We start from the raw sequence: 72,089 nt of genomic DNA, 5'->3' as shown, positions 1-72,089 counted from the left end.
ACATATGATGTCAACTCACAAGCAGAGCCCGCATTCTTCTTGGCACATAATGGCTGATTTAATCAGTCATCATGTACCTCTAAAGGCCCCGTCACACATAGCGACTCACCAGCGATCCCGACAACTATATCAACGTGTCAGGATCGCTGGTGAGTCGCTACATGATCACTGGTGAGCTGTCAAAGAGACAGCTTCACCAGCGATCAGCACCATCAACGCCGAGCGCACGGCGCCGCTGTGTACCTTAGTTACGCTGATGCAGGAAGCTGGTAACTAAGGTACACATCGGGTATCTAAGGGACGTGCGTCACTTAGAAACCCAATGTGTACTTTAGTTACCAGCTCCCTGCATCAGCGCGCTGGTAACTAAGGTACACATCGGGTATCTAAGGGACACACGTCCCTTAGATACCCGATGTGTACGTTAGTTACCAGCTGATCGCTGGTCTACCGCCTGTCACATGCAACGATGCGTGATGGCCAGCGGGAGACCAGTGATCAAAGAAATGTCCAGGGCTTTCCAAGAGTGATCAACGATACTGGCGGGGGGGGCGGTCGCTGATCACTGTCACACACAGCGATCTCGCTGGTGAGATCGCTGTTGTGTCACAAAACTTGTGACTCAGCAGCGATCTCGCTAGCGAGATCGCTATGTGTGATGGGGCCCTAAGAGTGGAGCAGAACACCACTCGCGGCTGTTAACCTGTTAAATCCTATAGTCAATCTCTGACAGCGCTCCAGCAGTGAGCGCGTCGCTCCACGCTTTCATTGGCACACCTTTGATGTAACTGTGGGTTGGCGATTGGTTCTCATGACAACTCAGGGTTTTCTGAAGATCCCCTGTGACTGTGATTGTGATACTCCTGACGTTTATAGGAGATCATGACTTTTGCTATACATAGCATTGCTGATGCTGATTTTTTAAAATATTAAAAAAATAAAAAGCACAAAAACTGAAATTGCATCCATTGTTCCCCATTAAAAATAAAACAATAAAAAATACACACATTTGGTATTGCTGCACTCATAAAAATCCGATCTCTCAAAATCTAAAACAAATTTTTCTGATCAGTAAAATGCGCAATGTAGAAAACAAAATCAAAACACCAGAATTATGTTTTTTTGTCCGTCGCAAAATAGCAGTAAATTGCAATAACGGGAGATCCAAAAATCATATCTACCCCAAAATCAGTAAAAACATCAGCTCAGGGCACAAAAAGTAAGCCCTTACACAGCCACATATCCCAAAAATTGAAAACATTGCAGGTCTTGGAATATTGCAGCACAAGCAAAATTTTATTTCTTACATACAGTATTTCGACATTTATTTTCACCATTTAAAAAAAAAAATACTATCCAAGTTTTGTATCTGCATATTCGTAGTCACTTTTTTTGCAATTTCGATACCCAAGGAGTTTTTTTCCCCACTTTCCAGTGCAGTACATGATAAAATAAAAGGTATCATTCAAAAGTACAACTAATCAAGCAAAAAAACTGTCCTCGTATGGCTACGTTCACAAAAGCTTAAAAACAGTTTGGCTCTTGAAAGAAGGGGAGGAAAAAATGGTAAATGGCCATGACATGAAGGGGTTAAATGAATATGTTACGTCTGTCCTGGATAAAAAAAAAATTCTCTTTGTCTTCTTAAGTGCATAACCAAAATGTAAATTACAGTCTTTGTAGCATACATCTGCAAGAAAATAGGGGGGGAAGCCAGCACTGCTTAAGGTTAGAACGCATAAATTGAAGTGCATATGCACATAATATCCAGCTGTATTCAAAAATGAGATATTTGGCAAAAAAATTGATCAATTCAATTGAGCCACCCCACCGCGCCAAGGCAATCTCATGTGGGGGGTCCTACTCTACATTTATAATAAATACTGTGCCATTACGGCCTCCTAAGAGCATGACCACATCTAGTGCAATCTGTACCTGAACATTGCTGCATCGCTCCCATGAAGCCAGATGAAGCAAGTGCAGATGAAGGCCAACCAGGTCCGAACACAGACATATCAGGATTGACCTCCACACATTGCCCAACCAGCAAACATAGATGAAGGGCGATATTGGCCAGGACAAAGGTGCACAATTAAATAAAGCTTGGGGCAGGGCGGGGCTGCCGTGTGTGTGCACAGCATACATCTGCATCTCTTTTTTTCAGGGTTCTTTGGTAGAAATTGCTACAAAATTTACTTATTCCTTTAATATATTAGTGCATAATGTACATATACAAGTAATGTGAAAGTGCAATGTGCAGATTTGATATCTGTATGACTAATGTGAATATACAGCCATGGGGCATGATGGAAAGGAAGCCGAAACACAAGTTCTGCACAGAGGCCCTTGGCTGTCAGTCTCTGTTTAGGATAATTGAATTCTATCTATTCCGACCATCCTATAAAGCTCACTAAGCCTCAACGCTTATAAATATAAATCTTATTAGCTCCTCTATTACATAAAGAAACTTAAGCTTTCCATTTAATGATCTTTTAACATAGAGCACAGATAATAAAAGGGTATGAGGAATGTTTATGTGTACGTCTTAATAGTAATGGCAGGTTTTATAGTGCACATATTACTTAGTGATTTTTATTTCTATTCTTCTCTGTCTGTAAGTATTGTTTTGCCCTTGAACAAATTTCTCCTTTGTTTTATTGTTTGGTTATGGATGAAGAAATCATTTGACTGCAAGTGTTAGAAAATGGAAAGAACCACTATGTCTGGAAAAACTGGATAGTTGTTTTCCAATGTTACTCTGTCCAGAGATATAAATTGGCATTAATTATATGGGCAAAATCAGAGGTAGCTTACAGTTACAATGAGCAGCCGCTGATATACAGTAAAGAGCAAAGGGGTAACAAAGTTTTGAACTTTTGACTTTCAGGTTTCATAACTAATTATCCACTTCTGCTTTGAACTTAAGACTGCCATTATTTTATAGATGATTATCTTGGATATCTCGTACTTATATTTGACTTGCAACTATTTAACATATGAATAGTTATGCAGACTCTTGTCATGTCACTGCATTGTTACTGTCTTGCTCCTAAAGGTATAAATTTTATTTTTTATTATTTTGTTAGTAATTCATAAATCAACCTTTGGCTTTCAACACTGCCTGAATCCATCTAAGCATCCTCTGGGCCAGAGTCAAACATGTGTTGACTGAAATTTTATCTCATGTCTTTTCTACACGTTCCCAAAGTTGGTGTATGGTCGACTCACTTGGGTATGCATACAGCTTTTTTTTCAATTCTACCCACTAGTGTTTGATTGGGTTGAGGTCTGGGGACTCTGGGAGCCATTCCAGCACCTCTACTTCATTGTCATTGAACCATTTCTTCACCAACCTCGACATGTGCTTCATGTTGTTGTCCTGTTGAAATGCTATGTCCTTTTCATACCCATAGTACTTGAATGTACAAAGTAACTCCTCTTGTAGGGTACTCATATATTGCTCAACATTGAGACCAACATCAATCCAGGTCAGGTATCCAATGCCTTTGGCTGTGAAAAAACACATCATCAGGTTTCTCCACCAAACTTGACATTTCCTTCAATTTCTCAATCCATTAGCCCCTTTTTACCTTATTTATTTCAGACCCATTTGTACCTCTCAGAGCCTAGTCTATTGACTTTCATGTCATAGCTTAAAATCACTTGTTTCAAATCTTTAAATGTCCGCTATTCATACTTTATTGCAAACTCGAACCAATGCTTCTTATGACAATATTGAAGTTGAGGCTTCACGTTTTTTCGGGCCACCATTCCAAACTTGTGTAATGTGTGTAGCACGGTGCTGGCATCGGTGTCTGTGATCTCACTACTGTGAAGCATACAAGCCACCTCCACTGCCGTGTTTGTGGCGCAAGAACGGATAGACCTTGGGATGAGCCGACTTGCTGACGCTGATATTTTGCCTGGAAGACCACCTCTTAGCTTCTGAATGGATGGATAGACTTCATTTCATGTTCTTCAACTGTCATGGCACTCACATGATACAGTTTGGCAATTTTCTTTTCCAAGAGACTGCTATCGATGAGCTGGATGATGCTGTTTCTCTTTTCTTGGGAAATTGTCTTCATGGCTGCTCCTCAATTTGAACCAATGACCTTTCACTTGAGAATCAACCTAATAATAAACTGGGTGAGCTATTAGGGAATGTGAGAACAGGTTGTATTTTGTAGCATTCAAAAATAAAATTATTTTTCCACCACCATGAACAAAACAGAAATAATGCAGTGACATGACAAGAATCTGCATAACTACTCATATGCTGAATAGTTGCAAGTTGAACTTAAGTATGAAATAGCCAAGATGACTGTTTATAAAATGATGGTAGTCTTATGATCAAAGCAGTAGTGGATGGTGAAATATGTAGCCAGAAAGCTAAAAGTTCAAAACATTGTTACCCTTTAGCTCTTCATTGTACAAATTACACCAAAGCAGTCATAGCAGTGTCTTCTTCAGAGATAAGTAAAGTACATTCAGAGGCACATTGATAATGGTGGCAGACCACATGACTGCTATGTGGTCCATGAACTGAGAATGGCCTAGTACCAAACTCTCTCTCGTCTGGTGTATCTCCTCTTAGTCCAATACTGGTCGTATATGTATGGCAGAATTCAGGATTGTATGGAGCGGATTTATGAGCTGAGCTGGCGCTATACCTTTTAGGTGATGATGGCACTTTACACAAGAGTGTCACGGCACTGATGCAGGATATTTCAGGGCTAGGGGCTCTTTCCTTATCCCTAAAGCCAGGGGCATCCAAGCTATTTCTGCTCCCCGGATTACATCTGATATTGAAGAAACCAGGGTCAGGTACGTAACTGAGCTCCTGAATCAGCCGATATCTGTCCCTTCCTCACTTGGAGGTGGTAAGATGTGGTGTATAAGCATGCACAAACCAGAGAAAGAAAGGAAGATGTGAATTAAAATACCAATCGTACAAATATGCACTCACAAACAGAGTGGAACATCGGGAAGTAAATTAAGGAAAAACCATATAGGAGACGATGAGGATGTGCACACAGACAAATCACCAAGGAAGCCTTCTGAACAACACTGAAAATGCCTTGTTAAGCAATCAACACCTCCAACTCCAAAACCAGTCAGTATGAAACTAACACTGGCAATCATAAACTGCTAGCATAAACCTGCACTGTTTAATATGATGGTGAAGTGCTTCTAATCAGCGCAGCAATATGTGAAATGGCGGTATAAACCCATGACAAATTGGATCTGGCTTCGATTTCTACAGTTTAACTTCTTAGATGCCATGGTGAAGAGAGAACATCTATAATATAATGCTGTAAGCGTCACTCTGTCTGAAGCCTTCATAGACTGCGCAAGCGCGATGCGCCTGCGCAGTCTGGCTCCAGACAGAATGAGGCATCCAGTGGTGAGGAGTGTGTATGGCTCCGGAGATGACGGTACCGTAAAAACACTGCATACCGCCATCTCTGACGCCATAATTACATACTTACCTGACCGGGAGGAGCGTTGCCGTGGCGCTTCTCTTCGGCCGGAGACCGGGGCAGGAGTGCGGCCGGAATCGCACATGCGCATAGCGCGATCTGGCACCATTTTACTGAAGACACATTTGCAGTGTGTCTTCAGCAATATGGCGCCGGACAGCGCTATGGGCGTGCGCGATTCCGGCCGCACTCCTGCCCCGGCCTCCAGCAGAATGTGACAGCGCTGGAGCACAGGAAAGAAGGGTGAGTATAAATGTTTTTTTTGTGTGTAGTTTAATAGGGGTGAGGGGACCATGCATACCAGGAAAGGGGGGTGAAAGGACCATGCATACCACAAAAAGGGGGTGAGGGGACCATGCATACCAGGATTGGGGGATGAGGGGACAATGCATACCACGAAAGAGGGGTGAGGGGACCATGCATACCCGAAAGGGGGGTGAGGGGACCATGCATACCATGAAAGGGGGGTGAGGGGACCATTCATACCACGAAAAGGGGGGTAAGGGGACCATGCATACCAGGATTGGGGGGTGAGGGGGCCATGCATAACATGAAAGAGAGGTGAGGGGACCGTGCATAACACGAAAGAGGGGTGAGGGGACGATGCATACCATGAAAGAGGGGTGAGGGGACGATGCATACCATGAAAGAGGGGTGAGGGGACCATGCATACCACGAAAAGGGGGTGAGGGGACCATGCATACTATGAAAGGGGGGGTGAGGGGACCATGCGCTCCAGGATTGGGGGGTGAAGGGACCATGCATACCAGGATAGGAGGGTGAGGGGACCATGCATACCACTAAAGGGGAGTGAGGGGACCATGCATACCAGGATGGGGGGGTGAGAGGACCATGCATTCCAGGATAGGGTGGTGTGGGGACCATACATACCAGGATTGGGGAGTGAGAGGACTATGCATACCATCAAAGAAGGGTGAGGGGACCATGCATACCAGGATTGGAGGGTGAAGGGACCATGCATACCAGGATTGGGGGGTGAGGGGACCATGCATACCACAAAAAGGGGGTGAGGGGACCATGCATACCAGGATTGGGGGGTGAAGGGACCATGCATACCAGGATTGGGGGGTGAGGGGACCATGTATTCCAGGATTGGGGGTGATGGGACCATGCATACCAGGAAAAGGGGTGAGGGGATCATGCAAACCAGGAAAATGGGGGTGAGAGGACCATGCATTCCAGGAATGGGGGTGAGGGGACCATATTTACCAGGATAGGAGGGTGAGAGGACCATGCATACCAGGATAGGGTGGGGTGAGAGGACCATGCATACCAGGATACGGGAGTGAGAGGACCATGCATATCAGGATACGGGAGTGAGAGGACCATGCATACCAGGATAGGGGGGTGAGGGGACCATGCATATCATGATTGGGGTTGAGAAGACCATGCATACCAGGATTGGGGGGTGAGGGGGCCATTCATACCAGGATTGGGGGATAAGGGGTACCATGCACACCAGGATAGGGGGTGAGGGGACCATACATACCAGGATAGGGATGAGGGAGAACCATGCATACCAGGATTGGGAGGTGAGAGGACCATGCATACCAGGATGAAGATTGGGGTGCCATGCATACCTGGATGGGGGGGTGAGGGTACCATGCATACCAGGATAGGAATGAGGGGTGCCATGCATACCAGGATAGGAGGGTGGCAGCACATACCAGGATGGGAGACCATATACCAATAAAAATGTTCGCCACCTGGGCGTAGAACGGGTTCAAGGCTAGTGGTATATAAGCGGATTGGGTCACCAAAAAGAGATCCTGGTGGATTTTAGTAGTAGCTTGGACACTTGGGTAAGGAATATTATTTCTTTGCTATGAGATCTCATATTTCTGTTTATATCGCTGTGTGAACCTACAAAGAATCATTTCGCCTTTATCAGCTAATAGTCACAACTTATGAAGTAGCCCCCATAATCAGTTATGTCCACCCCCCAAAATAGTTAAAACAGTTACATTCGGGTAGGTTTTAAATAATGCCAACATCTCCAGTTATCACAGCAGTTTTCTTTCAATATTCAAGAAGATGCTTGAATATCTTCCTATTAATTTGTATTGCAAAATGACTTTATTGCGCATACATTCAGACAACTTAGCAGTTTTTAAACCTTTCAGGTTTCCAAAATGCCAAGCGGTTAATAGAAGTGACCTGATCGTTTGTTGGGTTTTTTATGCTCTGAATCCACTCCACACTTTACAAAAGAAGTCAACAGAAAGGCTAAAAGCCATTTTATGCCTTTTCATGTGCGCGAGAACAGTTACTCTATGAAGGCTACATTTATGGTTTATGTACTCCCTATCAAAGGCTTCACTTGTAGGCTTTTTTCTCATCACTATAACAGATCTATGATTATTTATGATCAGCAGTGTATAATTCATTTTTAACATTTAAGTAATTTTTGATTTTATATTCACTGTATTTTCACATCGCAAAAAAAAACTACAAAACTTTATTTCAGTAATTCTTTATTTTTAAGATGACTATTTATTATGTTAATAAACAAGAACAAAAACTAGATTGAGAGTGACCAACTAAATACCAGCGTGAAGATTTCTTAAACACTTTTTTTTAATAAAGCCCAATGAAAATTTGCTTTTGTAATCTTCTCACAAGACTTTCCATTTCCTACTGTGCTTTGAAAGTGTAAAAATATAAGATTCATTAACACAATGTGACACTACGTTTAATGGTACAATCATATTTTAAAATCCTGTCCTTAATATATATGTAGCCCTGTGAAGGTTACAAGCTGGTGCACTGCCTGATTCAGATGTTTCCATTTCTCCTTTGTTAAGTACATTGAAGAAATATATTTGACTTGATTAAACCTTTAGTTTCTCCACAATTCTTTCCACTTGCAAAAAAGCGATATTATTGAAATGAAAAAAAAAAGTTCAGATCCAATGGTGATGCTAATTGGTGAGACAATTTTTCTCACTACATTTAGTCATAGCAGTTGAACCTGAGGTTAATCTTAGAAAAAGCACAGTGAAGCTGACCCATAGATGAGGCCAGAACATGGAGGTTATAAATATTTCTAAAATGACCTTTTGAGATTTTAGCTTGGATGAAATATCTTGAAATTTTTTTTTGAACTGTAAGTTTTTTTGATAGAGGGAAAATGGCAGTTGCTCACTCAACTCAACCACCTAGGGATTCCCCTCATGATACATCATGCTTTAATGATGTAACCAAAGTGTGAACATGCAGGGGTAATAAATTATCTGTATTGGTGAATCAAGAGATACTTGGATGGTTTTAGTAATTTTTCCTACAAATTTATTTTACCACGGCCTTTAAGATCTTGATTTTGCCCTTCTTAATTGCACATGGAAAAGCCTAGACCTATCAAAAAAATGAATGCAGAATAAAACTTCAACATCAAAACAATTGTATAAGTATTGATTATTTTGACATTAATTTCTGACTGCAAAAAGGCGTAATTAATTTCCATATTGAAAGTAGCTTACTAAAGTTGAACTTACCGTTATGTGCAGGCACAGGAGTTGTCATGTTTCAGCTGTCATGTACAGCTGAGCTCCTGCTATGTGTGCTCATATTGGAGCTTGTTCTGATCTCAGCACTATAAAGCTTCAGATGTCTGTCAGTAGTGAAATTGACATATGAGGAGTGTGACAGAGGGAGATCTCTTCTTCTGTCACGCCATTGGCAGCCCTGTAGCTTAACCATGGGGTGCAGATGTTTGCTATGGCAATCAAAGTTCTAACAAAGTCATCTTTATCCACATGATACCTCAAACTTTCACATCCCATTGAAGGCTGTGACTAAAAGATATGCAGTATAATGCACTTTACTACACTGGTAGTGCAGTGTATTTTTTTTTACTTTGAAAATATTGTATTTTCAAGTCCACTTTCATGAGTGGAAAGTAATAAAAAGATGATTTATTGTAAAGGTAAAATTATTTTATTATTATTATACCTTTACTGTATATAGCGCCATTTATTCCATTGTGCTTTACATGTGAAAAGGGGAAATATAGACAAGTACAATAAACATGTGTAAGACAAGGGACACACAAGTACAGAAGGAGAGAGGACCCTGCCCGCGAGGCCTCAGTCTACAGGGATGGGTGAGGATACACTAGGAGAGAGTAAAGCTGGTTGTGCAGTGGTTCAGTAGACTGAGGATCATTGCAGACTGTGGGCTTGTCGGAACAGGTGGGTCTTCAGGTTCTTCTTAAAGGTTTCCGTTGTTGGTGAGAGTCTGATGTGTTGCGGCAGAGAGTTCCATAGTATGGGGGAAGCACGGGAGAAGTCTTGTATGCGGTTGTGGGAAGAAGAGATAAGGGGGAGTAGAGAAGGAGATCTTGAGAGGATCGAAGGTTGCGTGCAGGTAGGTACTGGAAGACCATGTCACAAATGTATGGAGGAGACAGGTTGTGGATTGCTTTGTATGTCATGGTTAAGGTTTTGAACTGGAGCCTCTGGGCAATAGGAAGCCAGTGAAGGGGCTGACATAGGGGGAGGCTGGGGAATAGCGGGGAGACAGGTGGTTGATAGTCAGGCAGCAGAGTGTAGGATGAACTGGAGTGGTGCCAGAGTGCTAGAGGGGAGGCCAGAGAGTAGGAGGTTGCAGGAGTCGAGATGGGAGATGATAAGGGCGTGCACTAGTGTTTTTGTGGTTTCATTGTGGAGCAATGTGCGGATCTGTGAAATATTTTTGAGTTTGAGGCAGCAGGAGGAGGCAAGGGCTTGGATATGTGGTTTGAAAGAGAGGGCAGAGTTGAGAATCACCCCAGGGCACCGAGCGTGTGGGACTGGGGAAAGTGAGCAGCCATTGACATTGATGGATAGGCCTGGTGGAGGGGTAGAGTGAGATGGGGGAAAGATGATGAATTCTGTTCTGTCCATGTTCAGTTTGAGAAAGAGAGCAGAGAAGAAGGCTGAGATAGCAGACAGACATTGTGGGATTTTGGTCAGTAAGGAGATGAGGTCAGGTCTGCGTGTCATCGGCACAGAGGTGATACTGCAAACTGTGGAATTCTATGAGTTGTCCCAGGCCGAAGGTGTAAATGGAGAAGAGTAGGCGTCCTAGGACTGAGCCTTGAGGAACACCGACAGACAGGGGGCAAGGTTAGGAGGTGGGAGAGGGAGACACTAAATGTTTGGTCTGTTAGGTATGATGAGATCCAGGATAGGGCCAAGTCTGTGATGCCAAGAGATGAGAGAATCTGTAGCAGAAGGGAATGGTCCATGGTGTCGAAGGCAGAAGACAGGTCCAGGAGAAGGAGGACAGAGTAGTGTTGCTTGTTCTTGGCAGTTAGTAGGTCATTGGTGACTTTGCTTAGGGCAGATTCAGTTGAGTAATGTGGTCGGAAGCCCAATTGTAACAGGTCAAAGAGGGAACAGGAGGAGAGGTGGGAGGACAGTTCAAGATGGACATGCTGTTCCAGTAGTTTTAAGGCATATGGTAGAAGAGATATCAGGCGATAGTTATTCACAGAATATGGGGCCAGTGTTTTCAAGTGTAAAAAATGAAAATAAAATATCCAGCAGCATTGCACATGATCAACAATGGCTGCAATCACAAGGGGCTCTTTGGAGCCGCAGTTCATGGGATCCGTGGGGGACTCAGTGGTTGGAACCCAAGCATTCGGGAAGTTATACCAGATCCAATGAATAGGACATAACTTAAACTTGAGAATACCCCTTAAAGCTCTCCAATGGTTTGGTCAAAGTAAGATGAAAGTAATCAACTTTGATTATAAGTGATTGACTTATCAGCTATCCTTTGGATAGGCGACAAAGCTATGATCAATGGGGGTCTATCTATTGGAACCCCATAATCATAAATAAGCTCCCCAAAGTCTGTTTTGGGGAGCAGTACTGAGAATGTGCGACCACCAATTTTATAGACAGCGAATTGAGTTATGATTGCGCATGCTCAGCACTGCATCATTCACACGGGGTCTCTGCTTCCTGTGATCAGTACAGGTCCCAGTTGTCAGATCACAATTAATCATACAATTATTTATTACCTATTTTGTGCACAGGACATACATTTTGTTTATCGTGCAACAACTTTAAGTCATATCTGGAATGACTAGGAAAAAAAGAGAACATTAATACATAGATAATGTGAATCAATGGCACAAAAGAAATACAGTTGTGCTGTCCTACAGTTGAAACCAGAAGTTTACATGCACTATATAAAAAGACACATGTGCATGTTCTTCTCAGTATCTGACATGAAATCAGATTAAGCCTTTCCCATTTTAGGTCAATTAGGATTACTATAATTATTAATATTTACCAAATGCCAGAATAATGAGAGACTGTTTTAAGGCATTTTTACTACTTATTGCAAAGTCAAAAGTTTGCAGACACTAAGATTACTATGCCTTTAAACAATTCTGGACTGCCCATATGATGATGTCATGTGTTTGGATGTTTCTGATAGGTGTTTTGTCAACAGTTGAGTAAGAGACAAACCTGTGGATGTATTTTAATGCACACCTGAAACACACTGCTTCTTTGTGTAGCATCATGGGAAAGTCTCAAGAAATTAGCCAAGATATCAGCAAGAGAATTGTGGACTTGCACAAGTCTGGCTCATCATTGGGGACAATTTCAAGATGCTTGAAGGTGCCTCGTTCATCTGTACAAACAATTATATGCAAGTATTAACAAGATGGAAATGTCCAACGATCCTACCACTCAGGAAGGAGACGGGTTCTGTGTCCCAGAGATGAATGTGCTTTGGTCCAACATGTTCATATCAACCCAAGTTCAACAGCAAAAGACCTTGTGAAGATGATGGCGAAAGCTGGTAATACAGTGAAACGAGTACTGTATCAGAATGGGCTGAAAGGCCACTCTGCCAGCAAAAAGCCATTACTCCACATGAAACATAAAAAAGCCAAATTAGTGTTTGCACACAGGAATAAATATATTAATTTTTGGGGACATGTCCTGTGGTCTGATGAAACTAAAATTTAACTTTTTGGGCATAATGACCATCATTACGCTTAGAGGAAAAAGCGAGAAGCTTGGAAGCCTAAGAACACCATCCCAACTATGAAACACGGGGGGGAGGCAGCATCTTGTTGTGGGATTGTTTTGCTGCAGGAGGGACTGGTGCACTTGATTATGTGGCAAGACTGAAGCACCATCTCAAGACATCAGCCAGGAAGTTAAAGCTTGGGCGGAAATGGGTCTTCCAAATGGACAATGACCCAAAGCTTATTGCCAAAATGGTAACAAAGTGGCTTAAGGATAGTAAAGTCAATGTTTTGGAGCGGCCATCACAAAGCCCTGATCTCAATCCTATTGAAAATGTATGGGCAAAGCTGAAAAGGCAGGTGCGAGCAAGGCAACCTACAAACCCTGGATCAGTTACACCAGTTTTGTGAGGAAGAATTTGCCCAAATTCTGCCCAACTATTGTAAGAAGTTTGTGGTTGATATCCCAAACGTTTGACCCAAGTCATTCAGTTTAAGGGCAGTGGTATCATACTGTATAATAATATAATGTATGTAAACTTTTGGGCAGTCCAGCATTGGAATTTGGCATATGGACAGTCCAGAATTGATTAAAGGCATAGTAATTTAAGAGTTTGTAAACTTTTGACTTTGCAGTAATAAAAATGCCTTAAAACATTCTCTCTGTCTCATTATGCTGGCATTTGGCAAATCTTAATAATATTTCTAATAATTAATAAAAATGGTAATCCTAATTGGCCTAAAATGGAAATGGTTTATACTGATTTCATGTCAGATACTCTCAATACCTGAGAAAAAACATGCATATATGTCTTTTTATATAGTGTACGTAAACTTCTGGTTTCAACTGTATATCGAAACCAGTTCAATGTTACAGTCAATGTATATATAATTAATTCAGGGATGTGATTTAATAATATTTTCTGCATATTCTCATAACTATATTACAAAATAAATCTTACAAAGTTTATTTTTCTGTCCATTTGATAGAAGCTATATCTGGTTGACACAAGGCTTATCCTGCTGCTGAGGCTAATTGATAGCTTGCAGGGCGCTTGTATTTTCCACTCTGCCTTCTTTGCTTTGGGCACAAATTTACTCCAACGATGAGAACATTTTGACAACTTCATCCATGAACGATGAAAATTTGCAATTTGTTGTTATTGTTTCTGGGTGCAGTGACCCAGTTTTTTCTTTTTACTCTGAAATAGCCACATTTATATTTATGTACATTAAAAATTCATTACCATTGTATAAAGAAAAACTAAATTGATTAATGCAATTGAATAAAGGATATTTTAGGGAAACCAATGAGATGAGCTGCAATAATTTCTTTCTATTGTTAAACCAAAGAAGTTGATTTATCATAAGCAAAAGTAAATCTCATATGCCATATTTTAAGTACAATTTTTTTTGCTTCTATGTTTAATTTATGCAACAAGGCAGAATGTGCATAATATTTCTTGTATACTAATGAATTCTCAGTAGAATAGATTTACAGTGGCCTGCACCCAAACCTACTGCACGGCTGCCAGAATGTCAGTTTTATTTCTATTTAAAAAAATGTTCTTTTCTAATTATTCATTTATTTGTGTTTAATCATTTTCTGGCTCCATTTTGCATAATAAAATAAAATGAAAAAAAAAATGAGAAGGAATTAAGAAAGTGTATCTAAATCAGACAAACAATTTCCACATATAAGTTGGTGGGAATCCCAAAATAACTTCTAGAAGTGTAATTTTTCATTTAGCTTTATTTAAATAATGTAATTTTCATAAATAATTTAAATTTGTTTTAATATATTATTGATGCAAGTGTTTAAGCTATTTCTTTTTAATCCCTTAACGTCAGCTAGTTTTGACTTTCCTGACAAAGTCCCATTTTTTAAATCTGACTTGAAATTTTATGTGATAGTAACTTCAGAATAGCTCTTCCGAATGTCACGATGTGAGGTCTGAAGCAAGTGTGAGGGGTCTTAGGCTATGTACCCAAGTGTGGATTTTTCGTGGAATTTTCCACCGCAATTTCACAACTCCCTGCCGCGGGAAATAGGCGAAAAATCTGCATGCTGATTGACAGGTTGGTCACACTCGTCAAACATAGTGTTTGACTAGTGTGACCAACTTTTTTACTATTGACACTGCCTATGCGGCATCAATAGTAAAAGATATAATGTTAAAAATGATAAAAATCATGATATTCTCACCTTCTGGCATCGGCCGCAGCCTTCCCGGTCCTCGTGATGCTCCCGGCAACTCCCGGTCCCAGTGATGCCTTGCAACAATGACCTCAGATGACGTAGCGGTCTTGCAAGACTGCTACATCATCACAGGTCATTGTCGCGCAAGGCATCACTGGGAACTGGACTTGCCGGGAGCATCGCTGAGGCCTGGGGACGCTGGAAGGTGAGAATATCAACGATTTTTAATTTTAATTCTTTCTTTTTACCAGGGATATGGTACCCAGGGCCTGGAGGAGAGTCTCCTCTCCTCCAGACCCTAGATACCATCCGCACATTTTCCGCAAAAAGAATGAGCCTGCTGAGTATTTTTCCGCAATGCGATTTAGCCACGGAAAAATATGCAGCATTAGCACAGCATGAGCGGAATGCCATTGAATTCAATGGCTTGCATATTTTATGTGTTTTCGCAGCGAAAAAATGCGGCAAAAGCGCATAAAATCCGCAAAAAATCCGCACGTAAGGTACATAGCCTAAATCTTCCCTGGAACTGGGACTCTAAATATCCCTGTCCTTGGGGTACTATTGAAGATAGAGAGACCTGGGTGCTCCTGTTAGACCCTAATCTGTGCCCCCCCACTCAATGGAGGTATGGGACAGAAATGTAAGGGAAACAAGACACAAAGACAGACAGGGGAAACTGAAAACCACTATCATACAAAACATTCACCCAAAATAGGAAGGGATAAGCAAACCAAATAGTAATAAGGACAAGGGGTTGAACTCTCACAAACCTCCTGCACACAGAACACTCCAATAACTACTACCAAATCCAACTGCACAGCTCAAAACTTCCCAGGAAGAAGATTCTTTCATCGTCAAGGAAGGAATGCCCACTGCTAACATATATAGGTAGAAGAGATGATGTCAGCAGCTGCAGCTAGGAGCAACCACCCTTTCAGGACTGATGGAAAGGAAATCCATTTAAAATAGGACATCACATTATCTCTAAAGAGGACCTGTGATTCAATACCCTTGTGACTTTCTAACTCCAGGTCTCCCAGGTGGATGACTCCCTCGTGACACCAAACCCAGTAATTCTGAAATTCCTTATACAAATATCAGAAATTTTGAAAAAATTTAAAAAAATGTCCAATTTTCCAATTTTTTATTTTTAAGCCCTTAAAACATTTACTCATACAACAGAAAATAAATGATAATCTATTCATATGATTTCATGGAATGTTTTCATTTCCTGTTCTGCCCAGATGTCACCGTATCCCAGAATTCCAAGCGGAGGAAGCTTACCTACCGCCGTATTGGGACACCCAAGTGATGGGTGTCTCAATACGAAAACTGTTGCTGGTACCAACCTATTGTGCGGTACCACGAGCGGAACACCGTCGCACCACACACACACACACTCTATACCCCATACGCACCACACTCTCACACTCACACACACTCACACATACTCACACACTCACGCAGCCTCTTGCATGGTACAACTAGTGGAACACCGTCGCACTGCACCTGCATGAATGCCACGCAGGTGCAGTGAATAATTCGGCTGATTCCGGTGGCAAATGCGCGACGTGTCTGCAGGCATAGTGTCTCCAAAAAATTATCCCTAGAGGCTATATATTGGATGACGCAGGAAGGAGACCTCAAGGGCCAGACAATTATGAAGCTAGGACTACTAGCACGGTAGTTCCAGTGCCCAATGTGCAGGCATAGTCAGTGTTTCCAAAAATTAGCCCAAGGGGCTGTATCATGGTTGATGCAGGAAGGAGGTCTCATCAAAAGTGCCTCCGATGAGAAATATTAATGAATGGAACATTGTTTCTAGCTTGTTGACCATGAGGTACACGTGGCAGAAACAGGAGTAGAAAACACATGTAAGAAGAAGGAAAGGGGTTTGTATGGGAAGGGATGGACGTGATTGGGTGACTTTAGGTTGGGATGCAGTCATCTGGAGGGCTTAAAAACTGTGGCGAAATCCAGTCCTTGTTAAATTTTATCAGAGTCAGCTTGTCAGCATTTTCTGTTGACAGGTGGATGTGCTTATCAGTTATAATTCCATCAGTGGCACTAAAAACCCGCTCTGACAAAATGCTAGTGGCACAGCAGGCCAGGACCTCCAAGGTGTAGAAAGCCAGTTTGGATACCCAATAATTAAAAGGCACAGAGGAATCATGGACTACATTGGTATGGTCAGCAAGGTACTCCCTCAGCATCTTCCCTAACTTTGCACTCTTTGTGAGAGTACCCCACGACTCTGGGCCAGGGCGATGGGAGGGTCTGAGAAAACTCTTCCAGAACTTTGCAAGTGTTCCCCTGCCTCTGTTGGATTGGAGTTGTGCTTCTCTCACCTTTACTCCTTGGTTGTCCAACGAACTGTCACCTTTACCGCCAGCATTTTCAGATGGAAATTTTTTATTATAATTCTGCAACAATGGCCCTCTGGTACTGCAACATTTTAGTACACCTATCTGCCTCTGGAAGAAGAGATTTAAAGTTCTCCTTGTATCGTGGGTCTAAAAGTGTTACCAATCAGCAAAGAGTGTCACCAAAAACTTTGATAATGCGAGGGTCACAAGAAAGGCAGTGCAACATAAAGTCTGCCATGGATGCCAGACTGCTAAGAAGCAACACTTCCGTGTCCTCACCAACAGGACAACTGACCATTCTGTCCTCCTCCTCCCTGTCCTCAGGCCATCCATGCTGAACTGAAGGTATGACAGTTGTGCTTGTAGAACCGTCTGTAGCGCATGAAATTAGCTCTTGTCTTCCTCCTCCTCTTCCTCATTGTCAAGCAATCCACGTTGGAATGACATGAGGCTGGGCTGTGTGTAGTCACCCTGTATGGTTCCTTGCTCCATCTGCAATGCATCCTATTTTGTAGGTTGGTACATGTCTGACATCCATGTCCACTCCTGAGGCCTTATGTGCGGAGTCTGAACTGAATACCGATGGCCTTGTTGATGCTGGTAGTTAACAACTGCCCTCTTCTGCTGACAAATCTGTTGTGAATTCTCTCTCTGGCTTTCCTCTGGTGATTACTGAGGGTAGTGGAGCTGGTCAGACTGATAGAGGGGTTGCGAGTTCTCTTTCTGGGCTCCCTCTGGTGGTCCTGGAAGTAGTGGAGCTGATCTGATTGACAGAGGCTTGCCACCTGATAATGAGGAAGACGATTGGAGATCTGGGGTTTCTGATTGGAATTTAAGACAGCTGACTCCCTCTCAGGGCCGGCGTAAGGGGCAGGCAGACCAGGCAGCTGCCTAGGGCCCCCGCTCCCCCAGGGGCCCCCAGCTAGCCTGTGTACCATGGTGGGCTGTATACCAAGGTGGGCTGTATTATACCATGCTGAACTGTATTATACCATGGTGGGCTGTATACCATGCTGGGCAGTATTATACCATGCTGGGCTGTATTATACCATGGTGGGATGTATACCATACTGGGTTGTATTATACATGATGTATACCATGGTGGGCTGTATACCATGGTGGGCTGTATTATACCATGCTGGGCTGTATACCATGGTGGGCTGCATTATTCCATGCTGGGCTGTATTATTCCATGTTGGGCTGTATTATACCATGCTGTGCTGTATACCATGCTGGGCTGTATTATACCATGGTGGGCTGTATTATGCCATGCTGGGCTGTATTATACTATGGTGGGCTGTATTATACCATGGTGGGCTGTATTATATCATGGTGAGCTGTATTATACCATGCTGGGCTGTATTATACTATGGTGGGCTGTATTATACCATGGTGGGCTGTATACCATGGTATACCATGGTGGGCTGTATACCATGCTTGGCTATATACCATGGTGGGCTGTATGCCATGCTGGGCTGTATACCATGGTATACCATGGTGGGCTGTATACCATGCTTGGCTATATACCATGGTGGGATGTTTTATGCCATGCTGGGCTGTATACCATGGTGGGCTGCATTATTCCATGCTGGACTGTATTATTCCATGCTGGGCTGTATTATACCATGCTGTGCTGTATACCACCATGGTGGGCTGTATTATACCATGCTGGGCTGTATTATACCATAGTGGGCTGTATTATACCATGGTGGGCTGTATTATATCATGGTGGGCTGTATTATACCATGCTGGGCTGTATTATACCATGGTGGGCTGTATTATACAGCCCACCATTTTATACAACCCACCATGGTATACAGCCTGTACACCATGCTGGGCTGCATACCATTATGGGCTGTATTATACCATGCTGGGCTGTATTATACCATGGTGGGCTGTATTATACCATAGTGGGCTGTATACCATGGTGGACTGTATCATACAGCCCAGCATGGTATACAGCCTGTATACCATGGTGCGCTGTATTATACCATTGTGGGCTGTATTATACCATGGAGGGCTCTATTATACCATGCTGGGCTTTCTTATACCATGCTGGGCTGTATTATACCATGGTGGGCTGTATTATACCATGCTGGGCTGTATTAAACCATGCTGGGCTGTATTATACAGCCCACCATGGAATATAGCCCAGCATGGTATACAGCCTGTACACCATGGTGACATGTATACCATGGTGGGCTGTATTATACCATGGTGGGCTTTATTAAACCATGGTGGGCTGTATACCATGCTGTGCTGTATACCATGCTGTGCTGTATACCATGCTGGGCTATATTACACCATGCTGGGTTGTATACCATGCATGTTCTGTATTATACCATGGTGGGCTGCATTATACCATGCTGGGCTGTATACCATGCTGGGCTATATTATACCATGCTGGGCTGTATACCATGCTGTGCTGTATACCATGCTGGGCTTTATTATACCATGCTGGGCTGTCTTATACCATGCTGGGCTGTATTATACCATGGTGGGCTGTATTATACCATGCTGGGCTGTATTATACAGCCCACCATGGAATATAGCCCAGCATGGTATTCAGCCTGTACACCATGGTGGGCTGTATACCATGGTGGGCTGTATACCATGGTGGGCTGTATTATACCATGGTGGGCTTTATTAAACCATGGTGGGCTGTATACCATGCTGTGCTGTATACCATGCTGGGCTATATTACACCATGCTGGGCTGTATACCTTGCTTGGCTGTATTATTCCAAGCTGAGCTGTATTATACTATGCTGGGCTGTATTATACCATGCTGGACTGTATTATACCATGGTGGACTGTATTATACCATGCTCGGCTGTATTATATACCATGCTGGGCGGTATTATACCATGCTGGGCTGTATTATACAGCCCAGCATGGTATACAGCCCAGCATGGTATACAGCTATTATACCATGCTGGGATTTATACCACGGTGGACTGTATTATACCATGCTGGGCTGTATTATACCATGCTGGGCTGTATTGTACTATGTTGGACTGTATTATACCATGATGGGCTGTATTATACCATTCTGGACTGTATTATACCATGCTGGGCTGTATTATACAGCCTACCATAGTATACAGCCCAGTATGGTATACAGCCTATATGGTATTATACTATATGGAGGACTATGGGGCAGATTATATTATATGGAGGACTATGGGGTGTAAACTGTAGATGTGCTGCTGATAACATGATACTGTATGGTGATCTGTTAGTGATCAATTAGTGATCGTTCTGTCCCCATCATTCTTTCTCAGACGGTGGAAAGAGGCCAGGAAACAAGTGTTGAACGACTTTTTCAATTTTGTTGATCACACTCATTTAGCGGCCTGAACTCAGTGCATGTAAATACAACCGAAATGCTGTGATGTGCAATATGTTAGCATTTGGTACCCCATTTTAAACTTTGCCTAGGGCCCCACTTTGTCTAAAACCAGCCCTGCTCCCTCTATCCCTGCTGGTGATTTTCTTCCTGTGCATTCTGGGGTCTGATGTCTCCTGCTCTTTCCCTGCATGGTTCAGCTAAGTGGTTCATTTGCTATTCTGTTTGCATTTGATCTGGTTTTGTCTATATCTGCTTTGTGCGGGTCAGCTAGCTCCAGCTGGGGCTGTGCTGAATCACCGCCCATATGTTACTGCTTGTCCCATTTTGTTTTGTCCCCTGTTATATTGGTCTCTTTTTGATTTGCTTTCAGAATATACCAGAGTGCTGATATAGTGGGGGCAAAGTTGTGCGACTTCAGTGTTTATTGTGCATCAGACGAGTTGGACTTTTTGCAAGGTTTTTTGCGTGATTGCAGACAATGTCTTTCCTTTCCTGTCCTATCTAGTCAGTGTGGGCTCCATCGTTTGCTCAGTCTATTTTCCTGTCTGCGTTTGTGTTTTCTTCTTGTCTCGCCGACAATATATGTTTGGGGGCTATCTATTCCTTTGGGGTCTGCTCCGGGGCAGTTTAGATTTCCCCTTTCTTGCTTTAGGCTTAGTTAGTTCTCAGGCTGTGCCGAGGTGTCTAGGATCATCGTAGGTACGCTCCATGTCTACTGCTAGTTGTGTGGACAGGATCAGGGGTCTGCAATACGCTTACTTACCAACCTCTCTGGTTTTCTGTGGCTTAGCCTGGGCCTGCTATCCTCCTCGGTGACCCATTCATAACACAAATCCTTTCCAATATATGCAGTGTAGAGTTCCAATGCGTCGGGACATCACACACCAGTCGGTGAGCCTGAAGCTGCAAACACAGCTGAAGCACGGCAAGGGTGGCTGAATCGGTAGCTGACTTTCTAAAATGGGCACACAGACAGCGTACTTTGACAAGCAGACTCCGGGTAGGTTTTGAGAAACCGTTGAACCACGAGGTTAAGCACATGGGCCAGGCATGGTACGCGTGTGAGCTCGCCTCGCCTCAGAGCTGCCACCAGGTTCTGGTTCTTGTCACACATGGCCATGCCTGGCTGTAGATTCATTGGTGTCAGCCAAAGTTCTGCCTGATCTTTCGGAGCGGTCCACAACTTTTCAACAATGTGCGGTTTGACATCTAAGCATATTAGCTTCAGCACAGCCTGTTGTCGCTTGGCTGCAGCAGTGCTGCAGTGCTTCCAGCTTGTGACTGATGTGCTCATTTCAGAGATGGAGGCTGAAGAGGAGGAGGTGCATGAGCTGTAGACTGTGGGGGCAACCCTGATTGACATAGGGCCTGCAATCCTCAGCGTTGAGAGGAAGAGTTCCATCCCAAGGTCTAACTGGGTCCTGGCTTCCACTATGTTAACCCAGTGTGCCATCAGCAAGATGTACCATCCCTGCCCATAAGCATTTGTCCATGTATCAGTGGTTAGGTGGACTTTCCCAGTAACAATATTGTGGAGGGCACGGGTAATGTTGTGGGACACGTGCTTGTGTAATGCAAGAATGGCACACCGGGAGAAATAGTGGCGGCTGGGGACCGAGTAGCTTGGGTTGGCCGCCACCATGAGGTTGCGAAAAGCTTCCTTCTCAATGAGTGTAAAAGGCAAGATTTCGAGAGCAAGCAGATGAGAAATGTGTGAATTTAGTACTGTGGCCTGTGGGGCGTTGGCTGCATATTTGAGCTTGCATTCCAATGACTTGGGTATGGACAACTGAAGGCTGCACTGGGACAAGGACGTGGACGTGCTTGATGATGGTGATAGTTGAGTGTGTGCAAAGACAGGTGCAGGGCAGGAGGTATCTTCGCAGGCACCATGGACAGGGGATTGGCTTCTAAGCACAACAGCGGAAGCAGTGGTATCACCCGCAGACAGTGTTCCTGGACCCTTGGGTTCGGCCCACAAATTCAGGTACTTTGATGCCATGTGCCTGATCATGCTAGTGGTTGTCAGGCTGGTAGTTTTGCTACCCCTGCTGATGTGGGATTGCCAGGTGGTGCAAATGACCAGTTTGGGGTTACCAGCAGTCTAAAAAACAACCAGACTTGGGAAGACTTAACAGTTGTACTGCAAACTTCCTTCATGTTGATGTTACGAGGAACGGTTTCCCACTTTCTGTCTACTGCCAGCACACTGCTTCCTGCCTGTTAGGTGCTACGTTTCCCTCCCCTTGTGTGCTGCTGTCCTCGCTCTGCATGTTCTCCTGCCAGGTTGAGTCAGTTACTATATCATTCACCACTTCATCTTCCACTTCCACACCCTGGTCCTCCTCCTGACTTTCTGGCAATTGTGTCTCATCTTCATCCACCTCTTGTGACACGTTCACACAGTGGCCTTCATGTGACCATGGCTGCTCAAATATTTGAACATCACTACATACGATTTCATGTTGACCCGCTTCAAATAGACCTGGAGAGAGGCCCAAATCTATAAATGGAAAAGTGAACAGCTCTTCGGAGTGTCCAATTGTGGGATCAGTTGTCTCCGGGCACTTGGCATGGTGGGAGGAAGGAGGATCAGGGTGAGGAATATGCGGTACAGACTCACAGCTACTTAGACTTGACCGTGTGGAAGACAGGGTGCTGGTGGCAAAGTGACTGGAAGCATTATCCGCTATCCAACCAACAACCTTTTGACACTGCTCTGGGTTTAATAGTGGTGTTCTGCGGTCTCCTATTAATTCGGATAGGAAGGCCGGGCGAGAAGATGTGGGTGTTTGTTGTGGCACAATTTCAGCTTGCCCACAGTCTCTGCATGCACCATCAACATTTATCCACTTCCATGTCCCTTGCCACATGCCTTGCCCATTTTAAATGGACTACAATATTTTCCACATTCACTACAAATAGATGAATTGGGATAGAACTTATATATGATCCATGTGCGTGAAAACCACAGTTTAAAATATCTGGACTGTTTGTAAAAAATTTTTTTTAAGCAAACTGGTGTCAATAACTAGGGACACAGCCAAAACAGTTGAATGGAGGCCTGAAATGCCACAATTTTTAGCCCACAGATAGATGAGGCGTCTTACAGAGATACCACACTGTTCAATATGTGGCCTGTATTTTTTGTTTTTACCGCAAAATAGTGTATAGAACTAGGGTATTAGGCTAAGTTCACATTTGCGCCGTTTTGCGCAGCATTTCGAGCGCACATAAAACGCATGAAAAAAGCGCTTGTAAACGCTGCGATATTTTGTCTCATCAGCGTGCGTATGACGACAAAAAATGCAGTGTTTGTATACGATTTTAAGCGTTTTCCATGCATTTGCGTTTTTTATGCGCATGGGTTGTCCTAGGTGTCTCACTTCACAGGTGAAAAATCCTTGAAAAATTCTTGCAACAGACTCCACCAATGGGACATCATTGGGTGTGTGTTATGGGAATTCTTTATATAGAACCTGTTTACAGCCGAATTAATCACATTTGCTTGCTTTTTCTCTTGTCAACATGGATCTGCGCTGGAAGAGTTTTCACTTCAACTTGGATCTGGACATCGTGATGGCTCAGGCTTATGCAGTTGCTTGCCATCGACAAAGGGAGAGAGAGACAGTGAAGATGGCAGCGGCGGCGTTTGTGGATACATCTGATTATTGAACTCCGGGAGAGCCGTGGAGCGAACCACACCCTCTACAGCGAGCTCCGGCAAACCCGGAGAAATTTACTGATTATACCCGGATGTCCCAACAAAGCTTCAGGGATTTACTTGCTCAGGTTCAACAATCCATCTGGAGACTGGACACACAGCTCCGTCGTGCGATTACTCCGGTGGAACAGCTCCTGGTCACATTACGGTACATGTTGCAAAACCAATGCCTACATAATTTTTTTGTTCTGACATGTACTATTCCAAAGCTGGCAGAATTATTGTTTTGCCATGTTGTGAACAAAAGCCTGCAGAATTATTTTTATGCCACGTAGTAAACAAAAGCCTGCAAATTTTTTTTATGCCATGTTTTTTTTTTTGTTTTAAAAAACCATATACAGTACATAAATATTAATTTTTGTTCTTTCTCGGTTTCCCAGATTCCTGGCTACTGGAGAGAGCCTCTCTTCACTCCACTTCCAGTACCAGATTGGAATATCCACCTTGATGGGAATTGTTGCGGATATCTGCCAGGCTTTGTGGAACATTCTCTGTCGCGAATTTATGTCCCTGCCCACCGCCGAAAAGTGGATGGAAATAGCAGAGAAATTCTGGACAGTCTGCAATTTCCCCAACTGTTTGGGAGCGGTTGATGGGAAACACATCCAGATAATCAAACCCAAAAGAACTGGCTCTGAGTAGTATAACTACAAAAAGTACTTTTCTACAGTACTCATGGCCATTGTGGATGCAGACTGTATGTTTGTTGCAGTGGACATTGGGGCATTTGGCCGTGAGAATGACTCCCAGGCTTTTAAGGAACTTGAACATGGGCCGGAGGTTGTATGGCAACCATTTCACTTTCCCCATGCCATGGCCTCTTCCCCATACCGAAGGTCCGCCACTGCCATTTGTAATGGTTGGGGATGAGACATTTCAAATGTGCCAATACCTGATTAAACCATACTCCAGCTGGGACTTGGACCACACCAAAAAAATCTTCAATTACAGACTGACCAGGGCCAGAAGAACTGTAGAGTGTGCCTTTGTTATACTTGTCACCAGATGGCGCATTCTCGGCACATCCATTAATATGAAACTGGAAACCGTGGATGAGGTGGTGAAGGCGTGTGTGGTTCTTCATAATTTTGTGATGGCTTAAGAGCATCCGACCTTTGAACTTGATGATGCAGCTCCTAACCCATTGCCTGAATTCACTCAGCACCCTCTCAGGTCATCTGTTGAAGTTGGTCAAATGAGGGACCAATTTGCGGCCTACTTCATCTCAGATGTAGGATGGGTGGAATGGCAAGATCAAATGGTGTAAAAAATTTTCTTTGTGTGTATGTCAATAAAAAAAACTGTTTTGATACCTGTACAAAGTGCACTCTGTGTTTTTACACTCCAATACAATAATCAACTGGCCAGGTGTACCAGTTAATTCATGATGCTGTGTTTTGTGCATCATGAATTTACTAGTAGTCCTGACCACGTGACTATACATACACACACAAGTTGTATGACCTTTATCATCTCTATAGTTTGTGTTCAATTTGCAGAGATGGTGGAGATAAGACAACTAATATTTGTGTCACCTGGCCTGATGCTACAAATAGTGATTTGGGGATTCACTAGCACTCCTCTTTATGACACCTGACCATGTGACTCTAAATATTATTTATAGGATCACCACTGTGGATTGAGTTTGAACGCAGACTGGAGAGATAATAAAGGTTATACAACTTCTGCAATGCCCAGGACTGGTGTCATGTTGAAGTGAGGACGCCCAAAATAATGCATCCTAACTTCAGAAAGTTGTCACACATGGCCAGGTGAATACACATACTAGTTAAACTAAATAAAATAACCAAGGTATATATGAGCATTTTATATATAGAATAATAACACACTGGTGCTCAAGTAAAGAACCATCATGGATCAGTCGCTGCTATACATTAAACATGGATGTGGAAACCACAAAAATATGACCAAAAGATCCTTTATCATGATATAAATATTTCTTTATTAGAAAGGACATAAAAGGACAAGAAGGCAGACATGTGCAAAATGCAAACTAAAGTGCAGATAGTGCCTAAAGACACCCTGGACCCCCACTAGTCACAGAGGAAAGGTAGAAAGATATACCACTCTATTATACAAGAGGCATCAAGTATATTGAGGGCAAACAGAGGCCAAGATTTAAAGTATATCACAGAGCTACACAGAAAAACCTATATCACCTCAAACAGAGGTGCCAGATATGAATAAATATCCATGATCGTATGTATAAAGAAGGAACCACTGCCTATAACGTATGGTGTGCTCAAATGAACCTCCTATCCACTAATGCCATGAGCCCACATGTTGCCCACCGGGAAAACAATCCTTCCCAAAAAGGGCTAGAATATAGCCCATCTAGATGGGCACACCATACGTTATAGGCAGTGGTTCCTTCTATATACATACGATCATGGATATTTATTCATATCTGGCACCTCTGTTTGAGGTGATATAGGTTTTTCTGTGTAGCTCTGTGATATACTTTAAATCTTGGCCTCTGTTTGCCCTCAATATACTTGATGCCTCTTGTATAATAGAGTGGTATATCTTTCTACCTTTCCTCTGTGACTAGTGGGGGTCCAGGGTGTCTTTAGGCACTATCTGCACTTTAGTTTGCATTTTGCACATGTCTGCCTTCTTGTCCTTTTATGTCCTTTCTAATAAAGAAATATTTATATCATGATAAAGGATCTTTTGGTCGTATTTTTGTGGTTTCCACATCCATGTTTATACTAGTTAAACTGCAGCATCGCTCCAGTCTGCATGAAATAGATAATGCAGACTGAAGCAACGCTGCACGTTAACTCATATGTGTATTCACCTGGCCAGGTGTGATAAATAGTTATGATACGAGGCCAGAGTATTGTAGATATGATGTGTATTTTCCCCATCATCTCCTCAGTTTATTAACCACACACTGCATAGAGGATATGGTTAATTACAAGGTATATCTAGAATCCCCTGGCCTTGTGTTACAAATAGTTAAATGATGATGGTAAAAACACACCTTCCTCAATTAACTTTTTATGATACCTGGCAAGGTAACAATTATATGCCTTGCACTCAACACCATCCTCTATTCAGTCTGTGCAATATTAGCAGACTGAAGAGACTGGTGGTGAAAATACAAGTCATATATTTGTGTTTTTGACTACACATATCTCCATGACTGACACAAGAAACATGTGTCAGTAATGGAGCTATGTGGTGTCAAAAATGCAAATCTGCTGATGATGCTTGGTGGTGGCATGGGTGGTGCTCCTACCAGAAGCTGCGCTGGGGGTGCTCCTAGAAGGAGTGGTGGCGGTGCTCCTGGGAGGAGTGGTGGCGGTGCTCCAAGGAGGAGGAGTGCTGGTGGTGCTCCTAGCAGGATTGTTGGTGGTGCTCCAAGCAGGTAGAGCGGTGGCAGTGGTGGTGCTCCTAGGGGGAGTGTTGGCAGTGCTCCTACCAGGAGGTTTGTTGTCGGTGCTCCAAGAAGGTGAAGTGGTGGTGGTGCTCCTAGGAGTGATGTCGGTGCTCCGAGCAGGAGGATTGTTGTTGGTGCTCCAAGCAGGTGGAGCGGTGGTGGTGGTGGTGCTCCTAGGAGGAGTGTTGTCAGTGCTCCTGGCAGAAGGATTGTTTTCGGTGCTCCAAGCAGGTGAAGCGGTGGTGGTGCTCCTCGGAGTTGTGTCGGTGCTCCGAGCAGGAGGATTGTTGTCGTGGTCCAAGCAGGTTGTGCGGTGGCAGTGGTCCAAGCAAGTTATGTGGTGGTGGTGGTCCAAGCAGGTGGAGCGGTGGCAGTGCTACAAGCAGGTGGAGCGGTGGTGGCGGTGGTGCTCCAGACAGGAGCAGCGCTTGCCATGGAGGTGGCGGCGGTGGAGTGTCCAGCAGCACTCAGCATTGGTGTGGTGTAGTGGTGTCCAGCTTGGCTTGGATTGCAGTGGTATGCAGCAGAAGTCGGTAGTGAGGTGAAGCAAGTTAGTGGTGGCACAGGTGGAAATGCCACCACTGACTGCTGCATGTACTGATTCTGCTGCATAGCCTGCAAGTAAGCAGTGTTGCAGGCCTGCAACACATTCATCTGTTGCTCAGGACTAAGGTGTTCCACCATGCCCTGTTCAATTTTACTGAAGAAATAGTGCTCTGGTCTGTTGAGGTCGGCCTCCAGACGGTCAAGGCGCTGGTCGACAGAGTGGAAGCGGTGTTCCATGTGATTAAAACCGCATTCCATGAGGGAAAAACCGCTTTCCGCTCTGTCTGACAATGACTTGAGGCTGGCATGAAAGGCCTCGCTCAAGTGCATGAGCTGCTGGCGGGAAGTGCCCGCATAACCAGTGGCAGAGACCTGGGACAGGGGAACACCTGATAGACCAGCTTCCTGGTCACCACCTGTCCGTGTTGCTGACCTGCAAGTTGCTTCCTGGCTGTTGGATGGCTGGGACGGGCCCAAGGTCGTCCGATGAAGGACCGCTCCAGGGACAGGTTGCAGGGTGCTGCTCCAGGTGCTGTGGAAAGAAAAGAAAAACATTAATATCATGCATTTACAAGAAGCAACAGCTGTGGAATAGAAAAGCACAGATTAAAATAAAACTTAAAAAAAAAATACTTACACTCTGATGGAAGGACCGGTCTTAGGAATGCCAACTCCCGATGATACCGGTATTTTATTTTGGTCCTTGCCGCTGAACCACTGCGAACCTGTCCCTCAGCATGATCATCACTGTTGAAGCGGTCCTTCATCAAGCACCAAAGTGTTTGGACTTTGTTCACTGTTTGAAAGAAACATTATAAAATGCGCTGATGGCAAAATCTGTATCATCACACACCATTCAATGAGTCATCACAAAACAATTCAATGGACAATGCACTGTTTGTTGGCCATGATAACACAATTGTGTTTCCTGCTAGATATATTCTAGCAGGAAACACAACAGTGTCATCAGGAACAAAAGTCAATGCGGACCAATACAGCAATCCAATACACAATGCATGCACTATTGATCTTGATAACACTGTTGTGCTTCCTGATAGAATATATCTAGCAGGAAGCACAACAGTGTCATCAGAGACAATAGTGACTGTGGCACAATACAGCAATACAATACCCAATGCAGTCACTGTTGATCCTGATAATACTGTTGTGTTTCCTGCTAGAATATATCTAGCAGGAAACACAACAGTGTCATCAGGAACAATAGTCAATGCGGCACAATACAGCAATCCAATACACAATCCATACACTGTTGATCTTGATAACACTGTTGTGTTTCCTGCTAGAATATATCTAGCAGGAAACACAACAGTGTTATGAGGGACAATAGTCACTGCGGCTTCACAGAGCATAGAAATACTTACTAAACGCCTTTTTTGAACTTGGAGAGGCACTGTCCCAGCCATCCATCATCGCTGCGGCCACCTCATTCCAGAGCCTCCGGGTCACCACAAGGTCCTTGTGCTGCTGGTCACGGCTGTCACACAATGGGACACACTCCTGGACCAGGAGGATCAGGGCATCCTCGTCCAGATAGATGTCGTCTTCATCCCATTGTGGAACCTAGAAAAAAAAAAATTATAATCTTGGTAATATTTGTGAATGAAAAAGATAGATATAGCTACAGAAAAGAAGAAAGATCGAAGATGAAAAACAGGACAGAAAAAAGGAAGAGAAAACATAAATTTAAAAACAAAAAAAGGGACATTCAAGTCTATATACTTACATTCCGTCTCCTCGCCGGGACTTGGCTTGGCTGCTCATGCTGTTCGGCCTCACTTGCCGTGTCCGATGATGATGTCTGAAAAAGAACACAAATTATTACACATTTGTAGAGGCAGCAGCGTTACTTACCCAAAGGCAGGAAGATACTCACCTCACGCTCTGCTTGGGCCAGTTCTTCCTGGGATGGTGAGTATTCCGATCCAGAAGACATGCTGCAATTAAAAAAATGCAAAGCATTAGTACATAATACATTTGAAAGAACAGGCAGACATTAGATTTAAGAATACTCACATTATTGATGAAGCAGCTTTGATCCAAATATGGCTCTTGTCTCTTGCTGGATGTCGTGTCTCTTGCAGGCTGTCTGTGGAGTAGTGGTCTTACAGAGCAGACCCCTTCTTTTATCTACACTCCTCCCAAACAATGTTTCCTGTGTAGGGAGTGGTCTAAACAAGTGTCTAGACATTGTTTACTCAAAAATCGCAAGCACTCAAAAGCGCTGCTGTGCGCATTACCAAGCACACGCTAGCGACCGCATAGACTGTTATGTGATTTTTTGGTGCATTCCGTGCGCATGTGCCTTTTTGACGAGGTTGGGCGGAATAAAGAATGCAATATGTAGCATCTGACGCGCCTGGGTGCACACCTGGAAAAAGCGCACGAAAACGCTGATGAACGCGTACAAGCGCTAGACCATGCGCCTGCCATGTTAAAGATAGGGGAGCATTGCGCATGCGCCCGGTAACTTCACGACGCGCTGCGCGATAAAACGCTAATGTGAAACCAGCCTTAGACAGCTAAAAAAGTTGAATGGAGGTCTCAAATGCCACAATTTGCAGCCCACAGATAGATGAGGCATCTGATGGAGATAGCCCACTTTCAAATATCTGCCCTGTATATTTTTTTGCCCAGCTAAATTGTGTCAATAAGTAAGGTAAGACACAACAGCAAAAAAATCTATGGAGGCCTGAAGTGGCACAATTTTGAGCGCAATGATAAGCGATCCGTGTTGCGGACAAAACCCCGTGTAAAATATCTGCTCTGTTGCTAAATATTTTTTTTTGCAGCTAAATTTTTTTTTGGCAGCAAAATGGTGTCAATAAATGATATAAAACACAGGGGGCTGTGGATTGCTTTGGAATAAAATACTCAGGATTAAAAAGGAAAAAAATATTCCTGCCCACTGATACAGGGGAAAAAGACCAGCAGCCAAAACACTACAAGAAAATGGTGGATAGTCACAAACTGAGCAGATTCTAACAGTATGCAGTGAAGTATGCCACATACAATGCCTGCCTGCTACGGATATCTATATACCCACAGACACTCCCTGCCTACCTAGCACTGCAATCTATGTACAACGTAATTAGTCCTCAGAAGGACTGTTTATTAAGCTAGATTTGTGTATTCTATTATGGTATACCCACACTAACTAATAAACCCCCAAATCTGACCCTATCTTGGCAGCAACTCTCCCTATACTGTCTGATTCCAGAGGCGACTGTGCCGAGCAGTGCGGCGGCAAGTCTCATATAGACCTGATGACGCTGTGCAGCCAGCCAATCACTGACTGGCATTACATGGCTGCGGTATTACAGTGCATGGAAGAAAATCCCTGCATGTTGATTGGTGCTCTAAAGAGCGCCAAACATGCAGGGTGGGGACCCGAACTCCCGCCGAACAAACCCAGAAATGGCCAGCGCTCGCTGAGTACCGCGAGTACAGCGATGCTCGGGCGAGGACCGAACATTACTGAGTATGCTCGTTTATCACTTATAAGGTGCAAACCATTTTGAAAAAGGATGGAATTGGGTTCCAGACTACCATTCCATACAACCATACAATCCAGAACAAAATGGCATTGCAGAGAGAAAGGACCGTACTCTCTGTGAAAGTGGAAGAAGCATGTTGCTTGATGAGAATCTACCTACAACGTATTGGGGAGAAGCCATCATGACAGCTTGCTATCTACAAAACAGAGTGACAGGTAAAACCACAAATAAAACTCCATATGAGCTATGGAACTGCGAGAAGCCTAACCTGAAGCACCTCAGGATATTTGGGAGCAAAACGTTTATATATGGTGCCAAAGAAAAATGTTCCAAGTGGGAATCACATGCAAAGCAAGGAGTCTTGCTGGGCTATAGTGAATCTCAAAAGGGATAAAGAATCCTTCACCCAGAGACCAACACAGTAACAGTCAGCAGAGATGTAGTGATTGATAAAATATGTATCGCTCAAATTTCATATAATTACACCACTTATTCAACCTAAGAAGCAAGAGCAAGAATCTCAATCACCAAACCCAGATGCCAAAAAGGAAAGCACTTAAGTGTGGATAAACTCTTAAGCCACCAAGGAAAACACAAAAGAACCAAGTCAACCTCCAGTCAGGAGATCAGAAAGTCCAAACAAAGGTATCCCAGCTAGACGCCATTCTAACATGGTCAGAACACTTCCTGAACCAGAGCCACAGTCATGGCAAGAGATGCAAAAACTGTCTGTCCTCGAAAAGCAGAAGTGGATAAATGCTGCTAATGAAGAGATGGAGTCCCTTCACCAACTCCAGACATGGGAGCTTACAGAGCTACCAAAATGAAAAAGAAATTGCAAAGCTAGGTGAAATTCTCAACCAGCACTTTGAGACTAAGGACCTTGGAAATGTGACATATTATTTGGGAATCCAAATCCAGAGAGAGGAAGATGGCAGTTTTCTTCTCAACCAAAGTTCTAAAATTTCTGCAATACTAAAACAGTTTGGAATCTCAGAAGCCAAAGGTGCTTCAACGCCAATGGATTCATCCTATTTAAAGTTGGAAGGAGAAGATCTGCTACCCAGCAATGAGAGTTACAGACAAGCAGTGGGGGCGCTTCGGTACATAGCAACCACAACTCGTCCGGATATCACAGCCACATTCGGAATTCTCTACCGACGTGTAAGCAAGCCACACCAAAGTGACTGGAATGCAATAAAGAGAATTCTTCAATATCTTAAAGAAACTCAAAAAGCTAAATCTTAAGATATCTGCATCAGGAGATCTCACTCTCAGAGGTTATGTGGATGCAGATTTGCCTGGAGATTCAAGTGATCGGAAATCAACAATTGGTTACTTGTTCAAGTTAGGAGAAAATTCAATTTCTTGATCCAGCAGAAAACAAGTGGCAGTCACATTATCTTCTACAGAAGCAGAATATATGTCTGCTGCTTATGTGAGGCAAGAAGTATTTTAATAGAAACAACTTTTGGAAGATTTCGGCAAGCCATCAGCTCAACCATCAGTTATCTATGAGGACAACCAAAGATGCAACCAAGGATGCATAGAATGCACAAGATTTTTCCTATGTTGAAATTGCAACACAAGCAGTTACACTACCACATGGCCTATGGCTGCGACAAAATAGATTATTAATATATGACACATACATTTTTGTATACAGTTTAATTGCTTCCTAATATATAATCTTAATTATCTTAATTTTCCTCATTACTCATTAGCTAGTGACACAATAAAGAAATGCAATGAATGAGGTTTGCTGTTTGTCTATAACAACATTAGTACCAATAAGGCTCTTATACCAAGTTATCTTTAAAATAAAATATAGTTTTATGTGACTTTTAGAAATAACATGGTTCTTAAAGTAACGTTCTACAGGTTGTAAATACCTGGATGTGATTACTTTTGGTAAAATTCAAATAATTTATGACAAATATGGATTTCACAGGTGTTTCAATAAGGAATAAAATATTTGTAACAACTGATTCTGATTCATACATTTTTATCTTTTACTAAAACGGTCTTCTGAAATTGCACTTAGCACCTTGCAATTGTTGCCTTTTGTGTCTGCACGCTTACTATAAAATAGAAGAACAGCTGTGCCACGTTCATGCATTCATATAAAAAATTAGCAAAAAAAGAAACAGAATATTGTTTCTTATATCTTATGTTGTTACAAAACTTTTAAAATAAACCTTTAAAAAAAACAACACACAAATGCAGGAATAGAGTATGCATTAGAGGCAAGCCACATATTTTTTTTATGCCACACAGTGACTACTCTCCTGGCACAGCATACAGTGGGTACGGAAAGTATTCAGACCCTTTTAAAATTTTCACTCTTTGTTTCATTGCAGCCATTTGGCAAATTCAAAAAAGTTCATTTTTTTCTAATTAATGTACACTCTGCATTCCATCTTGACGGAAAAAAACAGAAATGTAGAAATTTTTGCAAATTTATTAGAAATAAAAACGAAATATCTTTTTTCAGTCAAGATGGGGTGCATAGTGTACATTAATGAGGAAAAAAAATGAACTTTTCTGAATTTACCAAACGGCTGCAATGAAACAAACTGTGAAAAATTAAAGGGGTCTGAATACTTTTCGCACCTACTGTATAATAGAGCACAGCAGCCGAGATGACTTGCTGACATCTGTCATCTTGCACTGTGTGTAGAGAGCAACTGAGATAACAAAACGCAAAGATTTAGGGTTATCTTTATGACAAAGCATTTTATCTTTAGTAACCAGATGTCTATTTTCAGCAAGTCTGTACGAATAGATTGTTATCTATATGTTGACTTTTGAATTTGTGTTTCTTTCTCGTTGGTCAAGGAAATTCAGACTTTTGTTCATATAAGCCTGTAATATTAACTTGCTAGTTTACATTTGATGTAACATATTGTGCTGTTATCCTAATGAATAGTGATGTTTGCTGATATGCGGAATACAAATTGTCCTGGCCAGCTAGTTTGTTGGCTTGCAAAACAGCGGAAGAAAAAAATATGCAAATAGACTACATAATTAAACAATGCGAGTTGGTCTCATCATCATTCTTCCCCTTTACCTGTGAATGCTAGCTTAAAGGACATTTGCTAACTATAAAAAAAAATAGATACCTCCATTTACGGCGATACCTCCAGACAGTAATAATAATCTTTATTTTTATATAGCGCTAACATATTCTGCAGCACTTTACAGTTCGCACACATAATCATAACTGTCCCAATGGGGCACACAATCTAAATTCCCTATCAGCATGTCTTTGGAATGTGGGAGGAAACCAGAGTACCCGGAGGAAACCCACGCAAACACAGGGAGAACATACAAACTCCATGCAGATGTTGTCCTTGGCAGGATTTGAACCCAGGACTCCAGCGCTGCAATGCTATCCACTGAGCCACCATGCTGCCCAGTGTGAATGCCCAGACAGTCAAGACATCTAAAGAACAGAGACTCTCTACAGAACAGCAGCCAAGACATCATGGCTCCATCACAAAGGACACACATTTGCCATTCTACAGGATACCAGCTTAGGTAACCATGGCCCCTGCTGGAAGAATACAGATCTGCTCTATTGACTATCACGAATCTATGGATATGTTTGGGGTAGTCAGGATTTGGACCCATCAGTCGCCTGAGCCCCATGGATAAGTTTGTTGGGGCCAGGAATGGGACCCACTGGTTGCCTGGCTCCATGGAGATGTTTGGAGGAGCCAGGTTGTAACCCTAAGCTCCACTGGCCTTGTACATCAATGAACTGTCATCTTCCTAAGCTTGTCATTACCTCCTCTCTGTTTGCGTGCCACAGGTGGGGTAGTCGACCCTGGAAGCTCTGAAGTCACAGTTGCTCTTATCCCAGCAGGTCAGAGAAAAGGTGAGACTCTGTAATGTGTACCATCTTGGATGTTTTTTTGAAACTGTTCTATGTGTTATCTGTCAGTTTCATGGTTCAATAAAGTATTTCCTGTCACAGTCCAATTCTTGGATCTGTGGCAGATTCTGGATTTCCTCATTAAGGCTATGTGCACACGCTGCGGATTGGTCTGCGGATTTGTATCTGCGGAACCGCAGGTAAAACCGCAGGTAAAATGACCTGCGGTTTTACCTGCAGATTGACCTGTGGTTTTCCCCTGCGGTTTATGACCTCTACAATGGAGGAGATGGTAAACCGCAGCAGAATCTGCAGAAAAGAAGTGACATGTCATTTCTTTCTGCAGATTCAAAACCGCAGCTTTTCCGCAGTTAAAAATCTGCAGCATGTTCACAGCAGATTGTAAATCACATAGATTTACATGCTAGTGTGCACTGTCTGTAGAACTGCTGCAGATCCACAGCGGATCCGCAGCAAAAACCACAGCGTGTGCACATAGCCTTAAACCTTTTTTTTTCCTTTCAGGCCTTTGGGACCTTAATATGGGTTTTTGCCCCCAGTGGCCGCAGGTGTTATTACATGTCTGATAGTTTTCTTTGCTTTACCTTTAGCCCCCGGTGGTCACTGGGGTTATTACATGTCTTTGGTTTCTCTGATGATGGTGACCACTCCTCCTTTGCTATATAAGGTCACCTGGTGTATCAGCTGGTGTTGGTGACAGCAGGTCCTTGGTGGATTGCAACCGTGGTGAAGTTAGCAGCTGGCTCTGAGGTGTTTAGCTACTGCTAAAAGCTGATCTGGTGCTGAACTCTGCTGCCCGGTGTTTGCAGCAGAGAAAGATGGTGAAGGTAGCAGCTGGCTCTTAGGTGTCGAGCCACTGCTGAAAGCTAATCCGGTGATGAACTCTGCAGCACAGTGACTGCAGCAGAGAAAGATAAGTCTTTCCCCTCGTTTGGTGTATTTTCCTTTGTGTGTATTAGTGCAGCAGTGGAACCAGTGTCCGCACTATCGAGTTCCCTAGTAAGGGATAGGTGCAGGGCTAGTAAGGGATTCAGGTATCCCGGTTGGCAACAGGTGAAGAGCCTGTATGGGAACGTTAGGAGTATTCAGGGACACTGCCTCAGGGGAGTGCAGGAGGTCTCCACATCCCCATTCCCTATTGCAGGGCCCACCGTTGTAATTGTTTCCCTGGTGTTCCCCTTTTGTCTTGTTGTTATAGTTACCGACCTGCAGGTCATGTCACACAGGACAGGTACACGTGACAGTTTATAACCAACCCCTCATTTTCTCTGGTGAGCCATGGGCCAAGTACAGACCTGTGACCAATTGCTTCTGGTCATCACTGAGGAGAGTGAGGTGCTGCACGATGTGTGTTGGAGCAGCAGCAGCAGTTGTCGGGGTCTGGGGACTCCCCTCTGGCTCAACCTGAACCCCAATGTGCGGCTTTGGCGAATGTGCCCCCTGTAGTCCCTGCTAAGGAGCAGGACTTGCTCATACACGTGGATGCACCCAGGCAGGTGGGAGGAGTTGGTGTCCCCGAGGTGCTGCCTGATGTTGCCCGTGCTGAGGGGGCATGTCCCTGTTGTGAGCAGATTGATAATTTGGTCTGTGGGGCTCACGCTGAAACATCTATACTACTGAAGCAGCCGCCTTCCCCTTGTCATGTGTGGAAAGACGACCAGGGAGAGTATATTTCCTTCATCATTCCCTCCCCTATTGCGGCTCTGGCAAATATGCCCCCTGTAGTCCCTGCTAGGGAGCAGGACTTGCTCATACTCGTGGACGCACCCAGGCAGGTGTGAGAGTTGGTGTCCCCGAGGTGCTGCCTAGGGATCGCCATGGTGAGGGGGCACATCCCTGTAGTGAGCAGACTGATGATATAGTCCACGGGGCTCAAGCAGAAACTTCTATACCTTCTAAGAAGCCGCCCCCTCCTGGTTGTGTTTTGTATGAAGAAGACCAGGGAGTGTATATTTCCTCCATATTCCCGTCCCCTTCTCCTCCAGTAGTGGCAGCAGGGGTGCTGCCAGAGAGTAGGGGCAAGTCGCAACCCTCACCAAAAGCTGCCCCTCAGAGTCGGAGTCCTCTTAGGAGGGGGGCAGAAAGGAGTGTTTACCTCTGAGTCTTGTGGGGGTGTAACTGTTATGACATGGAGGGACGCCTCTGTTGTTGGTTCTGTGAGGATTGCACCATCTAGTCGCAAGAGAGTGAATGACAATAAACGTTCAGGTCCGGACCTGGGTGTGTACGTGTTTGTATGGGTGTCTGCCATTCTTGCGCAAGCGAGTTATCATTTGGAGTTACCCTTTGTTATACCTAGTCCTAGCTCATTCCCCAGGTTGGCGCTCTGGAGATTTGTGGCACCTCCGGAGTATACGTCGTCACCTCCATCTGCCCTCTCTTGCCATGACCTGGAGTGTCAGATGATGGATGAAGTGAACTCTGGCAGAACAAGGTGTCCTCACTGTAGGTGGTCTCCAGTGTAGTACGGTGTTGAGGGTCCGGAGGTCCCTCATTGAGGGAGGGGTACTGTCACAGTCCAATTCTTGGATCTGTGTCAGATTCTGGATTCCCTCATTTAAACCCTTTTCCTTTCAGGCCTTTGGGGCCTTAACATGGGTTTTTGTCCCCGGTGGCCACAGGTGTTATTACATGTCTGATAGTTTTCTTTGCTTTACCTTTTGGCCCCGGTGGTCACTGGGGTTATTACATTTCTTTGGTTTCTCTGCTGATGGTGACCACTCCTCCTTTGCTATATAAGGTCACCTGGTGTATCAGCTGGTGTTGGTGATAGCAGGTCCTTGGTGGATTCCAACCACGGTGAAGTTAGCAGCTAGCTCTGAGATGTTTAGCCACTGCTGAAAGCTGATCTGGTGCTGATCTCTGCTGCCCGGTGTTTGCAGCAGAGAAAGATGGTGAAGGTAGCAGCTGGCTCTTAGGTGTCGAGCCACTGCTGAAAGCTAATCCGGTGATGAACTCTGCAGCCCAGTGACTGCAACAGGGAAAGATAAGTCTTTTGCTGTTTTCCCCGTTTGGTGTATTTTCCTTCATGTGTATTAGTGCAGCGGTGCGACCAGTGTCCACACTATCCAGTTCCCTAGTAAGGGATAGGAGCAGGGCTAGTGAGGGATTCAGGTATCCTAGTTGGCGACAAGTGAAGAGCCTGTATAGGGAACGTTAGGAGTGTTCAGGGACACTGCCTCAGGGGAGTGCAAGAGGTCTCCACGTCCCCATTCCCTATTGCAGGACCCACCATTGTAACTGTTTCCCTGTAGTTCCCCTTTTGTCTTGTTGTTTCAGTTACCGACCTGCGGGTCATGTCACACAGGACAGGTACACGTGACATTTCCACACTGTTTTACCCTCACCCTGTGTGGTCTGAATAGCATCATGCCCACATTAAAAGAAGAGCAAGCATTCTGTGGGATGTACCCTGGTCAATGTGGTTCTGACTAGTGGACCAGGGAACCCGCTGACCCCTCCATCTCTCCATACCTAGAGTTAGGCATAGGGCTAGGGATAAGGCAAGAGTTAGCCTTAGTACCAGGGTTAAGGCTAGGGTTAAGCTTAATGTTAAGGATAAGGTAAGGATTATGCCTTATGATTAGAGATGAGCGAACTTGTGCAGGAAACGTTCATCAATCTCAAATTCGGCATGAACTCAGCACATTCGGATTCTTGTTTGGTTTCCCAAACATTTTTCCTCAAAATCGGCAAAATTCAGTCACTCTTGGGTAAATAATCTCGTTTCATTAATGCTTTTGTTAAGACTTTGGCTAGGATTGTGGTTCTGTATGATGAGTGGGGGAACGTGTTTTATGAGGGGGGTGTATAGGTCAGAGGAGCAGTGGAGTGTAATGTATTTATTTTTTATTAGCGTAATGTGTGTACAATCCAGCAGCAGTGAGGGTGTAGAAACCATCCACAACATCCAGACACAAGGGCCTCTGTTAATTCACACATCCCTCTTCATATAAAAAATTGACATGTTGTTTTTCTGGCACCATTTTGTCAATTTAACAACGCAGAAAGGCTGCTCCTGCTGCTCCTGCAAGTTGTCATATAGTTAGGATCCTTTTCTGTGTGAAATCAATGTTCCAGCATCAAACTAGTTTGTTTTACTAGTGTTGTGCAGGCAGGAGTCCACATTTCCTACTCAAAATCATTTGGGCTAATACTATGGATTAGAGTTGAGCGAAACGGGTCGAAAAAATTCAAAAGTCGCCGACTTTTGGCAAAGTCGGGTTTCATGAAACGAAACCCGACCCTAGGATGAGGTCGGCCACGAGGTCGGCGACATACGCGCCAAAGTCGCGTTTCAAAAGTTTCTTTTGCGCTCTTTTTCAGCCAATCAGGATCCACGGACACTGTGGGCAACGTGATGACATAGGCACGGGTCACAACCATCTTTCAGAAGGGCATGCAAGTGATTGGCTTGCTTTGGTGGGCGTCACAGGGGGTATAAAAGGGCGTGCACGCTGACCGCCATCTTACTTCTGCCGATCTTAGTATAGGGAGAGGTTGCTGCTGATTCTGTAGGGAGAGCGTTAGGCAGGGAAGAAGACAAAAAAACTGCTTCTGCTGCTAGCGATTTGGCCTGCACAACACACAAGTCACTGTGTGTGCAGTGCAAGGGGAGGCTATATTGTGGTGTATCAGTGGTGTTGGTTGTTGGGCTGCCTTTTAAGGCTTCCTGACACGCTGGCATTGCTGTTTGCCCACTGCTCCGCAAACTGCTTTTTTAAAAGCAATCCAATCTCCCTTATCCTCTCGTCACTTTGGTCACAGGCAGCTGTGCCATTGAGCGTGTCACATAGCGCTCAGATATCAGTGGGCCTCACACCATCCACAAGTGTCCAGTGTCCAAAAGTGTACGCAGAGATTCAAAATCTCCATTATCCTCTCGTCACTTTGGTCACAGGCAGCTGTGCCATCAAGCGTGTCACATAGCGCTCAGATATCAGTGGGCCTCACACCATCCACAAGTGTCCAGTGTCCAAAAGTGTACGCAGAGATTCAAAATCTCCATTATCCTCTCGTCACTTTGGTCACAGGCAGCTGTGCGATCGAGCGTGTCACATAGCGCTCAGATATCAGTGGGCCTCACACCATCCACAAGTGTCCAGTGTCCAAAAGTTTACGCAGAGATTCAAAATCTCCATTATCCTCTCGTCACTTTGGTCACAGGCAGCTGTGCCATCGAGCGTGTCACATAGCGCTCAGATATCAGTGGGCCTCACACAATCCACAAGTGTCCAGTGTCCAAAAGTGTACGCAGAGATTCAAAATCTCCATTATCCTCTCGTCACTTTGGTCACGGGCAGCTGTGCCATCGAGCGTGTCACATAGCGCTCAGATATCAGTGGGCCTCACACCATCCACAAGTGTCCAGTGTCCAAAAGTGTACGCAGAGATTCAAAATCTCCATTATCCTCTCGTCACTTTGGTCACAGGCAGCTGTGCCATCGAGCGTGTCACATAGCGCTCAGATATCAGTGGGCCTCACACCATCCACAAGTGTCCAGTGTCCAAAAGTGTACGCAGAGATTCAAAATCTCCATTATCCTCTCGTCACTTTGGTCACAGGCAGCTGTGCCATCGAGCGTGTCACATAGCGCTCAGATATCAGTGGGCCTCACACAATCCACAAGTGTCCACTGTCCACAAGTGTGTGCAGAAATTCTAAAACTCCCCTGTCCTATAGACACCTTGTACCTTGTTTTACATTACTATATAGTTTGTTGGATTTTGTCTACATTTCTACCAAAAATGAGGAAGGCTGGTGGAAGAGGCCGTGGAATTGGGCGGGGGTTGGCAGCTGGTAATGATGATGTTGGTGGTGGATCTGATGGTAGTGGCAAGAGCAAAATAGGACCGAATGCAGGAGGTGCTGACCCTGCGTCATCGTCTGGCTACATAAGGCCTCGAACGCTTAGTTTTCTAGGAGTTGGCAAACCGCTTTTAAAGCCAGAGCATCAGGAAAAAGTTTTGTCTTACATTGCTGACTCAGCCTCCAGCTCTATCGCCTCCTCTTCTTCAGTTGTAAAAAGTAAAAGCACTGAGTCGTCATTGGAGGCTCATGTTCATGAACCACACCTTTCCTTGTGTCCTTCACCCCAACCAAGATTGAAGGATGACGCAGGCCATACTACTGATTACTCCATGGAGCTGTTTTCACATACCATGCCTGGATTATCAAGTGAAATGGTGAATTACCCAGGCCAAGATGAATCTGACATGGAGTGCACTGATGCACAGCCGCTGATGGATGATTCTGCTGGTACATTCACTCAGAGCACTACATTGTCCTCGCAGTGTACAGAGCCAGATTCTGACCCTGATGAGACTCAGGTGCCCCTTCCCGCACACTATACCACCATACACGGTGACACAGAGGAAGGTGCACATGACATAGAAGAGGAGGTGATGGATGACCCAGTTGTTGACCCAGATTGGCATCCATTGGGGGAAGAGGGTGCTGCTTCCAATAGCTCAGATGAGGAGCATCCACAGCAGACATCGACATCGCAACAGCTGTTATCTGGCAGGCCCGGGGCACTCCAAAGACAGGTTCCAAACATCAAAAGAGTTGCTGGACAGCTTGTCCAGAGGGTCAAAAGATCACAGCGTGCTAGGCCGCAAAATGTCTGCCAAAGTAGGAAGAGTGCAGTGTGGCACTTTTTTGAACAAAATCCTCATGATCAGGCCAAGGTTATCTGTAAGAAGTGCGCAAAGACCTTTAGCTGAGGGAAAAATCTGAAAAATTTGAATACCAGTTGCATGCTTAGACTTTTAACCAGCATGCACTTGCAAGCGTGGACACAACACCAAACCTCAAGTGCCACATGTGCAACTGATCACAACGAAGGTAGTCAGCAACGCTACATTGTTTCCCCCACTGTAAGCCCACCGGTTAGCACAGCAGCAAATGTTGAGGTGTCGTTGCAAGGCCACAGCAGTCAGGGAATCCCACTGTTATATCAACGAAAGACTGATTCTAGGCCATCAGAAAGAACACCAACTCCATCACCATCATCAACCCTCTCTCAGTTCGCCCTGTCCACCGCTACTTCCACCATATGCAGCTCTCAAGTCCAGCTCACCCTCCCAGACACTATAAGTAGGTCAAGAAAGTACTCAGTCTCTCATCCGCGTACACTGGGTTTGAACGCCCACATTGCCAAACTAATCTCGTTTGAGATGATGCCCTTTCGGTTGGTGGAAAGCACAGCTTTCCGCGAACTCATGGCCTATGCAGTACCACGCTATGACCTACCCAGTCGCCACTTCTTCTCTCGCAAAGCCATCCCAGCCCTCCACCATCATGTGAAAGACCGCATTGTCCATGCACTCAAGCAGTCAGTGAGCGGAAAGGTGCACCTCACAACTGATGCATGGTCCAGTCGGCATGGCCAGGGCCGTTACGTGTCCATCACTGCGCACTGGGTTAATGTGGTGGATGCAGGGTCCACAGGGGACATCGGTGGTGGGACAGTGCTGCCTAGCCCACAGTATAGGAAACAGTTGGCTGTAGGCGTTCGACCCTCCTCCTCCTCCTCCTCCTCCAGAAGCGAAAGCTCGTCCACAGAGCGCAGTCGTACGAGCACTCCATCTGCAGCTGCCACTGTTGCACACGATGTGTCCCCCTATCGAGCAGCTAGTGGAAAGCGTCAGCAGGCTGTGTTGCAGATGATGTGTTTGGGCGACAGACACACCGCCGAGGTGCTGGCCGAGTACTTGAAGCGACAAACTGAGTCATGGCTGGGCAGTGTACATCTTGAGGCAGGCAAGGTAGTTAGTGATAACGGCCGTAATTTTGTGGCAGCCATAGCCCTTTCAAAACTCAGCCACATACCTTGCTTGGCTCACACCTTGAACCTAGTGGTGCAGTGCTTCCTCAAAAATTATCCGGAGTTAACAGCCCTGCTCCAGAAGGTGCGAAGACTGTGCGCGCACATCCGCCGGTCGCCTGTACACTCCGTTCGTATGCAGAAGCTGCAGCGATTGCTCCACCTTCCCAACCACCGCCTCATTATCGACATTGCAACAAGGTGGAACTCCACCCTGCACATGGTGGAGCGGCTGTGCGAGCAGAGGCAGGCCATAATGCATTTGTGGGAGGATACACGGCCAGGCACTTTGAGAGCAGACATGGAGTTGACAGGCGTGCAGTGGTCGAAGCTGAAAGACCTTTGTAAAGTCATTCAGTGTTTTGAGGAATGCACACGGCTGGTAAGCGCAGACGACGCCATCCTAAGCATGAGCATCCCACTTATGCGTCTGCTCATGCAAACTTTGACGCACCTTAAGGAGCAGGCGTCTGCAGCCAATGTTGATGAGGAGGAAGAGGAGGAGGGAATCCTTGATGACATTCAGCCATTGTCTGCTCAGGGACCTCTCCTGGACGAGGTGGAGGAAGAAGAGGAGGAGGAGGAGGAGGATGATGGGGATGATTACTTAGGGGAGGAGGATGCATCTCGTGGGGCAAGTGAAAATGTTGGCGTGGCAAGGTCTGGTACAGGGTTTGTGCGTGACTGGAGGGATGTGGATTTGCCAGAAAGTGCTCCTCCACCCAGCACTCGCAGTGCATCATTGACACCGGGAACATTGGCCCACATGTCAGATTATGCCTTGCGGATCCTAAAAAGGGACCCCCGCATTGCCAAAATGATGAACGATGACGACTACTGGTTGGCCAGCATCCTGGATCCACGCTATAAAGGCAAATTACAAAACATCATGCCACAGGAGAACCTTGACCTAATATTGGCTAATAAACAAGCAACTCTGGTAAATCGGTTGCTTGAGGCATTCCCAGCACACAGCAGCGGTGATGGTTCTCACAAGAGCCGTACGGGCCGGGGGCAGCTTGGCAGAGGTGTTCGTGGTGCACACAGCAGAAGTGGCGTTGGAGACAGGGGTTTCATGACAATGTTGTGGACTGATTTTTCAAATACCGCTCACACAACTGGTAATACTGCATCGATGGAAAGTGACAGGAGACAGCAGTTGTCAACTATGGTTACAAACTACTTTTCCTCCCATATCGATGTTCTCCCACACAGGTCATTCCCCTTTGACTATTGGGCCGCTAAACTGGACACCTGGCCTGAATTGGCCCAATATGCCTTATAGGAGCTCGCTTGCCCAGCTGCAAGTGTGGTATCGGAAAGAGTCTTCAGTGCAGCTGGATCAATCCTGACAGAAAAAAGGACCCGTCTGTCAACCCAAAATGTGGATGATCTAACCTTCATTAAAATGAACCACGCATGGGTTTCCAAGGATTTTGTCCCACCTTCCCCTGATGACACATAGGGTGACAGAAAAATGGCTTTCTTTGGTCCACCTCTTCCTGGTACTTCACCTATTTCGCCTTTTGCATCAGCTGAATGTCCAACATCAACATATGCCACTTTCTAAAACTCCATAACTGTGCTGCCTCCCCCCCCATGGCCGGGTCACCACCTACCGCACGACACCGTGCGAGTGCCGTTGCCCTGGACAGTTGGGTAGGCCGACTCTTGGGCGCGGGCACTGGCACAGGGTCCCTCATAGTGCAATCAAGTGTCTCTGACGGTGGTGGTGCACACCCGCCGTCAGACACACCGCTATACTATGAGGGGCCCAGTGCCAGTACCGACGCCCACGAGTGGGCCCCCCTTGCTTGGCCAGGGCCCCAGCATTTGCAATCTTTACCTCTCCCAGCTCCTCTGCTGTGTAATCTGGGCCGTCAAATCCATACTGTGCCTGACACCGTCTGAGCCTGCCTCCTGAGACATATATTTTGAATGTGTACGCTATCCATACATGTTATCCAGGGATACGGTACCCTTTCTAACCTTTGTGCAATGACGTGCAATCCATACTGGGCCTAACACCGTCTGAGAATGCCTCATGCTGTATAGACATATATTTTGAATGTGTACGCTATCCATACATGTTATCCGGGGATACGGTACCCCTTCTAACCTTTGTGCAATGACGTGCAATCCATACTGGGCCTAACACCGTCTGAGCCTGCCTCATGCTGTATAGACATATATTTTGAATGTGTACGCTATCCATACATGTTATCCAGGGATACGGTACCCTTTCTAACCTTTGTGCAATGACGTGCAATCCATACTGGGCCTAACACCGTCTGAGCCTGCCTCATGCTGTATAGACATATATTTTGAATGTGTACGCTATCCATACATGTTATCCGGGGATACGGTACCCCTTCTAACCTTTGTGCAATGACGTGCAATCCATACTGGGCCTAACACCGTCTGAGCCTGCCTCATGCTGTATAGACATATATTTTGAATGTGTACGCTATCCATACATGTTATCCGGGGATACGGTACCCTTTCTAACCTTTGTGCAATGACGTGCAATCCATACTGGGCCTAACACCGTCTGAGCCTGCCTCATGCTGTATAGACAAATATTTTGAATGTGTACGCTATCCATACATGTTATACGGGGATACGGTACCCTTTCTAACCTTTGTGCAATGACGTGCAATCCATACTGGGCCTAACACCGTCTGAGCCTGCCTCATGCTGTATAGATATATATTTTGAATGTGTACGCTATCCATACATGTTATCCGGGGATGCGGTACCCCTTCTAACCTTTGTGCAATGACGTGCAATCCATACTGGGCCTAACACCGTCTGAGCCTGCCTCATGCTGTATAGACATATATTTTGAATGTGTACGCTATCCATACATGTTATCCGGGGATACGGTACCCTTTCTAACCTTTGTGCAATGACGTGCAATCCATACTGGGCCTAACACCGTCTGAGCCTGCCTCATGCTGTATAGACATATATTTTGAATGTGTACGCTATCCATACATGTTATCCGGGGATACGGTACCCTTTCTAACCTTTGTGCAATGACGTGCAATCCATACTGGGCCTAACACCGTCTGAGCCTGCCTCATGCTGTATATACATATATTTTGAATGTGTACGCTATCCATACATGTTATTCGGGGATACGGTACCCTTTCTAACCTTTGTGCAATGACGTGCAATCCATACTGGGCCTAACACCGTCTGAGCCTGCCTCATGCTGTATAGACATATATTTTGAATGTGTACGCTATCCATACATGTTATCCGGGGATACGGTACCCTTTCTAACCTTTGTGCAATGACGTGCAATCCATACTGGGCCTAACACCGTCTGAACCTGCCTCATGCTGTATAGACATATATTTTGAATGTGTACGCTATCCATACATGTTATCCGGGGATACGGTACCCTTTCTAACCTTTGTGCAATGACGTGCAATCCATACTGGGCCTAACACCGTCTGAGCCTGCCTCATGCTGTATAGACATATATTTTGAATGTGTATGCTATCCATACATGTTATCCGGGGATACGGTACCCTTTCTAACCTTTGTGCAATGACGTGCAATCCATACTGGGCCTAACACCGTCTGAGCCTGCCTCATGCTGTATAGACATATATTTTGAATGTGTACGCTATCCATACATGTTATCCGGGGATACGGTACCCTTTCTAACCTTTGTGCAATGACGTGCAATCCATACTGGGCCTAACACCGTCTGAGCCTACCTCATGCTGTATAGACATATATTTTGAATGTGTACGCTATCCATACATGTTATCCGGGGATACGGTACCCTTTCTAACCTTTGTGCAATGACGTGCAATCCATACTGGGCCTAACACCGTCTGAGCCTGCCTCATGCTGTATAGACATATATTTTGAATGTGTACGCTATCCATACATGTTATCCGGGGATACGGTACCCTTTCTAACCTTTGTGCAATGACGTGCAATCCATACTGGGCCTAACACCGTCTGAGCCTGCCTCATGCTGTATAGACATATATTTTGAATGTGTACGCTATCCATACATGTTATCCAGGGATACGGTACCCTTTCTAACCTTTGTGCAATCACGTGCAATCCATACTGGGCGTGAGAACGGCTGGCGAGCTGTTAAGCAAGCTACAGCACCTGTCCAGACAAGTACAGGGATTCCCTAGCGAGGAGACTTATTTGATTGTTTTCAATGTTGGGACAGCAATTTTTGGGGAGCACTATACTCTGGAGAATGATAGATGGGGCCCACCATACACTGGAACATTCCAAAGGTGGACATCAGACACTGGAGCAGCATTTACAGGGCCCATTATACACTAGAGCATTAGAAATGGGGCCCATTATGTTTGGAGCATTATTTGGGCCCATAAGACAGTGGAGCTTCATCCATGGGGACCAACATATACTGTAGCATTATGTGGAGCTCATCATATACTGTTTCAAACATTATATGGGACCAATGATTTTGTATGGAGAAATAGATGGGCCTCGTCATGAGATGTAAAAAGTGAGGTGTTTTTCATTGTACTATACCGCTATTTCTCTGCCATATCGGAGCATGATGAGTTGTGGTATGTGTTAAAGGGGCGCTCTTTCGCCCAGGGCACATGAAAACCTGCAGCCAGCCCTCCCCCCCCACAAATTTAGCCAAATAACCCCCATTTTTCAGTGCGTAACTTGTATTATGAAGTTAATTAAGGTTGACAAGCTTAAGTAAGAAGAATTGATGCTTTTGGCATTCAAATGGGCACTGTAGGTGTGTTTCCTGTCCTCCTCTCACTGCCGACTTTTGTTCCCCATTGACTTACATTGGGTTTCGTGTTTCGGGACGACCCCGACTTTTGCCTATAATTGGACGATCTTGATCGACCCGACTTTTGGAAAAGTCGGGTTTCACGAAACGAAACGCGACCCTAAAAAACCAAAAGTCGCTCAACTCTACTATGGATTTTGGAGGCTCCACACGCTAATCAAAATTTTTAGGGCTAATATTAGGGTGCAGCCAGTTGGCCCCATTTGCTAATGAAAATCGTTAAGGCGGCTAATATTGTGGTGGAGGCACGAGGCTCCATTTGTTTATCAAAATATTTAGGGATAATGTCACTATCTCAAAAAATAAATACAGATTGTTCATTTAGTGACAGGTAACTGACAGGTCTGGGCCTAGGGTTGTGAAACAGCTTCTTAACAGAAGGGAAGGGTACATAGCACATGAGTATGAAAAAGCAAGGTCGTGGTGAAAGGAGGAATAAACTTCAATGTGTTGGTGGGTTAGGTAAAATGTCACTGAAAGCTCTACTGAACAAACACAGTCACATTTTTTCCAAGACAACAACTGACAACATCTGTTACTGGATGGGCTACACCAGTTTCTCACCCACCTCGTCTTAATTAAAACTTACATTCAAAACAGTAAATGCTGGCCCAGACCCTGATACCTCATGAATGGTCCATGGCTGACTGTTGCTGTGACATTATCAAATTTCTACTGAGGGTGAATTTATTATCAGTCAACTGCCTGTGTTATTATTATTGCATTTTTATCCCAATATTAACCTGCAAAACTGATGTTTGTGGCCTCGGAATGTGACTGGGAAAAAATTTAGTTTCATCTATTGCAGAAGATGTCAGGGCTCCCAGCAACGAAGGTTTACACCACTCTCTCAAACACCTTGTCTTAATTGAAAGTTCAATTCAAAACTCTAAATGCCAGCATACCTCATGCATGGCCCATGACCGATTGCTGCTATACCATTATCAAATTACTGTGGGTCAATTGATGCCACTTTTCTTGGTGTCTGCCCCTAATTTTTGTAAATGTTTGTATTCCAAGTTGGGTCTCCTTCATATGTTGCCTGAATTTGGCAGACTTCACAGAGCACCAGGCCTACATCTGTGACTCATCCACCTGTTAAGGATCAGTGTTTCAGCTAGAAGTCCTGGTCCAAGCCCTGACCCTGGAGAAATTCTGATGCTGGGGGGTGCTATACTCTCATTTCTCAGTGCAGTTAAAAATCAGCGCTGAGGAATAAGTACCTTTAACTGCCGCCTTTAAAAGGCATATCAATGGATGTTAAAGGGTTAATGTGCTGTCTTTGCATTTGGTTTTGCCTCCCATTGAATTCAGTGGGGTTCGGATATGTTCGATGAACCGAACCTTGAAAGTTTCTCTCATCTCTACTTTTGATAAGGTCCAAAAAAAGAGAAACATATTCGGCACCGCTGCACCACCGTGGTCTCTTAGACAAATCTAAAGAGACCCCTCACACACAATATGAACGCCATATACCCTAAGGAACAGGTGCTCAATCCTGACAAAATATACAAAGTCCATTAGCACAATGAGAGAAAAAAGGATGGCACTCACCGTTACCGAAAGTAGAAGTCTTTATTTCATGGATAAAAATGCATAGGCTCGGGAGCAATGCAGAGAGTGCGGGCAACAGCCGTTTTGCACACCTGTACTTCAACAGGCCCTAATGACAAGCAGCAGGAGAAAGGTGCCTTTAACCCCACACATGTGGCGCACCACCTCCTGACAGCCGACATTAACAATTTTTTGATCTGGAAATTCCAGAAAGATGATTGTCTGCAGTTTAGTCCCTTGGCAATGTGCATTCTAGCTTCAGCAAATATACCATACCTCAAATGAGCACCATTGGCAAGCCACTCTTTTTTGGTGCCACACAGTTGTTCTGGCACTCCATGAACAGAGGCAAGTAATCGAGATGAGCTGTTGACATCAGTCTTATTGCATTCTGTATAGAGAGCCATGGAAATGACAAAGCTCTCAGTCAAATGAAGAGAGCTTTTGTCATCTCAGTCACTGCCAATGCAAAGCACAATAGCCAAAATAAAACTCATCTTGACTGTGGAGTTCTGCATAAGCTTCTGTCATCTTAGACACTGCTTATCAGCTAATGAATGAAGACAGTATAGAATCTTAAGCACTATACATGATTCAGTGCTGTCCTCATTCAATGATAAGCGCTGCTTTACATTTTTACACTTTTTCTAATCAAAAGTAGTTAAGGCTGTTAGCCGTCAGGTTCCTGTCGCTGCACAGCAGGAAACCCGAGCCTTGCTTACAGCGGTCTCCCATTCCTCCCCAGCCACAGAGGAGGTTGCTCAGCAAACTCGTCGGTCCCGGCGCTCTGCCCAGGACAGTTCTGTGGGTTTGCATGCTGCTGCCACCTCTGGCACAGCTTTGGCAATGCAGGTTGCTCAGCAGCGAGATTCTCCAGGGACTAAGTCCTCATGTCGGGCCACTGAGCATGCCCGTGGAGTGATCTCCCATTGGAGATCGAAGGTCACGTGCTCAGGTCCTGCTCCTGTTTGGATTGGCCCATCCGAGAAGCCAGGAATGTCCTGGACGCTCGCGGCTATAAAAGGTTCGCATGGCCTCTCGGCCATGCGCTAGGATAGACTGTATTTTCAGACTATGAGGAGTGAGTGGTGTATGCACGTATGCATGTCTCCGGTGACTGACTCATTATGAAACCCCTACCCTTGGTACGCATGTGTTCTGCAGCCTAGCCTGCTAGCGCCCAGGCCGTCATCAGTGACTCGGCACGCCTCCGTGCCCCGTGCTCCACACTTCATAGCCAGCATCTATAGCGGCACCCGTGGCAGCGACGCTGTGTGCTCAGTGGGCTTAGAAGGACTCTAACCCTGTGTCCTTGGGGTAGAGTTCTGTGGCCGCTTGCTGTGTGCTCTTTGGCCGGGCTCTGTGAGATAAACAGGCTCCGGCATCCACGTTCAGCGGCTGTGTGGCTCTGTGAATTAACAGAGTCCGCTCCTGTTCACAATGGGTGACGTAACCCACGTGTGACTGTTTTTACGCCGCTCTATTCTTCCGCCATTACCTAGCAGCAGTGTACCACCTCTGCACGGTGGACCCTGGGCTGCGAATGCACCTACTATTATTTTATAATTTGGTGCATTCCGCCAGCCCTAACATTATCCTAGCGCCAAGGTCTGGCTAATAATGGGGGACGAACAACGACTGCATAGATACATCCAGCAGCTGGAGGGTAGGTTGGCAGCGCTACAGCGTTCCACCTCAGCTGCGGATGTTTCTTTGGTCGCTGTTCAAGCAGCTACAGAGGCTGTCGCCCGTGTCTCCACGGTCAGCCCTGCCCCGACCTTGTCTCACCTCCCACTTCCCGAAAAGTTCTCGGGTGATAGTGCTTCATGCAGGGGTTTCGTGAGTCAGTGCTCCATTCACCTGGAGTTGCTGGCCACACGATTTCTCTCTGAGCGGGCCAAGGTGGGATTTATCATCTCCCTTCTGTCTGCCAGGGCCTTGGAGTGGGCCACCCCGCTGTGGGAGCGTGGGAATCCCCTGGTACAGAGTGCCTCCCATTTTCTGGTCACTTTGAAGCAGGTGTTCCTGGGGCTTCGGGTCACGCACGACACCGCACTGCAGTTGCTGGCCCTAACCCAGGGTTCGTCTCTGGTCAGTCAGTATGCCATCCTCTTCAGAACTCTGGCCTCAGAGCTTGAGTGGCCAGATAAGGTTCTCATACCTACAGTTGTGGCCAAAAGTATTGACACCCCTGCAATTCTGTCAGATAATACTCAGTTTCTTCCTGAAATTGATTGCAAACACAAATTCTTTGTTATTATTATCTTCATTTAATTTGACTTAAATGAAAAAAACACAAAAAGAATTGTCCTAAAGCTAAACTGGATATAATTCCACACCAAACATAAAAAAGAGGGTGGACAAAAGTATTGGCACTGTTCAAAAAATCATGTGATGCTACTCTAATTTGTGTAATTAACAGCACCTGTAACTTACCTGTGGCACCTAACAGGTGTTGGCAATAACTAAATCACACTTGCAGCCAGTTGACATGGATTAAAGTTGACTCAACCTCTGTCCTGTGTCCTTGTGTGTACCACATTGAGCATGGAGAAAAGAAAGAAGACCAAAGAACTGTCTGAGGACTTGAGAAACCAAATTGTGAGGAAGCATGAACAATCTCAAGGCTACAAGTCCATCTCCAAAGACCTGAATGTTCCTGTGTCTACCGTGCGCAGTGTCATCAAGAAGCTTAAAGCCCATGGCACTGTGGCTAACCTCCCTAGATGTGGGCGGAAAAGAAAACTTGACAAGAGATTTCAACGCAAGATTGTGCAGATGTTGGATAAAGAACCTCGACTAACATCCAAACAAGTTCAAGCTGCCCTGCAGTCCGAGGGTACAACAGTGTCAACCCGTACTATCCGTCGGCGTGTCAATGAAAAGGGACTGTATGGTAGGAGACACAGGAAGACCCCACTTCTTACCCTGAGACATAAAAAAACCAGGCTGGAGTTTGCCAAAACTTACCTGAAAAAGCCTAAAACGTTTTGGAAGAATGTTCTCTGGTCAGATGAGACAAAAGTGGAGCTTTTTGAGCAAAGGCATCAACATAAAGTTTACAGGAGAAAAAAAGAGGCATTCAAAGAAAAGAACACGGTCCCTACAGTCAAACATGGCTTAGGTTCCCTGATGTTTTGGGGTTGCTTTGCTGCCTCTGGCACTGGACTGCTTGACCGTGTGCATGGCATTAAGAAGTCTGAAGACTACCAACAAATTTTGCAGCATAATGTAGGGCCCAGTGTGAGAAAGCTGGGTCTCCCTCAGAGGTCATGGGTCTTCCAGCAGGACAATGACCCAAAACACACTTCAAAAAGCACTAGAAAATGGTTTGAGAGAAAGCACTGGAGACTTCTAAGGTGGCCAGCAATGAGTCCAGACCTGAATCCCATAGAACACCTGTTGAGAGATCTAAAAATGGCAGTTTGGAGAAGGCACCCTTCTAATATCAGGGACCTGGAGCAGTTTGCAAAGAAGAATGGTCTAAAATTCCAGCAGAGCATTGAAAGAAATTGCAGCATGCTGCGTATTGCTGCTGTTCTCGGATGAGACTCGCCATTACAAGTCAATGGATGCGATAAAAAAAAATAAAAAAAATTTCACAGCACTCGCACCATGCAAGTGCTTTCCGACTTTTACGCACTGGTGTCCTTTGAAAAGCTGGCAATTCATGTCTGACTACTGTAAAATCACACTGACAGCTCACAAAACAATAGATAGATAAACATTTCTCTTTAGGTATATTTTGAGTTAAATGTAAATTGCTCTTTTATTCTATAAACTACTGACAACATGTCTTTGAATTTCAAAGCACTAAATTTTGTATTTATTTTCAGAACATGAGAAATGGTCAAAATAGCAAAAAAATGCAGTGCTTGCAGACCTCAAATAATGCTAAGAAAACAAGTTCATAATCACTTGGAAACAACAATACTAATGTTTTAACTTTGTGGAATAACCATAAAATATACCTATAAAGAGAAAAATCAGACAAACTGAACATTTGAAAGTGGTCTCCTAATTTTTGCCAGAGCTGTATATATATATATAAAGTGGGGAAAAAAAGTATTTAGTCAGTCAGCAATAGTGCAAGTTCCACCACTTAAAAAGATGAGAGGCGTCTGTAATTTACATCATAGGTAGACCTCAACTATGGGAGACAAACTGAGAAAAAAAAATCCAGAAAATCACATTGTCTGTTTTTTTTTTTTCATTTTATTTGCGTATTATGGTGGAAAATAAGTATTTGGTCAGAAACAAAATTTCATCTCAATACTTTGTGATATATCCTTTGTTGGCAATGACAGAGGTCAAACGTTTTCTGTAAGTCTTCACAAGGTTGCCACACACTGTTGTTGGTATGTTGGCCCATTCCTCCATGCAGATCTCCTCTAGAGCAGTGATGTTTTTGGCTTTTCGCTTGGCAACACGGACTTTCAACTCCCTCCAAAGGTTTTCTATAGGGTTGAGATCTGGAGACTGGCTAGGCCACTCCAGGACCTTGAAATGCTTCTTATGAAGCCACTCCTTCGTTGCCCTGGCGGTGTGCTTTGGATCATTGTCATGTTGAAAGACCCAGCCACGTTTCATCTTCAATGCCCTTGCTGATGGAAGGAGGTTTGCACTCAAAATCTCACGATACATGGCCCCATTCATTCTTTCATGTACCCGGATCAGTCGTCCTGGCCCCTTTGCAGAGAAACAGCCCCAAAGCATGAAGTTTCCACCACCATGCTTTACAGTAGGTATGGTGTTTGATGGATGCAACTCAGTATTCTTTTTCCTCCAAACACGACAAGTTGTGTTTCTACCAAACAGTTCCAGTTTGGTTTCATCAGACCATAGGACATTCTCCCAAAACTCCTCTGGATCATCCAAATGCTCTCTAGCAAACTTCAGACAGGCCCGGACATGTACAGGCTTAAGCAGTGGGACACGTCTGGCACTGCAGGATCTGAGTCCATGGTGGCGTAGTGTGTTACTTATGGTAGGCCTTGTTACATTGGTCCCAGCTCTCTGCAGTTCATTCACTAGGTGCCCCCGCGTGGTTCTGGGATTTTTGCTCACCGTTCTTGTGATCATTCTGACCCCACGGGGTGGGATTTTGCGTGGAGCACCAGATCGAGGGAGATTATCAGTGGTCTTGTATGTCTTCCATTTTCTAATTATTGCTCCCACAGTTGATTTCTTCACTCCAAGCTGGTTGGCTATTGCAGATTCAGTCTTCCCAGCCTGGTGCAGGGCTACAATTTTGTTTCTGGTGTCCTTTGACAGCTCTTTGGTCTTCACCATAGTGGAGTTTGGAGTCAGACTGTTTGAGGGTGTGCACAGGTGTCTTTTTATACTGATAACAATTTTAAACAGGTGCCATTACTACAGGTAATGAGTGGAGGAAAGAGGAGACTCTTAAAGAAGAAGTTACAGGTCTGTGAGAGAGAGAAATCTTGATTGCTTGTTTCTGACCAAATACTTATTTTCCACCATAATATGCAAATAAAATGAAAAAAAAACAGACAATGTGATTTTCTGGATTTTTTTTTCTCAGTTTGTCTCCCATAGTTGAGGTCTACCTATGATGTAAATTACAGACGCCTCTCATCTTTTTAAGTGGTGGAACTTGCACTATTGCTGACTGACTAAATACTTTTTTTCCCCACTGTATATATATATATACACGCATACACACACACAGTGGGGAAATAGGAAATAAAGTATGTGCAAGTTCTCCCACTTAAAAAGGTGGGAAAGTCCTGTAATTGATGTCATAGGTAGACCACAACTATGAGAGTCGAAATGAGAAAGCAAATCCAGAAAATCACCTTGTCTGATTTGGCACGATTTATTTTGCAAATTATGGTGGAAAATAAGTATTTGGTCATTAACAAAAGTTAATCTCAATATTTTGTTATATACCCTTTATTGGCAATGACATAGGTCAAACGTTTTCTGTAAGTCTTACAAGGTTGGCACACACTGTTGGTAGTTTGTTGGCCCATTCCTCCATGCAGATCTCCTCTAGAGCAGTGATGTTTTGGGCCTGTCGCTAGGCAACACCGAAAAATCCATCCAAAGATTCTCTGTGGGGTTGACATCTGGAGACTGGCTAGGCCACTCCAGAACCTTCATATCCTTCTAACGAAGCCACTCCTTCGTTGCCCTGGTGGTGTGCTTGGGATCATTATCATGCTGAAATACCCATCCACGTTTTATCTTCAAAGCCCTTGCTGATGAAAGGAGGTTTGCGCTCACAATCTCACGATACATGGCCCCATTCATTCATATACATGGATCAGTCATCCTGGTCCCTAGGCAGAGAAACAGCCCCTAAGCATGATGTTGCCACCCCAATGCTTCACAGTAGGTATGGTGTTCTTTAGATGCAACTCATCATTGTCTCCTCCAAACACGACAAGTTTTGTTTCTACCAAACAGTTCTACATTGGATTCATCAGACATTCTCCAAATACTCTTCTGGATAATCCAAATGCTCTCTAGCAAACTTCAGACGGGTCCGGACATGTACTGCCTTAAGCAGGGGTACACGTCTGGCACTGCAGGATCTGAGTCCCTGGCGGTGTAGTGTGTTACTGATGGTAGCCTTTGTTACTGTGGTCCCAGCTCTATGCAGGTCATTAGCTAGCTCCCCCTGTGTGGTTGTGGGATTTTTGCTCACTGTTCTTGTGATCATTTTGAACCCACGGGGTGAGATCTTGTGTGGAGCCCCAGATCGAGGGAGATTATCAGTGGTCTTGTATGTCTTCCATTTGCTTATTATTGTTCCCACAGTTGATTTCATCACACCAAGCTGCTTGCCTATTGCAAATTCAGTCTTCCTAGCCTGGTGCAGGGCAACAATTTTGTTTCTGGTGTCCTTCGACAGCTCTTTGGTCTTCACCATAGTGGAGTTTGGAGTGTGACTGTTTGCGGTTGTGGACAGGTGTTATCTTTTATACTGCTAACAAGTTCAAACAAGTGCCATTACTACAGGTAATGAGTGGAGGACAGAGGAGCCTCTTAAAGAAGTTACAGGTCTGTGAAAACCAGAAATATTGCATGTTTTTAGGTGACCAAATACTTATTTTCCACTATAATTTGCAAAATACATGTTGCCAAATCATACAAGGTGATTTTCTGGATTTAAAATGAAAAATATATTACACCTGCGCTGGCTGACTGAATCCTGCAATGACCACCTAAGTAGGTCATGAATGAGTAGTGTACTTACTTCCTGTAAACTGTGGGGCTGCAGATGAATCCAGCGTGTGCCATATATGAAAATGGCTGTACCCCGATGGAAACCGGAGACGCAGCACCAAGGAGGCGTCCCTCCTGTAGACGGTGGTGCAGGAGCGTCCCTTCAGCTGACAGCCGCTGGACACGCTGAAAAGATGGCGGCGCGCTCCGGCCGAGAGGTGCCGCCGGCGTGCAGCGGCAAGGAGGGAGGAGAACCAGGTGACGTCACCGGGGAAAAAGAAGGAAGGGGGCGCGTACAGGCCAAACTAGAAGCCAACGCGTTTCTAAGGTCTACGGACCTTCTTCATCAGGGCTGTCAGACCCTGCTGCGCCCATCCCTATATGTGGCATGAACCACACCTCCCCCCACCTGTCAGCATAAGAGGCATGCTAGATTGCAATAAATCCACCCACTGCCAATCAGGAAATGATGCAAAAGATGTCTAATGAAGAAAATATCATGTAATTTTTAAGAATACTTTAAAACCAATTTTTAATATGATCCAATTAAAATATATATCATATAAAAATAAAAATAAAACATGAGTGCCCATGTTCTCTAAAACAAAGCTCTCCCTAAAAAATACATACATTAAATACGTGCACTAAAATTCATCGCACAAATAAAGTGTTTTTTTTTTTTTTTTAAATAAAAATAAAATGAAAATGAAACCAACAACGTGAATGTTGCATGTAACAAAAAATGTGTTAATAACCATTTGAATAAATCTATAGTCCATCAAAAAAAGGCATACAACTCCACTTCTTGATTGAGGCCCCTAGGGGCCAAACAATCCAGAGTGAAAATCCACTGCGACTCAACCCGAGACATTTGCGCCAAATAATCACCACCTCTCACGTTTTTGTGTACTCGTTGGATACCACAAAACGATATTCCCTTGATAGATTTATTATGGTAATCTTTAAAATGTCTAGAGAGGGGATGACCACTATAACCTTTCTCTATATTATTAAAATGTTCTTTCACTCGATCCATGAGTCTGCGTTTGGTACGGTCAACATATATTTTTTCACAAGGGCACCTGATTAGATAAATGACACCAGTGGTAAAACAAGTAATCGGGTCCTTAATCCTGAACGACAATTTGTTATGAGAGTCGGTAAATGCAGTCTGTAAAATTTTCTTGAAACTAGTACGACTGCAACAAGAGCACGTGCCGCAGGGTATAAAACCCCTTGGACGTGCCCCTGATGAAATAGGCAGAAACGGTTTAATAGTAGGGGCTACTAAATTACCCACCGTTCGAGCCCTCCTAAACACAAATCTTGGAAGTTCCGGCAAAAGATTACCTATTATTTTATCACCCTGAAGAATAAACCAATGTCTACGAATAATATTCATAAATTCTTTATGACCAGAATAATATTGGGTGATAATGGGTAAATCATGGATTTGCTCAGTAATAGTGGGTACCTTAACAACATCAGAATCAGATTTGTGGATTAGAGCATGCCTAGATAACAGTTCAACTTTTTTTCTGTCTACATCAAGAAGATCTTCAGGATAACCCTTAGTGAGGAATTGCTTGGTTAAATTCATAGCCTCAACAGTATAATCTTCTATTTTAGAGCAGTTCCGTCTTAATCTCGTGAACTGCCCTTTAGGAATGTTTAAAAGCCAAGCTGGTAAATGACAACTATTTAAATCAATAAAGCTGTTAGAATCAACCTCTTTATGAAAACATCTAGTGTATAGGTTATTTTCCTCCACATACATTTCAAGATCCAGAAAGTGAATATTGGTGGTACTGGTGGTGGCAGTAAACTCCAATCCAAACATGTTGAGATCTAAGCTTGAAATAAAGGCCTCTAGGTCCCCAAGAGACCCCTTCCAAATAAATAAGACATCATCAATGAAGCGTCGCCACATTACCAAATCAGACCGAAGTTGTCCAGATTGAAAGATATGGGTCTCCTCCCATTTGGCTACATACAGATTTGCGTAGCTGGGTGCAAAACGGGTACCCATAGCGGTGCCCCACGTTTGTAAATAAAATTGATCCTCATAGAGAAAATAGTTATGTGTAAGAATGAAAGAAATACTCTCTATTAAAAAATCTAATTGAGTATTAGTATAAAAATCTAGTTTTTCCAAAAAATGTCTGGCCGCTTCACTTCACTTTTGATGGTCTATCACTGTGTAAAGGGATTTGATATCGAGGGTCCCAAGGATAAATCCATTTTGCCATTGAATATTTTCAAGAATTTGTAGTGTATGACTAGTGTCTTTAAGATAAGCCGGTACCAGAGGCATACATTTCTGCAGATGTATGTCAACATAAAGGGAAAGATTGGAAGTTAAACAGTTAATGCCAGAAATTATAGGTCTCCCAGGGGGACACAATTTATCCTTATGGAGTTTTGGAATATGGTAAAATATAGATATACTAGGGGATTTATTTACAATATATTGAAATTCCTTTTTATTCAATAAGCCATGGGATTTGCCCCATTCTGCTAATATACTTAGTTTCTTAGTGAATCGAACAGTAGGGTCCCCATTTAATTTCTTATAGGTAACTGTGTCCCCCAACAACCTTAAGGATTCTTGATGATACGTATTGTGATCAAATACTACAATGCCCCCCCCCTTTATCCGCAGGCCGTATAATAATATTTTCATTTTTTTGAAGGTCTATTATAGATTTACGTTCCTGCGAAGTCAAATTATGAGGTAAAAATCTATGATTCTTGTTCTTAATACGTCTAAGATCTGCTGTGACCATGGTTTCAAAAGTGCAAAAGGCACTAGAATACTCCTGAATGGGGTTAAACCTGGAGGGGTTAGCCAAATTCGTGTGTACATACTGGGATACACTTAATTGGTCTGCATTGGGTCCTATTGATCCTTTCTTTAAAAAATGTTTTTTGATGGCAAAATTGCGTAAAAACTTCTTAAGACCGATATAGAGATTAAATGGTTTAGCTATGGCCGTGGGGGCAAATTTTAAACCTTTTCTTAGTAATGATTCTTCATGAAGCGTTAAAGTGTAGGAGCTCAAATTAAATATCATCTGCTGATCTGAAGATGTAGATTTAGATTTTATTTTCTTTTGGGCGAGTTTCCCGCCTCTCTTGCCCCTCTTAGTCCTGTGGTTTTTACCCGAAAAAAAATCCCGATTTGTGGGATAGGTGGGACCTCTACCTTTTTTAGGGTGCTGGATAGCTGGTCCCTTTTTAAGGTTAATACTAGTTATTGGGTTCTTATTAGATCGTATATATTTAGGTATAGTAGCTTGTACTGATTGCTTGAATGTGTTTTTATGTAAACGCATTTTAGACTGTCCAATTTCTTCTCTAAAATTGGTGGTAAGGGTTCCTTCTGTAACCATAGATACATTACTGTGAGCACTAGATGGTACCCCATCCTCCCACATATTCGGAGATTCCCCATCAATTTCCATATTTAATAAAGGTTGGAATCTATTAGAGACTGGGGGGGAGGAGGAGTCCCCTCATGAGTGTGCTTTATATGAGGGGAACCGAATGCACTATTAGAAGTTGTGCTAACCCTAGGAGGCATTTCAGGTAAAGCGGTAACTGATGGTGAGATGGGGTTGCAAATCCCTGGACAATCTCGTTTAGTTTGATGCACAGAAACCGGAGTGTACTGTGTGGAATTGGTGTTAGCATACACTGAAAATGCAAATAAATTATCAGGGGTAGTACACGATGGAGTAATGTTGTATTCATCGAGTATCAAAAATTGCCCAGATTGGCGTTGAGTACCCGTAAGGGGTACTGGAGTACTAGGAGAAAGAGAGAATGAAAAATCCGAATAGTTCTCACTGGGTACCTTGTCTCTTTGGAATTTTCTTATTTTTTTAGAGATAATCTCTCCCTATTCTTTAATCTGGAAAGAATATTAGTGACTAAGGTCTGAAGATCAGTCAAGTGATTGTATTTTTGTAGCTGATCCAGTAACTGCTCCACCTGACGACTTGTCTTATTCAAGTTAGACGTCCTTTTGCTAATCACAAATTCAAGAGTCTTAAAGGAAAAATTGAAAAACATGGTATCCTATTCTTGTTGGATACATGAATCCCCAAAATCCCCAGCCAAAGACTTATGAATAATCAACCCTTTAGGTATGATTTTGGCCTGTGCATATTTTTCTAATGTAGTTACTTCCCATAAATCTCTCATTTCTATGAACAAAAGTTTCTCTAGAGACTTAAGCAAAGTACGTGTTAGAGGATCATGATTCACCGTGAACTGCTCTTTGACACGAGAGAAACGATGATTCCTATCAAGCTTCAAAGCATTGATAGCCATTGGAGCTGCCTGAGTGTGATTGCACAGAATAAAAAATATGAATAACAAATATACACCGGCGCTACCTGATACAAATAATGGTGGATACAGCCGCTGCTGGCGAATACCCAGGGTCTGTGCACACCCAAGGGAAAATAAATGACAAAAAATGAAAAATATATTACACCTGCGCTGGCTGACTGAATCCTGCAATGACCACCTAAGTAGGTCATGAATGAGTAGTGTACTTACTTCCTGTAAACTGTGGGGCTGCAGATGAATCCAGCGTGTGCCATATATGAAAATGGCTGTACCCCGATGGAAACCGGAGACGCAGCACCAAGGAGGCGTCCCTCCTGTAGACGGTGGTGCAGGAGCGTCCCTTCAGCTGACAGCCGCTGGACACGCTGAAAAGATGGCGGCGCGCTCCGGCCGAGAGGCGCCGCCGGCGTGCAGCGGCAAGGAGGGAGGAGAACCAGGTGACGTCACCGGGGAAAAAGAAGGAAGGGGGCGCGTACAGGCCAAACTAGAAGCCAACGCGTTTCTAAGGTCTACGGACCTTCTTCATCAGGGCTGTCAGACCCTGCTGCGCCCATCCCTATATGTGGCATGAACCACACCTCCCCCCACCTGTCAGCATAAGAGGCATGCTAGATTGCAATAAATCCACCCACTGCCAATCAGGGAATGATGCAAAAGATGTCTAATGAAGACAGTATTCAGGAGTATTCTAGTGCCTTTTGCACTTTTGAAACCATGGTCACAGCAGATCTTAGACGTATTAAGAACAAGAATCATAGATTTTTACCTCATAATTTGACTTCGCAGGAACGTAAATCTATAATAGACATTCAAAAAAATGAAAATATTATTATACGGCCTGCGGATAAAGGGGGGGGCATTGTAGTATTTGATCACAATACGTATCATCAAGAATCCTTAAGGTTGTTGGGGGACACAGTTACCTATAAGAAATTAAATGGGGACCCTACTGTTCGATTCACTAAGAAACTAAGTATATTAGCAGAATGGGGCAAATCCCATGGCTTATTGAATAAAAAGGAATTTCAATATATTGTAAATAAATCCCCTAGTATATCTATATTTTACCATATTCCAAAACTCCATAAGGATAAATTGTGTCCCCCTGGGAGACCTATAATTTCTGGCATTAACTGTTTAACTTCCAATCTTTCCCGTTATGTTGACATACATCTGCAGAAATGTACGCCTCTGGTACCGGCTTATCTTAAAGACACTAGTCATACACTACAAATTCTTGAAAATATTCAATGGCAAAATGGATTTATCCTTGGGACCCTCGATATCAAATCCCTTTACACAGTGATAGACCATCAAAAGGGATGTGAAGCGGCCAGACATTTTTTGGAAAAACTAGATTTTTATACTAATACTCAATTAGATTTTTTAATAGAGAGTATTTCTTTCATTCTTACACATAACTATTTTCTCTATGAGGATCAATTTTATTTACAAACGTGGGGCACCGTTATGGGTACCCGTTTTGCACCCAGCTACGCAAATCTGTATGTAGCCAAATGGGAGGAGACGCATATCTTTCAATCTGGACAACTTCGGTCTGATTTGGTAATGTGGCGACGCTTCATTGATGACGTCTTATTTATTTGGAAGGGGTCTCTTGGGGACCTAGAGGCCTTTATTTCAAGCTTAGATCTCAACATGTTTGGATTGGAGTTTACTGCCACCACCAGTACCACCAATATTCACTTTCTGGATCTTGAAATGTATGTGGAGGAAAATAACCTATACACTAGATGTTTTCATAAAGAGGTTGATTCTAACAGCTTTATTGATTTAAATAGTTGTCATTTACCAGCTTGGCTTTTAAACATTCCTAAAGGGCAGTTCACGAGATTAAGACGGAACTGCTCTAAAATAGAAGATTATACTGTTGAGGCTATGAATTTAACCAAGCAATTCCTCACTAAGGGTTATCCTGAAGATCTTCTTGATGTAGACAGAAAAAAAGTTGAACTGTTATCTAGGCATGCTCTAATCCACAAATCTGATTCTGATGTTGTTAAGGTACCCACTATTACTGAGCAAATCCATGATTTACCCATTATCACCCAATATCATTCTGGTCATAAAGAATTTATGAATATTATTCGTAGACATTGGTTTATTCTTCAGGGTGATAAAATAATAGGTAATCTTTTGCCGGAACTTCCAAGATTTGTGTTTAGGAGGGCTCGAACGGTGGGTAATTTAGTAGCCCCTACTATTAAACCGTTTCTGCCTATTTCATCAGGGGCACGTCCAAGGGGTTTTATACCCTGCGGCACGTGCTCTTGTTGCAGTCGTACTAGTTTCAAGAAAATTTTACAGACTGCATTTACCGACTCTCATAACAAATTGTCGTTCAGGATTAAGGACCCGATTACTTGTTTTACCACTGGTGTCATTTATCTAATCAGGTGCCCTTGTGAAAAAATATATGTTGGCCGTACCAAATGCAGACTCATGGATCGAGTGAAAGAACATTTTAATAATATAGAGAAAGGTTATAGTGGTCATCCCCTCTCTAGACATTTTAAAGATTACCATAATAAATCTATCAAGGGAATATCGTTTTGTGGTATCCAACGAGTACACAAAAACGTGAGAGGTGGTGATTATTTGGCGCAAATGTCTCGGGTTGAGTCGCAGTGGATTTTCACTCTGGATTGTTTGGCCCCTAGGGGCCTCAATCAAGAAGTGGAGTTGTATGCCTTTTTTTGATGGACTATAGATTTATTCAAATGGTTATTAACACATTTTTTGTTACATGCAACATTCACGTTGTTGGTTTCATTTTCATTTTATTTTTATTTAAAAAAAAAAAAAAAAATAACACTTTATTTGTGCGATGAATTTTAGTGCACGTATTTAATGTATGTATTTTTTAGGGAGAGCTTTGTTTTAGAGAACATGGGCACTCATGTTTTATTTTTATTTTTATATGATATATATTTTAATTGGATCATATTAAAAATTGGTTTTAAAGTATTCTTAAAAATTACATGATATTTTCTTCATTAGACATCTTTTGCATCATTTCCTGATTGGCAGTGGGTGGATTTATTGCAATCTAGCATGCCTCTTATGCTGACAGGTGGGGGGAGGTGTGGTTCATGCCACATATAGGGATGGGCGCAGCAGGGTCTGACAGCCCTGATGAAGAAGGTCCGTAGACCTTAGAAACGCGTTGGCTTCTAGTTTGGCCTGTACGCGCCCCCTTCCTTCTTTTTCCCCGGTGACGTCACCTGGTTCTCCTCCCTCCTTGCCGCTGCACGCCGGCGGCACCTCTCGGCCGGAGCGCGCCGCCATCTTTTCAGCGTGTCCAGCGGCTGTCAGCTGAAGGGACGCTCCTGCACCACCGTCTACAGGAGGGACGCCTCCTTGGTGCTGCGTCTCCGGTTTCCATCGGGGTACAGCCATTTTCATATATGGCACACGCTGGATTCATCTGCAGCCCCACAGTTTACAGGAAGTAAGTACACTACTCATTCATGACCTACTTAGGTGGTCATTGCAGGATTCAGTCAGCCAGCGCAGGTGTAATATATTTTTCATTTTTTGTCATTTATTTTCCCTTGGGTGTGCACAGACCCTGGGTATTCGCCAGCAGCGGCTGTATTGCACATATCCACCATTATTTGTATCAGGTAGCGCCGGTGTATATTTGTTATTCAGATTTTCTGCATTTGTTTTCTCATTTTGACTCTCATAGTTGTGGTCTACCTATGATGTCAATTACAGGCCCCTCTCATATTTTTAAGTGGGAGAATTTGCACAATTGGTGGCTGACTAAATACTTTTTTCCCCACTGTAATATATATATATATATATAATATACACTACCGTGTAAAAGTTTACTTTTGAAAGAAAAGCACAGTGTTCTTATGGCACTTTGTGTTTTTTAACTGTGTAAGAAGGCTAATTGATGGTTAGAATACCCTTGAAAACCCTTGTGCAAGTGTGTTAGCACAGCTGAAAACAGTTTGGCTGTTTAGAGAAGCTATAAACCTGACCTTCAGAAAAAATGCAGGGAAAAACGGAATGCTTCATCGTGTCAATGTGCTTGGTAGCCTTGAATTTGCCAGCAGCGATCCAAAAAATTCCGTCTGATCGTCGGATCACAATGAGAGGAAAAAAAAAAAAGTTGTCGGATCACACAGCTGAATAATAAAAAACAATTCTTCTTTATTTCACACCATCAAAAAAACGTGTAGCTATAGCCACAAATAGATAAAAACAGAATCACATTCTTACGCGTTTCTGGCTATCAGCCCTTAGTCATAGAATGTATCAAAATAACAACTAGAGAAGTAATTTATACAGGTGTGAGTTTCTATGACATCACAGTTTATTAGCAGCTACACCTAACATAATGCATGCAACAGAGTTCGCATTGCAGAAACTAATTCAACATGAATAAATTGCACATCAAAAAACAAACATAGTTTATATATTCATGCAATATCATATACCATAGCACATATTCTTTTATTAACAGACAGTATATTTATTATTATCCTTCATATATATATAAATGTATGCATGAATTGAACCACTATTAAAATGATTGCATTCATATAATAAGGTATATGCTATTCCAAAAAACCTGACCTTCCTTTGAGCTAGTTGAGAATCTGGAGCATTACAAATAAACTCTCAAAATGGCTAGAAAAATAAGAACTTTGATGTGAAACTCGACAGTCTATTCTTCTTCTTAGAAATTAAGGCTATCCCATGCGAGAAATTGCCAAGAAACTGAGGATTTACTACAATGGTGTGTACTACTCCCTTCAGAGGAGAGCACAAACAGGCTCTATCCAGAGTAGAAAGAGAAGTGGGACGCCCGGCTGCACAACTGAGCAACAAGTACATTAGAGTCTGTAGTTTGAGAAATCGACACCTCACAGGTCCTCAACTGGCAGCTTCATTAAATAGTACACGCAAAACGTCACTGTTAGCATCTACACTGAAGAGGCGACTCTGGGATGCTGGCCTTCAGGGCAGTGTGGCAAAGAAAAAGCCATATCTGAGACTGGCTAATAAAAGGAAAAGATTTTGGAAGTGCATTGAGCAGCAAGGTGGTGTACTGGTAAAAGGGAAAAAAAAATCTTTTAAATCTTCTGCCTGAGCGAGTGTGAACGAGCTGAGTGTGACCTGAGCATAAGTGCGAACTGTGGTAAGTGTGTGACTTGAGATTCAGTGACTTTGGATTCAGGGAGGTTCCAAGGGAGGTATTACTGAATTGCTGTTATATTTTATTTATAGTTTTTATTTATTTTTACTTATCTTATTGTCTGGTGCAATCCTCATTAGGATGTGCTCCACTATTGCCAATGCCATACAGTGCACGTCTTGCCGCATGTATGAAATCCTTGAACAGCCGATCGAGGGTGCATACTGCTGTGCAAGATGTGAGCATGTTGTGCATTTGGAAGCCCAGATACTGGATCTAAATGTACAGCTGGCAACACTGAGATCCATAGATAATATGGAAAGGAGTCTTCCGCTCACTGAGCAGACGCTCAATGGGATAGATGGGGGGATGCTAGGTTGGAGCTGCAGGACAATGAAGCAGCTAGCTGGGTGACAGTTAGAAGGCGGGGTAGAGGGAAGAGCACCAGGGAGGCTAGTCCTGATCTGGCACATCCCAATAACTTTGCTAAGTTGGCAGATGAGGGGAGTGTTAGTGCAGGAGTAGCACAATAAGTGGCTCAGGAATTGGTGTAGGAAGGAGGGGTTTGGGTTCCTGCAGAACTGGGCCAACTTCTCAGTTGGCTACAGGTTCTACGCTAGGGACGGGATGCACCTCATTGGGGAGGGTGCTGCTGTGGTGGGGAGAAAATGGCTAGAAGGTTGGAGAAGTGTTTAAACTAGCGACAGGGGGAGGGTATTCCTTTTATAGGAGGGGAAGACAGTGCAGATAGAGACCTGGGTGCAAATAATGAAATTGGGGGTGGGGGTGGCATGGGGGGTGGGGTTAGAACAGTTAATAATTTAAGAAAGAATAGAGGTACAGAGAGATACATAAAATGCATGTATACTAATGCTAGAAGCCTCGCCAACAAAATGGAGGAATTGGAGTTAATGTTGTTGGAACATAATTATGACATGGTGGGGATATCTGAGACATGGCTGGATGAGAGCCAGGACTGTGCAGTTAATTTACAGGGCTATAGTCTGTTCAGAAATGACCGTACAAATAAGCGAGGGGGAGGCGTGTGTTTATATGTAAAATGATCCTTAAAACTCATCCTTCGTGATAATATATATGAATCTAATGAAAATGTAGAGTCCCTGTGGGTAGAGATAAGGGGAGGGGGGAAAAATAATAAATTACTGATAGGGGTTTGTTATAAGTCTCCAAAAATATTGGAAGCAACAGAGAATATCCTCATAAAGCAAATAGATGAAGCAGCGACTCAAGGAGAAGTCATTATTATGGGGGACTTCAACTACCCTGAAATACATTGGGGAACCGAAACCTGCAGTTCCAGCAAAGGTAATAGGTTTTTGACAACTATGAGAGACAATTACCTTTCACAACTGGTTCAGGACCCAAAAAGAGGGGGGGGGGCACTGCTAGACCTAATATTAACCAACAGGCCAGACCACATATCAAATGTAAGTTTTGGGGGTCACTTGGGTAATAGTGATCACAAATTAATAAGTTTTCATGTATCCTTTAATAAGATGTGTAGTAGAGGGGTTACAAGGACACTAAACTTCAGGAAAGCAAATTTCCAACGGATGAGAGATGATCTTGGTGCAATTAACTGGGACGATATCCTGAGACATAAAAATACACAAAGAAAATGGGAGACGTTTATTAGCATCCTGAATAGGACCTGTGCACAATATATACCGTATGGGAATAAACATGTGAGAAATAGGAGGAAACCACTATGACTAAATAGAGCTGTAAGGGGTGCAATAAGAAATAAAAATAAAGCATTTAGAGAATTAAAGCAAGTAGGTAGTGATGAGGCATTAACTAAATACAGAAGATTAAATAAATTCTGCAAAAAGCAAATCAAGACAGCAAAGATTGAGACAGAGAGACTCATTGCCAGAAAAAGTAAAAATAATCCCAAAATATTCTTTAACTACATAAATAGTAAGAAACTAAAAAATGATAGTGTTGTCCCCTTAAAAATAGTCTGGGTGAAATGGTGGATGAGGATGAGGAAAAAGCCAATATGCTAAATGACTTTTTTTCAACAGTATTTACACAAGAAAATCCCATGACGGATAACATGATCAGGGATAAAAATTTTCCATTAAATGTCACCTGCTTATCTCAGAAGGAAGTACGGCGGTGTCTAAAAATCACTAAAATTGACAAATCCCCGGGCCCGGATGGGATAGACCACCGAGTACTGCAGGAATTAAGCACAGTCATAGATAGACCATTATTTTTAATCTTTAAAGATTCCTTAATAAGAGGGTCTGTACCACAGGACTGGCGTATAGCAAATGTGGTGCCAATATTCAAAAAGGGGACAAAAACTGAACTTGGAAATTATAGGCCAGTAAGTTTAACCTCAACTGTGGGTAAAATCCTGGAGGGTTTTCTAAGAGATACTATACTGGAGTATCTGGAGAAGAATAACCTTATGACCCAATATCAACATGGGTTTACAAGGGACCGTTCCTGTCAGACTATTCTGATAAGCTTTTATGAAGAGGTAAGTTCTGGACTGGACCAAGGGAATGCAGTAAACGTGGTGTACATGGACTTTTCAAAAGCTTTTGATACGGTGCCACACAAAAGGTTGATACATAAAATGAGAACAATGGGGATAGGGGAAAATATGTGTAAGTAGGTTAAGAGCTGGCTCAGGGATAGGAAACAAAGGGTGGTTATTAATGTAGCACACTCGGACTGGGTTACGGTTAGCAGTGGGGTACCACAGGGGTCAGTTTTGGGCCCGCTTCTTTTTAATATATTTATTAATGACCTTGTAGGGGGCATAGAGAGTAGAATTTCAATATTTGCAGATGACACTAAACTCTGCAGGGTAATCAATACAGAGGAGGACAATTTTATATTACAGGAGGATTTATGTAAACTAGAAGCTTGGGCTGATAAATGGCAAATGAGCTTGCCTCCAGTGTATAAGAAAGACATAGCTGAACTGGAGCGGGTGCAGAGAAGAGCGACCAAGTTTATTAGGGAGCTAGGGGGTCTGCAATACCAAGACAGGTTATTACACTTGGGGTTATTTAGTTTGGAGAATCGAAGGCTTAGGGGTGATCTTATTACAATGTATAAATATATGCGGGGACAGTACAAATACCTTTCTAATGATCATTTTACTCTTAGACCTGTGATGGGGACAAGGGGGGAATCTTCTACGTCTGGAGGAAAGAAGGTTTAAGCATACTCACAGATGCGGATTCTTTACTGTAAGGGCAGTGAGACTATGGAACTCTCTGCCATATGATGATGTAATGAGTGATTCCCTACTAAAATTTAAAAAGGGATTGGATGCCTTTCTTGCGTTGATCCAGGGAGCTAGTCTGATTGCCATATGTGGAGTCGGGAAGGAATTTTTTTCCCCAATGTGAAGCTTACTGTTTGCCACATGGGTTTTTTTTGCCTTCCTCTGGATCAACATGTCAGGGCAGGTTAGGACAGGATATGGGTTGAACTAGATGGACTTAAAGTCTCCCTTCAACCTTAATAACTATGTTACTATGTTACAATGTATTAACCCCTTCCTGACATCAGACGTACTATCCCGTCCGTGGGACCTGGGCCCCTATGCCCATGGACGGGATAGTACGTCTAGCGCGATCAGCTGACACCCGGCACAATGTGTCAGGGGCGGTCACGGACCGCCCCTGACACGTTAACCCCAAACATGATCGCGGTGTACCGGGAGTTAAAGGGAAGCATCGGCAGGGAGGGGGCTCCCTCCGTGCTTCCCTGAGCCCCCCACGGCAGCGCAATGTGCAGCGCTGCTGCGGGGGACTCCTTTCCTCCAGGCCTCCAGATCCAAGATGGCGACGGGGGCCTTCGGGGGCCTGGAGGAAGCTGGCTTCCTCAGTGCCTGCAAAGCGCAGGCATGAGGAAGCCTTGTGCACTGCCTGTGACAGATTGCTGATCTGTCACAGTGATCTGTGATGTGACAGATCAGCGATCTGTCACAGGACAGTGATATCCCACCTGGGACTATGTAATAAAGTAAAAAAAAATAAAAAAAAGTGTAAAAATAATTTTTAAAAAAATCGCCAAATAAATTAGTAAAAAAAAATAAAAAAAAGTGTAAAAATAATTTTTAAAAAAATCGCCAAATAAATTAGTAAAAAAAAAAAATATTCCCCAATAAATTCATTTTTTGAAAATAAAAAAAACCCAAAACAATAAAAGTACACATATTAGGTATCGCCGCGTCCGTAATGACCCGCCCTATAAAACTGTCCCATTAGTTAACCCCTTTAGCGAACCCCTTAAAAAATAAAAATAAAAAACGAAGCAAAAAATAATGATTTATTATCATACCGCCAAACAAAAAGTGAAATAACGCGAAAAAAAGTGAAAGACGCATATAAATATCCATGGTACCGCTGAAAACATCATCTTGTCCCGCAAAAAACGAGCTGCCACACAGCATCATCAGCGAAAAAATAAAAAAGTTATAGCTCGCAGAATAAAGCGATGCAAAAATAATTATTTTTTATATAAAATAGTTTTCATTGCATAAAACCGACAAAACATAAAAAAACGACCTAAATGAGGTATCGCTGTAACCGTACTGACCCGAAGAATAAAACCACTTTATCAATTTTACCGCACGCGGAACGGTATAAACGCACTCCCCCAAAAGAAATTCATGAAACGCTGGTTTTTGTTCATTCTGCGTCCCAAAAATCGGAATAAAAAGCGATAAAAAAAGTCACGTGCCCGAAAATGGTACAAGTAAAAACATCAACTCGTCCCGCAAAAAATAAGACCTCACATGATTCGGTGGGTCAAAATACGGAAAAATTATAGCTCTCAATATGTGGTGATGCAAAAACTATTTTTACAATAAAAAGCGTCTTTTAGCATGCGACTGCTGCCAAAAATAAAAACCGCCATAAATAGTAAATCAAACCCCCCGTTATCACCCCCTTAGTTAGGGAAAAATAATAAAATTAAAAAAATGTATTTATTTCCATTTTTCCATTAGGGCTAGGGTTAGGGTTAGGGTTAGGGCTAGGGTTAGGGCTAGGGTTAGGGCTTGGGTTAGGGCTGAGATTAGGGTTAGGGGTGTGTTGGGGTTCGGGTTGGAGTTAGAATTGGGGGTTTCCACTGTTTGGGCACATCAGGGGCTCTCCAAATGCAACATTGTGTCTGATCTCAATTCCAGCCAATTCTGAGTTGAAAAAGTCATATGGTGCTCCTTCCCTTCGCCATGCGCCCAAACAGTGTTTTACCCCACATGTAGGGTATCAGCCTACTCAGGACAAATTGCAAAACAATTTTTGGGGTCCAATTTCTCCTGTTACCCTTAGGAAAATAAAAAATTGGGGGCAAAAATATCATTTTTGTGGAAAAAAAAATGATTTTTTTATTTTCACGTCCGAGCGTTATAAACTTCTGTGAAGCACTTGGGGGTTCAAAGTGCTCATCACACATCTAGATAAGTTACGTGGGGGGGTCTAGTGTCCAAAATGGGGTCACTTGTTGGGAGTTTCAATAGTTTAGGTACATCAGGGGTTTTCCAATTGCGACATGGTGTCCAATCTCAATTCCAGCCAAAAACGTCAAATGGCGCTGCTTCCTTCCGAGCTCTGCCATGCGCCCAAATAGTGGTTTACCCCCACATGTGGGGTATCAGCGTACTCAGGACAAATTGCACAATA

This window comes from Dendrobates tinctorius, unplaced genomic scaffold (assembly GCF_039654945.1).
Source record: "Dendrobates tinctorius isolate UK_male_01 unplaced genomic scaffold, ASM3965494v1 ptg000133l, whole genome shotgun sequence".
Taxonomy (NCBI): domain Eukaryota; kingdom Metazoa; phylum Chordata; class Amphibia; order Anura; family Dendrobatidae; genus Dendrobates; species Dendrobates tinctorius.
Note: the sequence above shows the minus strand (reverse complement) of the source record.